The sequence below is a fragment of the Lactuca saligna genome, chromosome 8, assembly GCF_052625555.1.
Source record: "Lactuca saligna cultivar CGN05327 chromosome 8, ASM5262555v1, whole genome shotgun sequence".
Lineage (NCBI taxonomy): Eukaryota > Viridiplantae > Streptophyta > Magnoliopsida > Asterales > Asteraceae > Lactuca > Lactuca saligna.
In genome coordinates this window covers 59,657,859-59,722,500 of record NC_136424.1, presented here as the reverse complement: position 1 = coordinate 59,722,500, position 64,642 = coordinate 59,657,859, and the positions used below count along the sequence as shown (strand labels likewise).

The following is a 64,642-nucleotide window of genomic DNA, read 5'->3' as shown; positions in this document are numbered from 1 at the left end:
GCATACCAAGTAAAAGGCATATCAAACCGTCCCTAAGCTACGCTCGAGATAGAAGAAGGATTTGTGCAAATGTGGGCAGATATTGTGGCTCAGCGTTTTTATCCTTGCAGTTGATATGTAATGCATGCAAAGACCCACTGGAAACTTTTTTATGGATGAAATGGTTGTCAAATGTTGAGGACCAGTTGAGTGTGTTTCTTGCTAGATGATAGACTGGAATTGTACTGAATTTGCATGTAGGTATGTGGGGCAAGTGTTGTTGCAAAACAAATGATGAGGTTTTTATGACCCACCGTATCAAATATATGTATGTCAAGTTGGCATAACGAATTTTACGAGGCTTTTATGACTGACTATATCAGATATATGTATGTCAAGTTCCCATAACAAATTTTGGACCTAACAATAACTTACTAATGCTTTGCATTCAGTTTACTTCGGCTGAAGATCACATTCCTGACTTTTATGAAATACTCCATCTGTTTCATATTAACAGTTCATGTTTTCTTTTTGTTTCGTCCCAAAATAATAGTCTACTTCTAAAAATAAATGTCTTTTACCATATACCCCTTATTATTAGTTAAATTAACATGAAATTAAATGCAACTACCATGAAATTAAATGCAACAAAAAGGGTAATGACCATCAGTTCATTTAATAAAGTTAATGGTAATTAATGTTTTCTTAACCTATGTCTTTTTTTTTTTTTTTTTTTTTTTTTTTGTAGACAACTATTTTAGGATGGAGGGAATAATATTTAAAGCAAGGTATAGGTTGTCAAACTAACACACTATTACTGATTTCACTAATTCTACCCTAATCTCAATCATCATAGGGAGCATAGGGAGCGAACCAATACTTATGTGAATTCAACATGTCAACATTTTTTTATTTTTTATTTTTTATTATTTATTTATTTTGTAAAAAATGAAGAAAACCAAGGATAATTATTTGATTCCTATTATTTCAAAAGATGGAAAATCATTATTTATATTTATTTATTTTTCTTGACTAGGTTAGATGGCATAGAAAAATAGCAAAGTTTTAAAAATAAGCTTCATATATTGTATTTTGTTTAAAAGGTCAGGCAACCAATATATATATATATATATATATATAGAGAGAGAGAGAGAGAGAGTGTGTGTGTGTGTGTGTGTGTTAGGTTCAAATGTTTCTAGCAACTATTGTGTGCATATATGCATCAATGAGAATTAAGAAAATAATAAATCATTTAAGGAAATTTGTAACATTCCAAAATTTAAAACTGAAAATTTTATTTTTAAAATAAATAATTATAAAACCATTTGTCTGAAAACATCCATAATATAAAATCATATCAAAACCCATGTATCAATAGTCAAAACATGTCATGGTAAAACAGGATCATAGTATAAATCCTATGCGGAAAATACCTTGGAAACTTCAAGTTTTGTATGCTAGTTAGGGTAATACATTGGAAACTTCAAGTTTGCACGTATAATAGTGAAAACATAGATCCAAGGTATTTAGGGTTGCTTGAACACCTTAGGAGTGTTAGAATGTTAAAACCCTTCATGTATGTGCTTGCATCTTGGAGATGAAGTTACATACTAACAAGCTGGGAGAGTTGGATGTCGAAGTCTCAAGGAAGTTGGTTGTTGATTGGGTTCTTCAGTCACTTCCTAAGTCATATAGCGGGTTCTTTAAGGACTACTATGTGACAGACCACGACATGACCCTCATTGATCTTACTTATTTGCTTGTTGCTGCTAAATCAGCAATGATTTGGCACACTGGTAAAAGCAAATTTAATTGGAAGATCTACTTCTCAAGACTTTCATGGACATTAAAAATGGTAACATTGGAAGTCCAGAAAAGCTTTCTCTTCCCCAATGGAAAGGGATCAGCCATAGTCAAGTAATGGTTCATGAAAAGAGAATCTTATATGTCAAGAGGTCAGTGAGAGTCTTAAAGATCTTGACAAGTTTCAAGAACTAATCAAGATTAAACCTATTGTTAAACACTAGCACACGACTTGAGGTTTGTAACCTATCATGTTGACATATTCTTGTTTTGGTGCCCATTCTAGTAAAACTGACTATGCATGTGAGTTCTATGAGTTCTGAATTGTTTGCATAACAACTTGGAAGAAATGGTAGGCCTTAGTGCTGCTAGGTGGCAAGAAATTAATATTGAACAAGTTCAAACCATATGAGTTTGGATTTGTTACTAACCTTGTCTTTTGATTATGGTTTGACAATTTCACATGGATAGGAATACATACACCATAAAATCTAAGTGTCATAAGGTTTCTCTCCGAGTCATGAAAATGATAGTGAGGAAACGCTTTCACTAAGTAGATTTTAAGGAGATAGCTGTTGTGATATTTTCATTCTCAAATTTGATTATGATTACGGAATCCCTTTTCATAATTTTAATTGTGAGAAATGGCAAAAAGTCTAAACATTTGAGACTTATTGCTGTAAGTTCTTAAATTTTTTAGACACACATGTGAGCTATCTAAGGAAAGGTGTATGAGTTTGAGAAGACTAGATAAAGTCTTATCAAAGCATCTCGTATCAGAAATCTGAACTTTGGTAATGAAAGTCAATAAGTATTCATTTCTAGAAGTCCAGTTGATTTCTGAGTATATGTCAAAGCTAGTGGGAGCATAAGTACTATGCTAGTAAAGTAATGATTATTATGCTAGTGGGAGTATATACTTCATTTGCAAGTTGCAAAGTTTCAGTTTGCAAGTTGCAAAGTTTGAAAAGTTGTTTTGCTATAATTAAGGGAGAGGAAATTATACTTCATTTCAAATCTAAAAGCTTTGATTGTTAGATTTTAATCAAATTTAGTCATGATTGTGTTAATTGCGTTCTCAAATTCGATTATGATTACGACATCTTTTTTCATAATTCGAACTATGAGAACATGACAAATAGAAATATTGTAGCAAAAGACTGGTTAGGTATCATGTCTTTATGAATCGTGTCCAATATTCTTCAGGTATAGGATCGATTGCATGTGTTATTATATTTATCTGTTCTAAAATTTTCCAAATGCCTAGGGCATTAAGAGGGAAAAAAGGAATAGAACCGGATATGACTAAAGTGGTTAAACAACTGTTCGCCAAAGATTGGTCGCTTGTAGTTGGAAGTATAAAAATGGATGGACCATATTGACATATTTTGAAAAGAGGCAACTCTTGTTCAGAAGTGATAGTCAAAATGGGAATATGTATATGTTTCCATAGGTGGAAGTTATTCCTTAAATCTGTGTAAGATTAGAAAACTTAATGCAAGAAGGATGTTCAAAGGTATGTACTTTGAATTTGAGACTTCGTTTCCATGGAATTGCTCTCCACTGGGATACTTTGTAATGTCTATTTCCAAGTCTCTATGACTTTTGTGTATAGTCATTACAAGAGGATCATTGCATATAAGTTTAAAAATCTAACAAATTATAGTAAATGGAAAGAATTTGATATTCTTATATTTACGTTAAGGATTTGGAATTATGAAATGAGCATCATTGAGGTATTTTCAATTGATCTATTTCACAAAGTAAGGACCATAGACAAACATAGTGTGCATGCTTGGAGCATGGCATAATGTAACGCTCGTAGATTAGGGCTAGTAAATTTAAAGACGATAAGCATCAAAAATGAATTTTTGATGAAAGATTATTTAGAATGAATAATCTTAACTAAGTTATAGTATATGTCACAAGGTTTCCGTGCATATAAAGAACGCCGAAATCTGAGTTATAACGAGGAAGTTATGACATGTAAAAGTTTCGCGACAGAGCCGGCATGACGCTGAATGGCGTAAAAACTGAATTTATGTTAGAGCGATATTTAGCCTTAGTGATCTAAACGAAAGTTGTAGAGTTTGTTAAACCATGAGCGTGCATAAAAAGAACGTCCAAATCTGACTTCGTATGAGGAAGTTATGATTTTTCTAAGTTTCGACTTAGCGATATACAGCCCGAATACTCGATTTGAGATCAATCGGTTTTTATCCGAAACAATCTAAACGAGAATCGAAGATCTTGTTGATAGTAGTGCAACGGTAAAAAGACGGACGAAAACGGACGTCGGATGAAGAAGTTATGAAACTATAACAGAATTTTCTTGTCTCGGCCTACTAAAACTAAAAAATAAAAATAAAGTCAAAATTAGCCGACGGAGTCTAACGAAAGTTGTAGAGCGTAGTCTCACCTACGCGTGGATATAAAGAACGTCGAAAACGGAGTTCGTATGAGGAAGATATGAATTTTTGAAATTTATTAAATAATTAAAATATTAAATTTAATTATAAATTTCGATATTATCCAAAGGGTGTGTGGGGGGGTCAGCGAGCTTATCCAGGTTACGCTGGTTACGCCCAGCGTAATTCGATGGTTCCGCCCCTATTAAAGGGATTCGAGGGCAGTCGAGTTCTTTGCCAATTTTCTTTCATTCTCTCTCGTTTTTGCATCGTTTTTCATGCAAGAAATATCCCGAAGCCCCGATATCATTCCCGAGACCCGAAGCCCCGAAGATCCCGAGAAGTGAAATTCCCGAGCCGAAGCTCTGCCCGCGAGAAGCCCGATTTTTGTGAAGATCTCCCGGTTTCACCGAAGAATACTACTTCTACAAGCCGTAGCGCTGTCCGATCATCTTCTGATCAAGTGAGTGTGTGTTACTTTCTTCTAACACATAAATATAAAGTATTAGCTATGAAATATGTGCTATGTGTGATATATTATTTGTCTATTTGAGATGGGCTTGGAATTGATGTTTTTATACGGGTGTTAAATGATTCAAACTATATATGTAATTTATATCTACAAATATGTTGGGTAGAACATGGGTAGATGGAATAGTTGGTGTGTGATGAGAGATGGTATGAGTAAACCTTGGTGACTATGAAGTTAGCGCATGTTAAAGTAAACCTTGGTGACTATAGAGTTAGCGCCTATTGTATAAACTTTGGTGACTATGGAGTTAACGTCTATTGTATAAACCTTGGTGACTATGGAGTTAGCGTCTATTGTATAAACCTTGGTGACTATGGAGTTAGCGCCTACTGTATAAACCTTGGTGACTATGGAGTTAGCGCCTGATAGCTATAGAATAGTATCTGACCAATAAACTTTGGCAGCAATGGACTTCGTGCCAATTCCTTAGGTAAATCCTTAAGAATGAATGAATGAATGATAATTGGTTCTTAGGGTAAACCTTAAGAAATAAAGGAGATAATGGGGATGGGTATTTAGGTTGATTGTTTGATGATTGAATATAATATATTATGTATATTTATGGGTTGAAAACCCTATATGCTCACCAGGCTCCCAAGTAGGGATGAGCAAATGGACTGGGAACCGGTACCGAAACTGGAATCGGCACCGGAACCGGAACCCGATGGAACCGGTCGGACCGGGACCGGGATGTTATTTTTGTGGATTTTTGGAACCGGGAACCGATATAACCGGAACCGGTAGAACCGGCAAAAACCGGTAGAACCGGTAAAAACCGGAACCGTATTATGCTATTTTTCAAGGACCGGTTCCAACATTTGAAGACACGACAAGAACCGGTAGGAACCGGGAACTGGTAGAACCGGAACCGATAGAACCGCCGGGCCGGTTCGGTTCTTGATTTTGGCCGAAGCCGGTTCCCGGTTCGGTCCTTTTGCTCATCCCTACTCCCAAGCCTAACCCACTCAATTTTCTTTGCATTACAGGTAATGACACAAGGGTATAAGTTGATGGACTTGACGAGAGATTTTGGATTATAGATTAGTAGTTATAAATAACTGTTGTAAGGTCTATTTTATATTGTTTATGCTTTTGGTCTGTATCGGAACATGACATCCCGAGGTTTTATTATTAAATAAAATACATTCTCTTTGAGAACTGTTTTGATAAGTTATTATCATATCTTGTTTTGGGAACAAATTCCGCAACCATTTTCTTTAAACGATTACTCTGATTTATAAAACAAAGCATAAACAAATCGGTCTTTTCTGCCCGTGAAATTGGGGATGTCACAGTTGGTATCAGAGCATTAGTTTAAGCAAACTAAGAATTTGTAGGAAATTTCTAGACTTTAAACTTAGAATGCTAAGTAATGATTGTGAGATGAGTGTCTACCATATTTTAAGACACGAGCACTAGTATATTTTAGGAAAGTTGCCTAAAATGATTTTGTGTGCTAAATGTTATATGTTTACCGTATATGATATTATTTGTTCGGATCTATGGTCTGTTGCCGACCGATTCTGGAAACCTTATGTGTTTAGGATTCTAAGTGTATGTCTATGGTATTAGAACTAGCATGTAAACATTTCAAAGTGATAAGGATGATTTGAATATCTATCATGAATGAGGATCTAATTTCACCTTATTCGGTGTATAGATAAAAAATGGTGAGAACAAGGAATGGAGTTGGAAACATGGATGAAAACAGGAATCACATACCTATAATAGAGCAAGTAGCTATTACAACAGCAACACCTGAGCCAATAACAATGGCCGGAGTGAAATTGATGATTCAGACGATGCTGGATCGTCAGATGGAGGAAATTAGATGTCTGCTTAGGCAGAATTGCGAAGAAATGTCAATTCATGTCGAAGAGCCCAAAGTAAATGGAGGGCAGTCTGAAGGAGGAAACTTTAGTGGGATCATTGGTCAAGACGACCCACCGATTGTTAGGCAGAATAACCAGGATAGAGGAAATGATGTGCATGGGTGCAAGTATAAAGATTTCATGGCATCCAAACCACCATATCTTTTTGGGAGCCCGACATCGGTGCAAGTCATGGACTGGATCTCTGAGATGGAGACAATGTTTGAAAGTTGCGAGTGTAGCAACAGACAGAAGACCGCTCTTGCAATTCCTCTGTTAGAATCTGGAGTACGGAGCTGGTGGAAGTTATTGGCTGGTTTGATGCCCAAGGGGGAAGCTAGCAAGATGTCTTGGGAAGAGTTCGTGGTGCAACTGGAAATGCAATACTGCTCTAAGTAGGATCTTCTGGAAATCAACAATGAGTTCCAGAATCTGAAGAAGGGAAAATTGAGCGTCACTGAATACGCTACAAGATTTATGGAGAAGATGAAGCTTATTCCATACCTAATTCCAACTGAAATTTCCAAGGTCAATAAGTTTGCCAATGGATTACCAGCAGACTTTGGTCTGATAGTCAAGCAAGCAACCATTCTGAAAGTTGCCATCTGGGCAGCAAGGGAAAAGGGTTTGGAAAGAGCTAAAGTTGGAGAGAAAAGGAAACATGAAGGATCTTCGATGATCAACAAAGAAAGCAAATTCTCGAAATCTGGGGGAAGAGATGAAGCTAAATGGTGTGAGAAGTGTACAAAGAAACACTTCGGGAAATGTAGTGAGGAAATGACTTGCTACAAAAATCGAATTCAAGACTGCCCAAAAGAGAGCCACCAACCATCCCTGAATAACAACCAAAAGCAAAATCATGAAAATGCTCTTGGAAAAAGTCATGCGGATCACATGACTTTTTGGCCTACCTCCTACGTGGGCCACGTGAACCAGTAAGAAATGGGCCACTTTTGTTTCTTGGGCCTACACTGTATTAGTCTACTAGCCCAGTTCTTCTCCATCCTATTGTAAGCCTGTTCTTCTCCATCCGATTGTAAGCTCATGATTCTTCAGGATTGCCCCTAAGTCAACCCAATTCATCTCCTTTTAATTATACATAGCTCCAATACCCGCTTGATCAACCAAATCAGTAAACTCCAATGTTGCTTCCATCAAGACATCCCCAAAATCACGGCCAGAAAAGACCGGTTTCATTTATGCTTTTAAAATAATTTCAAAGTAAATCCTTTTGATTTAAAAGAGTTGCGGAATTTGTTCCCAAAAACAAAACATGATAAAATAGATTTTTATCAAAACATTTCAGAAAGAAATATAATTTCATTTCATAATCAAAATCGGGATGTCATGTTCCGATACAGACCATAAAGCATAAACGATAACATTACAAGTCATTCAACAAATATATACATATACAGAATTGTAAACAAAACAACTTGATGATTCATCCATCTTATGCCCTTGCGCCACTTCCTGTAATACAAATAAACTGAGTAGGTCGGGCTTGGGAGCCTAGTGAGCATATAGGGTTTTCAACCCACAATAAATAATTATATTTAATTCACCAACAAACAATAACCCGATTACCCATTCCCGTTATCCTCACTTTATGTCCCTAAAACAACATCTATTACAAGGGACCTAATCTAGGATTTTCATTGGGACGGACATTACTGTAAAGGGGCTTCCTTAGCAATAAATGTCCTAAAGGCAACCATGAGGGGGATAAAGTACACCGGTGAACACATCGTTCACAACACCTACAGGTTATGAGCCTGCTAGCGTTCCACAGGACTGTCTAGAAAGAGTCTGTGGTCGTTATCCATACTCCGCTGAATAACTAGATCAACAACAACAACAACAACGAGGCCTCTCATCTGTTTATCACACATCAACTATCTACCCATGTTCTACCCAACATATTAGTAGATAAAAATATATATTTATATACATAGTTTAAAACCTGTATAGCACGTTCAATCAATACATATTCCACATAATAGATGAGGCACACACACATAACACATATTTCATAGAGAACAAATCATATCTTTGAGTTAGAAGAAAATGAATATACATTCACACATATAATCAACAAAATATACACATAACACGTATTTCATACCAAATACTTCATAAGTATGTGTTAGAAGAAAGTAACTACACACTCACTTGATCAGAAGATGATTGGACAGCACTACGACTTGTAGAAATAGTATTCTTCGGTAGATCTGGAAGATCTTCACAAAAACAGGGCTCCTCGCGGGCAGAGCTTCGGCTCGGAAACTCTTTTCTTCTCGGGATCTTCGGGCTTCGGGACTCGCTTTGAGTCTCTGGATGATACCGGGGCTTCGAGGGTACTTCTTTGCACGTAAATCGAGGTAGAACGTGTGACATCCCCATTTTCACGGCCAGAAAAGACCGATTTTGTTTATGCTTTATAAAAATCAGAGTACTTCATTTTATAAAAAGGTTGCGGAATTTGTTCCCAGAAAAACACGATAAATACGTTATTAAAACATTTTCGAAGAAACGTATTTTTATTCATTTAAAACGTTTGGGATGTCATCGTTAATACAGAAACATAAGCATAAACAGAACTTACATGTATTTACACTAGTGATCTACATCTCTTTAAATCTCTCAGTGTAAAGTGACTTCGTATCAACACCTGTGATATAAATAAACTGAGTGGGTCATGTTGGGAAACCTGGTGAGTACATAGGGTTTTCAACCCACAATAATATAATTATTATGTTCAATCAAAGAATCAACCCAATTACCCATCCCCGTTATCTTTTTTTTTACTCTTTAAGGATTTATCCTAAGAGTCATCTATTCTTCATTCGTTTATTCCGAAGTCCCTTACTTCCAGGGTTCTAGGACTGGCACTAAATCCATAGCTGCCAATGTTCGTTCATAAAGCACTAATTCCATAGCTGCTATAGTCTATTCATCGGGTACTAAATCCATAGCTACCAGTCTTTATCTAATAGGTACTAAGTCCATAGCTACCAATGTTCAACAGGTACTAAATCCATAGCTACCAACGTCTAACAGGTACTAAGTCCATAGCTACCGGTGTTTGTCCCATAGGCACTAAGTCTATAGCTGCGAATGTATACTCACATCATCTTCTATCTATCATCATTTATCTACCCATCATCATACCGAACAAATTCGTATATATAAAATACGTATACAGTTTAAATCCTTTAAAACATGTATAAAACGTTCATCCAGCATAGACAGCAAGTATTCAGATAATATGCACACATAGCACGTAGTTTATATAAAATACTTCATATCTATGTGTAAGATGAAAGAGACTATGCACTCACAACACGTAAATTATATAATAAATACTTCATATCTATGTGTAAGATGAAAGGGACCATGCACTCACCTGAGAAGGTGGTGACTCGGTACTCGGACAGCGCTTCGTTTACTTTAAAATAATTTCTTTCGACGAAACCTAGTATTATCACCAATAGATTTTAGTCTATTATTCGCCGAGACTAATTAATAGTCTAGCTATTATTACTATTATATAAGCGTTAAAAAAATACTTATATAACCCATAATAATAGCCCAAGTATTTATTATATGTTCTTAATAACGTTAATATAATTAAATAAAAACTATATTAAAAATAGCGTAGGCGTAGCTCACTTACAACGGGTTTTATAGAAAACCAGGCTTTGCTTGGAGCAGCGTTTCCGAGCCGAAAAGCTCTTCTTCTCGGAGCCGTCGAGCACTCCGGGGCTTCCGCCTCGTGCTAGGGAGGTTCCCTAGGCTTTTCGGGGGATTTCGGGGCTAGAGAGAGGTTCTAGAGAGAGAGTAAAGAGAAGAAAGAATGGGAAAGGTGTGAAGAAAATGAGGGTGGGAGAGGTGGTATTTATAGGGTGAAAATGGCTGAACTTGGTGCCACATGTCACCATCTAGTGGCAAGACTTGGGGAGAAAGCAATGGCCAAGATTGTGCCACATCACCCATTTTCGCATAGCACACTTCCGACTTCTAAAATCCGTAACTTTCACATACGACCTCTGTTTTTGACGTTCTTTATATCCACGCGTAGGTAAAAATAATATCTACAACTTTCATTTTGACTCCGTCGGCTAATTCTCGACCGATCTTAAATTTAACAGTACGAGGCGTTTAGACTGTTAAATGACCGCGAAGAATTCGTAACTCCTTCATACCGACTCCGTTTTCGTCTGTATTTTTACCGTTGAGTTCCTATTAATGAGATCTTGAACTCTCATTTAGGTCACGTAAGCCAAAAACCGCTCGAACTAAAATTCGAGTTTCGGGTCGTGCACTGCTAAGCCGAATCTTAGAAAAATCATAACTTCCTCATACGAAGTCAGATTTGGGTGTTCTTTTTATCGAAGCTCTTAGTTTAACATATTCTACGACTTTGGTTTAGATTGCTAAGGATAAATCTCTCTCTATCATAAATTCACTATTTACGCTTCCCGGTGTCGTGCCGGTTTTGCCGTAAAACTTCGACAAGCCATAACTTCTTCGTTATAACTCGGATTTCGGCGTTCTTTATATGTACAGAAACCTTGTGACATATTCTACAATTTGGTTAAGATTATTTATTCTAAATAATCTTTTGTCGAAAAGTCATTTTCAACCCATATTGCCTCTAAATTGACTAGCCCGGATCTGCGGGCGTTACAATTATCTCCCCCTTAGGATGATTACGTCCCGGAATCATCAACGAAACAGGGCTCGTATATTGACTCCATATGTCATCTCTTCATCCTAGGTAATAATTATAACTTCTTTATTCATTCGAGTCTATCTTTTATACTTATTGTCTGTAAGTAGTACTTAATTGTGCACCTGCTATCTTCTTCAGGTTAGACTCCAGATTACGACGTATCATCATGTGATGCTCGTTTAGACTTAGGTCTTTTAGAGTTAAATTCTGAAATAAACTATTCCTTCCTTCACGTTCTAATGTGATATAATCACACTTTAACATGTAGCATTTCTAGCTACCAACTTCTTTAGCGTCGAGCCGATACTTCTATTGGTCTCTTTGATTTTTAATCGTTTGGTTTAAGTCGGACGCTATATCAAACTTGGTTCTCTGAACCACGTAACCTACTCATCGTAGTCGGACTCAATGTGACATGACCACTAGGGTTGGGATAACAACAATCTTCTTAGTCATTACCGAAACAATGGTAACGGCATACTTGAATAAAACGAAATCAATTACTGGCTTCTTGGTAACCTTGTGACTTTCCCTGATCCAAGTGTGAGTCCTGTGCTTCCGGTAGTATAGGCCTCTACTACCATTCACACCTACTCATACTCGTCCCAAGTATTGTCCCGCAGTTTCCCAAGTCACCATGCAACAATTCATACAATCATTCAACACATCAGATAACAAAACGAAGGTTTTATATCATTTCTTGAAACGATTACATAGGTGTTCAAGTTCACCCTAGACTATGCCTCTACTAGGCTACATCATACGAAACTATGACTACTGCATAATCCGATCCTCGGGTAAGAAGTCCTCATTCTTGATTCCTCGCATGGTTCTCTGCTTCGTCGAGGATCATGTGAAATGCCCTTGGCCTTGGTGGCGTTTCTGGTCTTGCTGCTTTATTTTTCTTTGGGCAGTCTCTGGACATGTGCCCCTTGCCTCCACATCTATAGCATACTTTGTCATTATGCGTGCAGTCTTTGGAATAGTGACCAGTCCTCCCACACTTGTAACAAGTCACTTCTTCGTTGCACTTTCCACCATGCTTCTTCTTGCATCTATCACACCATCTTGCTTCACCTCCATTTGCTCCTCCAAACTTTGAGAATTTGCTTTCCTTGTTCAGCCTCGAAGATCCTTCAAACTTCCGCTTCTCTCCTACCTTATCTTTTTCTAGACCTTTTTCTCTTATCTGGGCCTCTACGTTCTTAGCTGCCCTAACAGCTGCTTTCAAAGTAGTTGCCATTTTGACCATTGGGCCAAAGTCAATGGGTAGTCCGTTAGCAAACCTATCAATCTTGGAGAGTTCAGTAGGCACCAAGTAGGGGAATAGCTTCATCCTTTCGGTGAATGCGGTGGCATACTCGTCAATACTCATCTTTCCTTTCTTCAGGTTCTGAAACTCGTTGTTTAGGTCTATCAGATCTATCTCCGAGCAGTATTGCATTTTCAACTGTTCCAAAAAATCTTCCCACGACATCCTTAAGGCTTCTCCTCGTGGCATCGTATCTGCCAATAGCTTCCACCAGCTCAAGACTCCAGTTTTCAGCTGTCTTACTGCGAAGACAGTCTTCTGTTTCTCGTTACAGCTGCAGCTCTCAAACACCATCTCCATCTCAGAGATCCAATCCATAATCTCAACCGGCTTCGGGCTTCCTGAGAGACTTGGGGGTTTCGCACCCAAGAAATTCTTGTATATCCGCCCATCCTTGTTGTTTCTCCCTTCAGGGTCATCCCTTTGCTCACCTTGAGTCCCTACTTGACTCACTTGGCGGCTGTAGTTCCCTTCCTTTGATTGCTCGGGAACTGGCTCTGTCGGTTCAACATGTACGGTAGGTTCGTCCCTATTTAACATTTGTCTCATTTCTTCCCTTTGTTCAGCCAACATAGCCCGAATCATGGCTTGAACTCCAGCCATGGTGACTGGATCAAGCGCAACTTCTTCTACAATAGGTATTTGCTGAACCACTGGGGGTTGGATCCTGTTCCCATTTGCGTTTACGTTTCCGCTACGGGTTCTTGCCATCTTGATCTATACACCGAATAAGGTGAATCTAGATCTTAATTTAGGATTGACGTCTTAAATCATCCTTATCACTCCGAAACGTTTATATGCTAGTTCTAATATCGTAGTCGTACATTTAGAATCCTAAACACATAAGGTTTCCAGATCCGGTCGGCAACAGACCATAGATCCGAACAACTAACAGCATATCAGGCACAAGTATTTAGCACATAAAAGCATTTTAGGCATAATTCCTAAAATAAGCTAGTGCTCACACCTCACAATCATCGCTTAGCATTCTAAGTTTAAGTCTAGAAATAGATTCATATTCCTAGTTCGCTTAAACTAATGCTCTGATACCAACTGTGACATCCCCATTTTCACGGCCAGAAAAGACCGATTTTGTTTATGCTTTATAAAAATCAGAGTACTTCATTTTATAAAAAGGTTGCGGAATTTGTTCCCAGAAAAACACGATAAATACGTTATTAAAACATTTTCGAAGAAACGTATTTTTATTCATTTAAAACGTTTGGGATGTCATCGTTAATACAGAAACATAAGCATAAACAGAACTTACATGTATTTACACTAGTGATCTACATCTCTTTAAATCTCTCAGTGTAAAGTGACTTCGTATCAACACCTGTGATATAAATAAACTGAGTGGGTCATGTTGGGAAACCTGGTGAGTACATAGGGTTTTCAACCCACAATAATATAATTATTATGTTCAATCAAAGAATCAACCCAATTACCCATCCCCGTTATCTTTTTTTTTACTCTTTAAGGATTTATCCTAAGAGTCATCTATTCTTCATTCGTTTATTCCGAAGTCCCTTACTTCCAGGGTTCTAGGACTGGCACTAAATCCATAGCTGCCAATGTTCGTTCATAAAGCACTAATTCCATAGCTGCTATAGTCTATTCATCGGGTACTAAATCCATAGCTACCAGTCTTTATCTAATAGGTACTAAGTCCATAGCTACCAATGTTCAACAGGTACTAAATCCATAGCTACCAACGTCTAACAGGTACTAAGTCCATAGCTACCGGTGTTTGTCCCATAGGCACTAAGTCTATAGCTGCGAATGTATACTCACATCATCTTCTATCTATCATCATTTATCTACCCATCATCATACCGAACAAATTCGTATATATAAAATACGTATACAGTTTAAATCCTTTAAAACATGTATAAAACGTTCATCCAGCATAGACAGCAAGTATTCAGATAATATGCACACATAGCACGTAGTTTATATAAAATACTTCATATCTATGTGTAAGATGAAAGAGACTATGCACTCACAACACGTAAATTATATAATAAATACTTCATATCTATGTGTAAGATGAAAGGGACCATGCACTCACCTGAGAAGGTGGTGACTCGGTACTCGGACAGCGCTTCGTTTACTTTAAAATAATTTCTTTCGACGAAACCTAGTATTATCACCAATAGATTTTAGTCTATTATTCGCCGAGACTAATTAATAGTCTAGCTATTATTACTATTATATAAGCGTTAAAAAAATACTTATATAACCCATAATAATAGCCCAAGTATTTATTATATGTTCTTAATAACGTTAATATAATTAAATAAAAACTATATTAAAAATAGCGTAGGCGTAGCTCACTTACAACGGGTTTTATAGAAAACCAGGCTTTGCTTGGAGCAGCGTTTCCGAGCCGAAAAGCTCTTCTTCTCGGAGCCGTCGAGCACTCCGGGGCTTCCGCCTCGTGCTAGGGAGGTTCCCTAGGCTTTTCGGGGGATTTCGGGGCTAGAGAGAGGTTCTAGAGAGAGAGTAAAGAGAAGAAAGAATGGGAAAGGTGTGAAGAAAATGAGGGTGGGAGAGGTGGTATTTATAGGGTGAAAATGGCTGAACTTGGTGCCACATGTCACCATCTAGTGGCAAGACTTGGGGAGAAAGCAATGGCCAAGATTGTGCCACATCACCCATTTTCGCATAGCACACTTCCGACTTCTAAAATCCGTAACTTTCACATACGACCTCTGTTTTTGACGTTCTTTATATCCACGCGTAGGTAAAAATAATATCTACAACTTTCATTTTGACTCCGTCGGCTAATTCTCGACCGATCTTAAATTTAACAGTACGAGGCGTTTAGACTGTTAAATGACCGCGAAGAATTCGTAACTCCTTCATACCGACTCCGTTTTCGTCTGTATTTTTACCGTTGAGTTCCTATTAATGAGATCTTGAACTCTCATTTAGGTCACGTAAGCCAAAAACCGCTCGAACTAAAATTCGAGTTTCGGGTCGTGCACTGCTAAGCCGAATCTTAGAAAAATCATAACTTCCTCATACGAAGTCAGATTTGGGTGTTCTTTTTATCGAAGCTCTTAGTTTAACATATTCTACGACTTTGGTTTAGATTGCTAAGGATAAATCTCTCTCTATCATAAATTCACTATTTACGCTTCCCGGTGTCGTGCCGGTTTTGCCGTAAAACTTCGACAAGCCATAACTTCTTCGTTATAACTCGGATTTCGGCGTTCTTTATATGTACAGAAACCTTGTGACATATTCTACAATTTGGTTAAGATTATTTATTCTAAATAATCTTTTGTCGAAAAGTCATTTTCAACCCATATTGCCTCTAAATTGACTAGCCCGGATCTGCGGGCGTTACAGAACGGAAGATAGAAGAGATAAAATAGCAACCCTAAACGACTGGCCCTTCAAATCTATTTATAGAGCAAAATTTGCCCTTGCCACGTAGTGACACCTTTTTCCACGTCGTGGGCTTGGTCGTCACTGCATGCGTCAGCGCAAGTTGCGTCTGGGGACTCCAGGAGGTGTCAGAAGACTTTCCACGTCGTGGCACTGCTTGCCACGTCGTGGTATCTGACAGTTTTGGGGTTTCGCGCCCCGAACTTCAGAAATTCATAACTTTCGCATACGAACTCCGTTTTCGACGTTCGTTATATCGATGCGTAGGTGAGGTTATGATCTACAACTCTCGTTTAGACTCCGTTGGCTAATTTTGATTTATTTTTAATATATTATAAATATATTAGTTATATATTATTTTTAGTAGGCCGGGACAGGAAAACTCCGTTATAAATTCATAACTTCTTCATCCGACGTCCGTTTTCGCCTATCTTTTTATCGTTTCACTACTATTAACGAGATCTTCGATTCTCGTTTAGATTGTTTCAGCTAAAAACCGCTTGATCTCAAATCGAGTATTTGGGTTGCATACTACTAAGTCGAAACTTCAGAAAATCATAACTTCCTCATACGAAGTCAGATTTGGGCGTTCTTTTTATGCATGCTCTCGGTTTAACGAACTCTTCAACTTTTGTTTGGATTACTAAGGCTAGATATCGTTCTATCTTAAATTCGTATTTTACGTCATTCGGTGTCGTGTCGGTTATGTCGCGAAACTTCGACAGATCATAACTTCTTCGTTATAACTCGGATTTTAGCATTCTTTATATATTCGGAAATCTCGTTTCAACTACTACAACATTATCCAAAGATATCGACTTTATCTACTATTTTATTTTGACGCTTATTTTTTATTCTTAATTCATTTAAGCCACACAACTAAGCACAAAACATATAATACTCAAATAATACATTTTTATTATTTCAAAATGGGTTACAAAGGTTAACCTAAACTAATACATTGCTATTAATGACAAGCCCAAAAACACAGTTACAAAGTCCAAGACCCATATTTTCTTTTAGTCTTCATTCACCAACTAGCCCATTTTGTATCAAATACAAAAGTCACCAAGCCAAAGATTCCTAAATCTTTAAGTCCATTTGATTCACGTAATTATCATCTCTGCTCCACGCTAGTTTTCTAAAAATTTAAAATTACAGTCAAAGACTAGAAAGTTTCCGATATAAACAAAAAAAAGGGAAAATATGTGTGACATCAACTAAAATTGAAATGAAATATATTAAAATAAACCATAAAAATGAACCTATTAAATCACAAAGGAAATGACAAAAATGCCCTATGTGCAAGGCATATATAGGGCATGTTAAGGACACCTATAAACGAATATCGTTGATAAGAACCATTTAATTGTAAGGTTTCATCCAAAAAAAACCCATTGTTAAAAAAAAAATGTTTCATAGAAACTATTTTAATGAAAAAAAAGGATAAGGACCATTTATGAAATTTTGTCGTATCTTAACGATACATTTGGGCCCGAGCAGCCCCACCCTCCCCTATTTTCTTCTCGGCTGATGGCAAGTGGAACCCACCTCCCACTAACACACACTCTCCCTTTCCCTTTATTCCCCCGTCCTCAACGGCAATATCTTCGCCGGCGGTTCTTGGTCGACCAAGTAACTCAAAATCCCCGATTCCTGTGCTGTTATCGATTAGAAAAAAAAAACAGATTTAGCTTCGAAAACCCTTAGTTGAGATACGTCAACACACTACAATTACTTCATGGAATTCAAACAAAGAAGTCAACACTCACACTCCCGATCTGTACGCTTTGATTAATTCTCCTTTCTTTCAAATCTACCCCTATCTTTTTCTCTTAATCCAATTCTAAAAGTGAAGTTCGAATCTACACGGATATGTTATGATATGCTCTTTACTTAAATCTAGTTTTCGAAACACCACAATTTTTACCTTTTGAATTTGCAGGGCACACTTCGATCAACTGAGCACGGAAGAGATTTCGCATAACTCTAAACTCCATGTGCAATTCTGCAAACCCCTTCGAATTTGATTTTTCACTCAAGTTCGAGAATGAGTTATTAGTTTCTATAACTTGTATATTGTCATATGACAATGATTCGAATGCTTCTTATTGTCTATCTGTCTTGTTTGATGATATTAGATTCTTAAATATTTGCATCTGGTCTGTTAAGGGATTGTGGAACACAGCTATATTATAGATTTCTGTGTTCTGAAACAAAGAAATTTGTTTTTGTTTTGATGTATAAGTTTATGTTAGTCTGATTACATGTGGATTTGATACTTACGATCGAATTTGTTTTTGTTTTGACTTCATTTCGATCTTAAATTTCAGAACAAATGATTAGGCTGCAATCAAGTTCCGGTGAAATGATGCAGACATCACTTTTGATTTAAGCGACTATGAGGAAGATATGGTGGAGACAATTTAAATAGACGGCACTTGTAAGTTTCATGATCATTCTAATGTTTAAGTTCTGCAACTGATGTAACAGATGAGAAACTCATCAAAAGAAGAATTTATTCATCTGGATCTCTTTTGTTTTGATTCGGGAATCGGGATGAAGATAGGTTTGATTTCTTCGTTGGTGGTGGCTAGAGAATTCCTCGGAGTGATGAATGTTTCATGAGGAATGAAGTGGGGTGCAACTAAATATAAATATAATAATAATATAAATATTACATAAATAAATAAAAAACAGAGAAAGGCATATATTCGTTTTACTTGGAAGCAGGGCAAAAAATCATTCTGAAGCAACCAAATGTGGACCAAAATTGCAAACTGATAAAAAATTCAGGGACCAAAATATGACTTACACTAAACCTAAATGACACATGTCACTCGTGGACAAATATGGACGGGCCAAAAGTGTTAATGGTTCTTTGATTCTGAGACAAAAGAATGTCACTTTATTGTTTCAAATGAAAATGGTCCCATCTAGAATTGTCTTCAAAAATCTCGTTGGTTTTAACGATGATATCAATGGGAAAACAAGTCACTTTAGGATAGCTTTATTAAAGTCACTTTAGGATAGTTAAGCTAGCTTTATTAAAGTCACTTTAGGATAGTTAAGCTTTATTCAAAGCGTAAAGAAATTTCTTGAGCTTTTTGAATTGAAAATTTCTTGGAAGCTCACATCTCGATCTATATAAAGTTCCTATCTTTGAGGTTCTCAAATCACATACCTTCTATCTCAACAAAATCAACACATCGATGGCATCTTCATCGTCTTCTCTTTCTGTGCCGTCATTATCTTCTCAGTTGTGGCAATACCATGTTTTTCTTAGTTTTAGAGGAGAAGATACTCGTAAGAATTTTGTGGATCATCTCTACACAGCTCTTGAACACCAAGGGATCTTTACTTACAAGGACGATGAAACACTTCTTCAGGGTGAATCAATCGGCCCATCCCTTGAGAAGGCTATTGAAGAATCACAAATTTCTGTCATCATATTCTCTAAAAACTATGCTGATTCTTCATGGTGTTTAGATGAACTTGTACATATCATGAAATGCAAGGATAAGAGAGGCCAAGTCGTGATACCCATATTTTATGACGTTGATCCTTCCGATGTTCGAAAACAAAAACGCAAATATGGAGAAGCATTTGTGAAACATGAGTTGGAGAACAACAATAAGGTTGAATATTGGAGAAAAGCACTTGTGGATGCAACTAACATTTCTGGATGGGAAACCGAGCACATTGCCAACGGGTAATTTTCTTCTTTGCTTGTGCACTTTTTATGCTTAAGATATGTGTGCTCTAGGACAAGACATGTATACTTATATACCTTATAAGCTTTTTATAGGATAAAGCCAAATTCTCGATGATAAAATACATTATACATGTATTTAGAGAACAACTAATCATGAATAACGGTGCAAGTAATTATACTAGTGTTATGCAATAATCCAATAACAATATCTACATCTTAGATGGGAATCAACAAGTATGATCTGAAGTTCTATTAGCTTACTTTAAAAACACTACAGGTTATACATAGTGATGATACTGAGTAGGTTGTCGTACAAATACTTCTATTATTCTTGATGATGTTGATGACCTTAATTGATAAATAATGACTTTAACTAGACTACTTCATAAGAGCCGAATAATAATCACCACTGCAGTACTAATGAAAGTTTATGGTTGCTAAGAACTCACAAAGTAGACATTGTCTAGGGTGTTAGTTTATGATATAAGCCTATTTGTCAATGTGAACATGTGTTAATGATCCTTATATATTGAATTTGAAGGCATGAGTCGAAGTGCATCAAAAAAATTGTTGACACAATTTCACATAGGTTGCATCCAATAACTTCAAGTGTGGATGACAACCTGGTTGGAGTAGAGGCTCGCATGCAACACTTGATACCAAAGTTACAGATTGGGCTTGGCGGTAAGAGGATGATTGGAATATGGGGGGTTGGGGGCGGTGGTAAGACTACTCTTGCCTCTTCTATTTATGATGAAATCTCTAGCAAGTTCGATGGTTGCTGCTTTCTAAAAAATATACGGGAGGAATCAAGTAACAAAGACGGGTTGGAAAGATTGCAAGCGAAAATTCTTTGTGGTGTTTTGAAACAAAAACAAGTGGAGGTGGGGAGAGTTGAAGAAGGAAGGCGCATGATAAAGGATAGGTTACACCGTAGAAAGGTCTTGATTGTTCTTGATGATGTTGAGAACCTTGAGCACCTGGAACAATTAGTTGGATCACATGACTGGTTTGGTGAAGGAAGCCGCATAATAATCACAATTAGAGATGAGCATGTTTTAACTGGACATAAAGTAGATGTGATACACAATATTACCTTGTTAAACAATGACGAGGCTATGAAGCTCTTTTGCAAGCATGCACCTTGTGGTCACAAACCTTTAGAAGATTACGAGCTTCTTTCAAAAGACGTGGTTTCTTATGCTGGTGGGCTCCCATTAGCACTTAGTGTTCTCGGTCGTTTTCTATGTGACAAAGAGATGGATGAGTGGAAAAGTGCATTGGCTAGACTGAAAGATATTCCAGATGCTGATATCTTGGAAAAGCTAAAAATCAGCTTTGATGGACTCAACACTGTGGAGAAACAGTTGTTCCTTGATATTGCATGTTTCTTCAGAGGGAGGTATAAAGATAACGAAGAGATAATGATGATACTTAATGCTTGTGGTTTTCACCCTGTTATAGGCATAAAGGTGTTGGTACAAAAGGCTCTCATAACTATTACAGAATATGGAAAGTTTGATATGCATGATTTAGTACAAGAAATGGCACACTACATTATTAGAAAGGAACACCCCAACAATCCTGATAAACATAGCAGAATCTGGAAGGGGGAAGATGTTCTAAAAATATGTGCAATGGATGCAACGACGGTAATGGTTAAGCTCGTTTTTTATGATACAAATACGTATAAAGAAACACATCTAACTCAACCCTGACACCATTTTGTTCCTCTATCCCAGAACCTTGACAAGATTGAAGCTATATATGTTCAGCGTATCAGGAGTGACGAATCACGTGTTCTTCAGGTCACTGCAAACATGAAGAAACTTCGGTGGATTGATTTGAACCTTAATCTGGCAGAAGCTGAATTGGTTATAGTGCCAGAAAAATTTCCACCAAGGGAGCTTTGTTGTCTAACATTGAGGTTTCTCAATGCAAAACAACTTTGGGCGGGTTACAAGGTAATTCTTATTGTTTAATGGATGAAAGCAAAGTCTCTCTCTCTCTCTCTCTCTCTCTCTCTATATATATATATATATATATATATATATATATATATATATATATATATATATATATACATATAAAGCTAGATTTTAATGTATCTCAGTAATTATAAAATAAAAGGACTTACTAGAACGAATATATTATATATTAAAAGTTTATTGTTTTTGCTTATATTTATGAAGCGAGAATTGATAATTTTATTATAAGCATGACTTCTTTTATAATTCACATTTTGTAAGATATTGATTTTGTATGACAATTTTGTTATCATAAAAAGTTGATAATTTTCATGAAGTTATATTTTCTTTTCAATTGTGATGGTTTTCTGACCATCAATTTTGTATGACAATATAGAGAATCTTTTTAAAGCTAGCAATCATGTTTACAAACATTATAAAATATAACATGGCTCATCATATTTTTTTTGGAAATGACTGCATTTATATACCGTGTTGGCAGACTTTTGTCTTATGTGCTCTTGTTGTATACAGTTTCTACCAAACTTGAGAATGATCAGACTCTTTTACTTGACGAACCTAATCAGGACACCAGATTTTGATGGGCTTCCTAACCTTGAAAGATTCATAGTTGATGGATCTCCGCTTTTAGAAGAGATTCATCCATCATTTGGACGTTTGGAAAAATCTTGTTTGTGTAGAGATACGAGATTGTGAAAATCTTAATATGGTTCCACCCATTACCCGGTCGAAGAAACTCGAGACTCTTGTACTACTCTCAAGTTGCAGTTCATTTAATAATTTTCTACCTCACAACGTGAACCACATAGGGGCATGGTTTTTTGGTGGATGCTTAAGAAAGCTGGATCTCAGCTGGTGCAGTTTGGCAGATAGAGACATCAAATCTGCAGCTGTTTGGGTGTTACCCAAATTGCAAGAACTCAATCTTGAAGGAAATAGATTTGCACGGTTGAATTTTAGTATCTGGCTACTTCCTCGGCTCAAATGGCTGAACGTGTCCCATTGCAAAAAACTTGTAGAATTGTCGGAGCTGCCATCAAGCATAGCTGTTGTTATTGCGAATAAGTGTAGTTCATTTCAAAGCTTTGGAGATATTTCAAACTGTAAATGGTTGTGGAAAGTCTCACATTTAGAGGATTACAATGTAGGTCCAATTATTGGTGAGATATTACTAGATTCCATGCTCCAGGTTTGGCTTTTGATTCTCATTATATATATATATATATATATATATATATATATATATATATATATATATATATATATATATATATATATATATATATATATATATATATATATATATATATATATATATATATATAAACCCAAACATAAGAAGAATAACATAACGGATGTGTGCTGTGGCAGGGAAATGCTAAAGATTACTTTATCAGTATCAGCCTTTCAGGCTTTGACATTTGGAGAGGGCCATCTGTACTTTGGGTCGTCTGGGTGAAGACTTATAATATGCTGCTTCCACATGATTGGTACAATCACTTTTCTGGGATTTTGATGTTTGTCAAACCCAATAAGAAATTTGCTGGGATCCCTGACATAACCATCAAGCTGGGTGTCCTGGAAATTATTCAATCTGAGCTTGGTCAGGAGGCTAATGAAACACTTGACACTCGTTATCATGATACAAGATATGTAGGATATGTTTCCTTTAGTTCATTGAGGCACACCAGATGCTTGAATTCAACGTACAATTTCATTTCCTTTTCCTGCGATGAGGATTTATATGGAGACGGGCATAGCTTTAGAGCTGTACTTGTTCCTAAAGATGATCTGATGCAAACAACGAAAGTCACAACAGATTCCTCAGAATTTTGGGATGATAACATAAAGACATTTGTTGTAAAACATGATTTAAACTCCTCTATCGAGATTTTATGGAAACCATAAGTTGGTAGACATAATCCCAGAGGTTGGTTGACTACCCACGAGTTTTCCCCTCAACATAATCTTTTGTGTCACCATTAAATTATCTGTTGTACCATTTTCCTGTCTTCAGTTGGTTGCTACCAATTAAAGTTTATGCTAATTAAAGTACATTCAAGAGTCACTTTAGTCTCAAATTCATAGATGTTTGTTTAATGATCATGGTAGTTGTTTTTGTTAAAAAGGATTACATCCCGATTGATTAGATTGAAAATTGTATGGTAAAATGTGTCTTTATACGATACATCTGAAACATGTGCTAACTTCTCATATGTAAATTCGATCTAGAATGCAAATTTGGTCTTGTGAAAATGTATGTATTTGTTATACATATATGATATATCTGTCATATGCATATGTATGCAGCTAAATTATTTGGTTGGAATGGAATATCATAATACATATCATATGCATATTGTTACGTCCCAAAAATATCGAGTAAAATTTTCATTTTAAATAAGTTAAACCATTCATTCATTATTCCAAAAGATGACCAGAGTCAAAATATTGTCAAAACATTAGAGTAATTCGTAAACATTCAGTGCGAAATAAATCTCCAGGGGATGTGTTATCAAGCCAAGCCCTTCTTTTTGAAACCAGACGTACCTAATATATTTTAAACATAAACCGTAAATACAAAGCTTAGTGTGTTCCTCAACATACTTCATACCATACATACATATCAGCTCAAAGCTATAACGAGTCTAGTTCAACTCAATCGGTGTTTTTCAACCGAACGGGTTTACGTCACCCCCAGGTCTATTTCACCCCACATACATAAAGCATATAATCATATCAACAAGAGTCACAAAGACAACTAGCATCCTACACACATAATCTAGTGGGCCGACATTAGTGTCTTTGACCCATGAGTACAGTGAAGAGACTCACCTGAACTATTCAACAAAAGCCCAACATCTACCTCAGCAATAAAACAACCAACCCAAACTTCCTAAAGCCAAATCGAGATCAATCCTTAGTCAAATACTCAATTATGCCCAAGTTTGACCAAAAGTCAACCTAGTCAAAAAGTCAACGGTCAAAGTTAAGGTCAAAATCGCCAACAATAGCCCTCCACGTCTTGTCCTTGACCACGTCGTGGGCACAAAATGTCAAAAGATTCGTTGATTCCCCAGTCGTCATGCCGTGGCAGCCTAAGGCCACGCTGTGGGGATTGGTCTGAACAACTCAAACAAGCTTAATCTATTTTCTTTCGATTTCAAGAGCTCTAAAGCTCAGATCAGATCCTTTCCAAGGTCTTAATGGATAAAGTTTCCAACTTTATCCATAATAATGTCACAATCTTTCAAGGTCTAAACTTTAATACACCAAAATGGCCTGAATGACCAAGATAACTTGCATGGCTAAAAGGGAAGACAAAAAGATCATAACTTTCCTAGTGCATGAGGTCCAAGAAGCATTCCAAACTGATCAAAATATGTTGAAGTCCACTCAACTCCAAGATCACTCATAGAATGGACCAAAAGTGCCAAAAACCCCAAATAACAAGATCTAAAGAACTAGATAGCAAGATTGGAACTTTATACTTACAATAATCAAGATATGTAGTGCCTTTGATGGATCCAAACTTGAAACAACTTTCCTTGCAACCAAAATAACCTTCTTGATCTTCAAACTTCAATAAAATATCACAAAAAACATCCAAAAGAGGAGAGAGGAGAAGCTAAAATCTTGATAGGGTTTCTCCCAAGGGTTCTAGATATGACGAAGGCTACTAATGTCACACCCCCGAACCAGACGGCGGAAACGTCCGAGGGCTATTGTGACTTAATTGAATACCATCCCAATGATTATACATGAATCATAACATCATTCATCACCATGCATTGAAATATTACAACCGATATTGTTTACATTCAGTACATTGTTTTAAAATATTACATTTCCAAAACATATACCGTTCGATATTAATTAAACAAAACATCATGATATCACTGGATACATTTTCTTCGATTTACGTGTTACCTGAGAATACAAGTATTTTGGAAAAACGTCAACATATGAAATGTTGGTGAGTTCATAAGTAATGTTTGAAAAGTAATGATTTGTATTATTTTGAAAACCACCGGAAAATCCGATATTTTCTGAAAAGAGTATTGTATATAAGAGAAAGTGTGAAGATCCGTAAGTATGCTTGTTGATTTCTGTAAATGTGAATAATTGTTAGACTTTGTATGCATCACATAGATGAAAGTGTTGAATTCCCTAGGAAAACCCGATGTTTTCCTAATACATCAAATTACATGTCTTATTTATTGTTATGCCGATGCGACGTTTGTATTTGATAATTCCAGGTGACATTGGATTAATTATGGGTTGTGAGTCGTTATAATCACGCATTAATGAAAATGACTAGTTTATAACTACCAATTACAAACGATCCTTTTGGCGTCGTCCGTAAGACTCACTTAATCCAACCACCCTGACTTCTCATAGCCCCACAACTGAGGAGAAAAGAGGGTACGAAGCCCTCGTTATTTCCATAAGTCGTTCAAGGCTATCGTGAATGCGAAAGGCACTAGGCCCGACTCGCATTTGACTTTTCGACTTTGCTAGCAGTACTAATGGGCCCTTGGGGCCCAATAGCACAATAAAGCTATTGAAAGTCCTTTTACACGGAATTAGATCATAGAAGACCCAATAACATGTAAGTGTGTTCCCTTCGGGCCTAAAGATCATGTCATTGGGCTAGCTAGGCCCAACAATCATGATTTGAAACTTTCAAGCCCAAAGATTGAATATTGACTTCTCGTATATTTTCGTGTGTGTATTGAAGTACTATTATTTATTGATCTTTGATTCGTTATTGATTCGAGACCGAATCAATTCGTTTGGCAACAATATTGGTGTTGGATGTGTATTTGCTATTACGTTTCGCCGGTAGCCGTGGTACTCGTATTTTACCTTAAGGGATTTATTGTTTTAAACATTAGAGTTTTTCTATTTGATGCCCCTTCTTGGATATAATTTATACTTTTAACCCTTTATATAAAAGAATTTCCATTTTAGTCCTTAAACCATTTTTCTTGACACTTTACTATCAAAACTTGTTGAAAAGACATTTTTCAGCCCAAATTTACTTGATAAACAGCTTAAGTCCCTCAAAAATGAAATTTTCTCGGTTGAAACCCCCATTTTCGCAACTTTTACAATTTTGGCCCAAAAAGGGAATTTTTTGCATTTTTGGTCCCTTTTTATTTTGAAAACATTTTTGACCCTTGACTTAGTTTTATTACACTAGTAATCCCTTTTTTTCAGAAATGTGCAGTTTCAGCCCCTCTATTTCAGAATTTTCGCAATTTAGGGCTTATTGGGCCGAAAAGCCCATTTTTAGCCCATTAGGTTCAAAATTTACATTTTAAGCCCCTCAAAAGTGTTGATTTACAGAAAATTTATATTATAAACTGTTTAGACTATTTCCAACCTCCAGAATTATCATTTGTCGTTTTGGGCCCTTAACTTTTGTATTTTTGACAATTTGAGCCCAAAAATGGGTTTTGTGTCCAAAAATGTTCATCCTAACCAAATAAATTATTTTTATTGACTTGATTAGTGTAACATGGTATAAGCTATGTTTATTTCATTCTTCATGTTGTATATCTTGGTTTTTAGGTATTTTTAGCTAACATATTCATCACATAACACATAAAAATCATACATACATGCATAAAATCACACAAGACATACATGAACTCATAGATCTACACATTTGCTTGTATTCTCCCCCACAAAAACTTATAAAAATAGAAAAATAGGGGGTTTGAAGCTCACCTTGAGTTGGGTTTCGGTTTTGGAGAAGATTGGAAGAAGTTTGATGTTGTTTTCGGCCCTAACAAGCCTTCCTTTGTTGATTTCGAACTTAGGGGGTTTCTAAGAGAGTGATCATGATTTTTGCATGGATTAGAAAGAAAGTTTTGATAAAACAAAGAATCTAGATCATAGATCCAAGCATAATATTACCTTAGATGAAGAATTTGTGGAAATATCTTCTTGAAAAACCTTCTAAAATTCGAGATCTTGATGAAGAGTGGAGGGAGTTTCCTTGAGAGATTTGTGAGAGAATTGTGTGTGTGTGTGTGTTTGGAATCGGCCGAGAATGAGAGAGAGGGAAAGAGAGAGATCTTGAAGTGATGTATGCATGGGAACATGGGATAAGATGCATGGAAGACCATAATGTAAAAATGAGGTGGCTATGAGAAGTCAACTCTCCCTTTTATTTGGGCTTGGGCTGAGAATTAGAGGGGAAGAGAAAAGAATTTGGGCCTTGTATGCTTAAGCTTTTTTTCATGGTTATGTTAAGTGATGTTTGGTCCAAATAACCATAAATATGAGTCTTATGACCTATTAGGGCTAAATTAGGTTAATTATAGCCCAAAATGGTTCCTATAATTAATTTATTTCATTCTAGGCCCAATATGGCCCAAAATATTGAAATAAATGAAAGTAGGTCCAATTAGGGCCCATTCAAGAGTTCTAAGCCCAAGATAGTCAAATTGGAAGCTTATTGGTCCATTGGCCCCAATAAGGAAGTCCTAGTCCAAAATGGACCGAAACAAGAACTTCTAGGGTTTCCAATTGCTTGTTGACTATTTGTAGTGCTTGTATGGTGTGTTTGATTGAAATTTTTTTTGTTGTCATAGAGTATGCATCATACATGCTCTTATGTCTTTGATTCATAATTTGACTTAAGTGTTGTGGTTACAAGGCACAAAATTTCTAGTTGTGACAACTAAAATGCCCAAAAATGCAGAATCTTATGCTTATATACATTGAAAACTTTAAAATCATGGGCTTAGCCTGAATGATCACTGTGCCATGGCAACTCTTCACCGTCTGGTGGTAACTGTTGAGCCGTGGCAGTTCTCACCGTGTCGTGGGGCTGGTTTTCACCCAAATCCACCCCAACTTCAAATAGCCATAACTTCTTCGTTTCAACTCTGTTTTCGGTGATATTTATATCCACAAAAAGGTATTAATGAGAAGCACACTTATATCTAGTTACTTTTGAATTAAAATTAAAATCCTTAATTCCTAACAAAAATCTGGAACATCAGTTTTCTCATTTTACCCTTTGACTCTAAAACACAAACCACAGGTTTAGATCATATAACCAATATTATCAACATCCAATAAGATATAAACCCTATTCCCTTGAATCCCAAGGCCTTTACTTTATCCCTTTATTTTCCACAATATCGAAATAAGAAACTTCTCGAACCATGATGTTACAACTTTCCTCCACTTAAACTGGATTTCCTCCTCGAAATCTATCTTGGTTAGGATCTCTGAAAACAACGACAACATATTGTTGGATAAGGTGTCTAAGTCCATAACTATTTCTGGTATGTACTTGACCAAGTTTGGCATGGTCCATTTGGGTTGCATGGCATCATGCATTTGGATAGACTAAAATGAGAGAAATAACACTTATGGTTTATTAATATATTATAAGTTCTAATATATTAATAATAATAATATTTAATTAGTATTGATCAAGAATTAATTTAGAATTAATTAAGTGATCAAAAGAAGACTAATTAAATATATGGGTTGATTGTGTAAATCACTCATACTTGTATAGTGGGCTAATGCTCCATGGATTATCAAGTTGGGCTAAAACCCATAGGATGCTCCATGGTGGTTATATAACCCATGGGTCATGGAAATGAAAGGTCATGACAATTAGGGTTTACATGGTGTAACCCTAATTGTAACACAATATATAAGGATCAACATGTTCACCAAAATCGGTACTTAAGCAAGAGTAAGAGGGCATAGCTGATTTCTAAGTGTGTGACATTTCTCTCAAGTCATTCCAAAAGCATTTGGTGTTGTGTGAGACATTTGAGGCATCACACTTGGGGTTCTAGGCTCACAAGGTTTTCAAGGAATCCAAACTACTACAAGGTATGTTGTTCTAGCTTATTTTATGTTTAAAAGTTCCCCATGTATACTAGATAGGATTATGAACCTTGGAAATCAATTTTGCATGTATCTTAGTCAAACATAGATCCAAGGTTTCTAGGGTTGCATGAACACCTTAGGAGTGTTAGAATGCTCAAAACCCATCAGTGGTATCAGAGCCTAGGCTTGTTTGTTTGATACTTGATGCAAAATAGTAAAAAAAAATTGAAATTCTTGATGTCTGCACAGGAGACTCGCCGAGTCCATGGGGGGACTCGACGAGTCCAAGCGTATCTGCAACCAACTCGGCGAGTCAGTTCTTGCACTCGACGAGTTGGTCATGCAGAGTGCAGATTTTCGACTTTTGCTGCTGGAAATGGACTAGAAACATTACCCTAAACTGTTTTGGTGTTATAAAACTTGTTTTAGATGGTGTAATGGTTGTTCTAATCCATTTACAATGGCTAATATCAAAATCCCATGATTATATGTGTTCATATGTTCTTGAAAATTTGATATGAATATTCATGTTCTTATAAGTCACTTTGTAACCAAAAGTCACTTTGTAATAAATCCATTAAAAGAACACATAAGTTACAAAAATGAAGAGACTTCATTTTTAATAAACAATAACTCATAAGTTATGAATTGAAAAGTTTTGTAAAGTTATAAAACTTGCCCTCAAGTTTTGGAACATGTAAAGTCATCTAGTAAACTTTAGTTCCAACCCCTAGAATTTTAAAAGTTAAAATTTAACCCTTATACTTTATAATATTATAAGTTAATAGTATATATATATATATATATATATATATATATATATATATATATATATATATATATATATATATATATAAGATCAAGTCGTTTTACCATTAGTAGGCCTCATTCACGAAGCCGGTCTATAAGGGGGTATAAGGTTGCTGCTTATAAAATGGCAGCTTAATGGGTGTCCATTCTCACCCACCGCTTCCTTGATCGGTGGAGGGTCGTTAGCCGAACGGGTAGGACAATGACTTAAAATTTATCATTAAAAGTATAATGATTTTTATAAAGTAACTAAATGTTTTTTTATAAATTCTCAATCTTAGTTACTTTAGGAAAATGTGAATAAGGTTCTAACCCATGAAATTACACTTTGCACTTTGATTAAGTTGTTAGTGGAGCGTGTGTGGTTAACCGGCACACTAACTTGGACTTAACAAGGTAGGCAAAGGGTGACTTAAGGTTTTTCATAGGTCGGTGGAGCGCGTGTGGTGAACTGGCACATCGATTGAGTGGAAAACATTAAGGGTACCAATTAATTTGCATGGTTACTTCACACCTTGTTTGGTGATTCTCGGCATCCCAGTCACAAAACATGAAGGGAACACTCAAGATTGAAACATGTCGTTGAAGAGTTCAATAAATCTCAAAAGAATCTAGGAGTTTCTAAAAACCAATTAAAACCTAATAATTTATATTTCGTTTATCATGGTGGAAATTGGTGAATCGTCATTCACCTACCTTTCAAATATGTTATAGCTTGGATTACGGTATCCTTCTTCTAAGTTATAATATATTGTGATTGGATCCTAGCCTTAATATTACATTTGGGTGTTTTATTAAGGAATATCTTTATATCTAATCTAAACTTGTTCTCTTCTTTTTCAGATGTCAACACCCAATATTGCTTCTGGCTCAAACCCTACCAGCTCCTTCTCTCATGAACCTTTATGGGAGAGTCATCTTTGATGGATCCAACTTTATGGATTGGATCAGGAACATCAGGATGGTCACTCGGTATGAGGACAAGGAATATGTCCTTGATAAGGAGCTTAAGGTAACCGAGCCGTCTGCCTCTCCTAAGGAGGTCGCTGAATATGAGGCACATGAAAGAGATGCTACCAAAGTGGCATGCATCATGTTGGCCACTATGGCAACCAAGCTCCAAAAGTCCTATGAAGACTACTATCCTTTTGAGATGCACCAGGATTTAATGGACCGCTACCATCAGAGTGCTCGTCAAGAGCGATATGAAATCATCCCCTCTATGATAACAACCCGGATGAAGGATGGTGAACCTGATGGGTTTTGAGCATTCTAACACTTCCTAAGTGTACATGCAACCCTAATAACCTTGGATCTATGTTTGTCTAATTTGTCATGCAAAGTTGAAATCCAAGGTTATATCCTATCTAGCATACATGGGGAACAATTTCAACATAAAGTATAGATAGAATAACTTACCTTGTTGTTGCTTGTGTTCCTTGAAACCTTGTGAGCCTAGCACCACAAGTGGTGATGCCTCAAATGCTTCACACAACACCAAATACTCTTGGAAGAACTTATGAGAGAATACACACTCTTCAAAATCGGCCAAGCCCCCTTTTTACTTAGTGTACCCGATTTGGGAGGAGATCATATTCCTTATATAGTGTTGACACATCTAGGGTTAAACCCTAATGTGTCATGACTCTTCATTTCCATGACCCATGGGTTTGTAACTCCCATGGAGCATCCATGGAGCATCCTATGGGTGGAACCCAACTTGATGATCCATGGAGCCTTTTAGCCCACTATACAAGATATGGATGATTTACTTAATCAACCCATATATTTAATTAGTTATCTTTTTGATCACTTAATTAATTCTAAATTAATTCTTGATCAAACTAATCAAATAATATTATTAATATATTAGAACTTATAATATATTAATAATCTCCAAGCGTTATTTCTCTCATTTAGTTTATCCAATTGCATGGTGCCATGCAACCCAAATGGACCATGCCGGGTCGGGTCAAGTACATACCAGAAATAGTTATGGACTTAGACACCTTATCCAACAGTCTCCCACTTGGATAAGTCTAGTAACTATTACTGCAAGTATGACTTCAGGAACCGATCGGCAATCGTAGCTCTTTACAAGGTTTCTCGAAACTTGAGAAGATGATGGTACGCCATTTAAGATAAGTGATCATATAATCCTCTGTTCTAGATATCAGTCGGACAAATACATGGAACAATGTCTTACTTATTGTCCAACATTTGTTTCCCGATTTCCGATTTGTTTGACAAAGAACTTTATTGAACACATCAATTTAGTTCTGACCGGGCCCGGTACATAGGTCAAAACAAAATCATCGAGGGGCCCAGATATCAGCTTCTAATCCAAGAAGGAACAGATAAACTTCGACTCATATGTTTGTTCTACTACTCATTGAATTACACATAAGAGCACAATTTTATAACATCGAGTTACCAATGCGTTTTTCGTACAATTAATGCATAACCAACTCGTAAGTAACAAATCATATCTCTAGGTTTAAAGACTTATATGATATTACCGTCTCACGATCACTCGAGATAGAATTCCATGAAGTGATTCCAGTGAGCGTGGGTTGTGTCCAATGCTCAGAACTTATGAGCACTCATGATTGTTGTAGCCTTGTCCCAGACCTCTACAATCAAACATGACAGTCTTGATTCATACCTACTTCCGACATATGACCGACTGTGGAGGTTTGAATAATATGTTAAACCAAACAAAATTATTCTGGAAGTCAAAACATGCAAAAGAAATATAGTAAACGATCGACAAGAGATAGCAACACTTTACTCATAAATAAACACTTTTATTCATCATCAAATGTCAATTACACTTTACAAATTTCAAGATTATCTAACTACTAAACCTAATATCATCCTTCAGCCCTATGCTCCGAGCATGCTGGAGATGCTTAACCCGAATCAGTCCCTTCGTGAGGGGATCTGCTGGGTTCTCATCCGATGATACCCTCTTTGCCACGAGGAGTCCTTCTTCGATCCGATGTCTGATGAAATGGTATTTTCTGTCGATGTGTCTGGATCTCCCGTGATCCCTTGGTTCCTTGGCTAAGGCAACAGCACTTTCACTATCACAGAAAATTTCCATCGGCTCTTTAATAGCTGGTACAACTCCAAGGTCTCCAATGAAGTTCCTCAGCCATAACGCCTCCTTTGCCGCTTCGCTAGCTGCAATATACTCTGATTCACAAGTAGAATCTGCCACTGTCTCTTGCTTGGAACTCTTCCAAGAAATTGCTCCTCCATTTAGGGTAAAGACCCAGCCCGACTGAGAGCGGAAGTTATCCCTATCAGTCTGGAAGCTTGCATCACTATACCCTACAACTCTCAAGTCATCACTCCCACCGAGGGTAAGAACCCAGTCCTTAGTACTTCGTAGGTACTTGAGAATATTCTTTACCGCAATCCAGTGTGCCTTGCCAGGGTTCCCCTGAAACCTGCTAACCATGCTCAAGGCAAAGGCTACATCAGGTCGAGTACACGTCATAGCATACATGATCGAACCTACAGCCGAAGCATAAGGTAATCGACTCATTTATGCTATCTCAGCCTCAGTGCTAGGGCTTTGTGTCTTACTCAGCTTGGCGCTACTCTGGATGGGCAACTCTCCTTTCTTGGAGTTTTGCATTCTGAATCTCTTCAGAATCTTCTCCAAGTAGGTACTTTGACTAAGTCCAATTAGTCTTTTACTCCGATCTCTCAAGATTCTTATCCCCAGAATATAGGCAGCTTCACCAAGGTCCTTCATAGCGAAACACTTTCCAAGCCAGGACTTTACTTCCTTCAAGGTTGGAATGTCGTTTCCTATGAGTAGTATGCCATCCACATACAATACCAAAAAGCTAACTATACTCCCACTAGCCTTGACATATACACAAGATTCATCTTCACTCCTAGAAAAGCCAAATTCCTTGACCTTTTCATCAAAGCAAAGATTCCATCTGCGAGGTGCTTGCTTTAATCCATAAATGGATTTCTCAAGCTTACACACTCTATTAGGGTACTCGTTACTGACAAAACCCTCTGGCTGACTCATGTAAACATCTTCAGCCAACTTCCCATTAAGGAAAGCGGTTTTGACATCCATTTGCCAAATTTCATAGTCATGAAATGCGGCTATGGCTAACAGAACCCGAATAGACTTAATCTTGGCTACTGGAGAAAAGGTCTCATCATAGTCCACTCCAGGAATTTGAGAGAAGCCCTTTGCAACCAGTCTAGCCTTATAAGTGTGTACTTTACCATCCATGTCGGTCTTCTTCTTGAAGACCCATTTGCACCCTACAGTCTTTCGACCTGGTACATTCTCAACCAAGTTCCAAACTTGATTGTCATACATGGATTGTATCTCGCTATCCATAGCCTCTTTCCATTTAGCAGACTCGGGGCCTGCCATGGCTTCCTCGTAGCTGTTAGGGTCATCTTGACTTACTAGTGTCTCATCACTAATAAGTGTCTCACCTTCTGCAGTAATATGGAATCCATAGTAATGCTCAGGTGCACTCCTAACTCTCGTGGAACGCCTTAGAGGTACAGATTCGTCAATTGGCTCAACAGGAGTTTCCTCCTCAAGTTGAGGGCTAGAGTTTGAAGTTCCTTCACCACTTGACTCTTGAATTTCTTCAAGATCAACTTGCCTCCCACTGTCTCCTTGGCTTATAAACTCTTTCTCTCGAAAGACTCCTCTTCTTGCTACAAAGACCACGTTGTCACTAGGTCTGTAGAAGAGGTAACCAAAGGAATGCTGTGGGTAGCCGATGAAAATACACCTCTCGCTTCGGGGTTTGAGCTTATCATGAGTCTCGCGTCTCACGAAAGCCTCGCATCCCCAAATCTTGATGTGGTCTAGTTTAGGTACTTTACCAGTCCACATCTCGTGAGGAGTTTTGGCAACTTTCTTTGTAGGGACTAGATTAAGGATATGGGCGGCAGTCTCTAAGGCATACCCCCAGAATGATATTGGTAGCGAAGCTCGACTCATCATGGAACGAACCATGTCCAACAAGGTTCGATTACGCCTCTCAGCCACACCATTCAACTGCGGTGTCCTGGGAGGTGTCAATTGTGAGACAATCCCACATTCCTTTAGATAGTCGAGGAACTCTGAACTAAGATACTCACCACCTCGATCGGATCGAAGCATCTTAATGTTCCTGCCCAATTGATTCTCGACTTCCTGTTTAAATTCCTTAAACTTCTCGAAAGTCTCTGACTTATGCTTGATTAAGTAGACATATCCATATCTACTGTAATCATCGGTAAAAGTCAAATAATAACGATTAGCATCTCTTGTGGCATGTTTGAATGGTCCACACACATCCGTGTGTATAAGGTCCAACAAACCTTCACCCCTTTCACATGAGCCTGTGAAGGGTGACTTTGTCATTTTTCCAAGTAAGCATGATTCGCAACTATCATTTGACTTTAGGTCAAACGACTTCAAGACTCCATCCTTTTGGAGTTGGCCTATGCGTTTCTTGCTTATATGTCCAAGACGACAATGCCATAACGATGCTTTATCCAAGTTATTATTATTAGTAGAATCAATACACAAAACATTATTTCCTAAGTTATCTACAATAGATACAGCTTCATACACACCATCACAAGGTAATGCTTTAAAATAAAGTACATTATTAAAGAAAGCATTAATCGAACCAACTTCATTATCAAATGAAAAGGTGAAACCTTGTTTGTACAATGCATGAAAGGAAATAATATTTCTTGCCATTTCTGGCGAATAACAACACTTATTCAAATCTAAATTTAACCCACTACTTAGCGATAAAGTATAAACTCCAATCTTGGTGACAGGTGTAACTTTCCTATTCCCCATGATTAAGTTTATTCTTCCTTGCTCCACATTCTCACTTCTTCCTAGTCCCTGCAAGTCACAGCAAATATGAATTCCGCAACCTGTATCAAGGACCCAAGATTTCGAATGGGGTGAGTTTTTAGAAATGATAGTGTAAATACTTGCATGGTTGGGTTTGACTTTCCCATCCTTTACATCTTGCTGGTACTTTGGGCAGTTCCGCTTCCAATGAGCTTTTTCGTGGCAATAGAAGCATTCCGCCTCTTTTGGGTCAGAAGAAGGAGTAATGAAACCTTTCTTGGTTCCACTTGAAGAAGAGCCATCAAGGGTCCGAGCCTTGGTACCCTTTGAAGATCTCTTTCTCTTCCTCCCTCGACTCTGCCCGATTGCCAAGACCGGAGTTGTTTCTGGAGTAGGAGTGATAGCAACCGACTTCCCCTTAAGACCTGTTTCTGCGGTGTTGAGAAGTCCCTGAAGTTTGCTGAGAGTGACTTCTTCCTTGTTCATGTGATATGTCATGCGGAATTGATCATAGCACGATGGTAAGGAGTGCAAAATGATATCTATTGCAAGCTCCTCAGGGAAGTTCACATTGAGCTTCAGCAACCGATCCACATACCTTTGCATTTTCTGCATGTGGCTCGTGACGGACTCTCCGTCCTTCATCATGGTTGTTATCATGGAGCAGATGACTTCGTACCTCTCTTGTCGTGCACTTTGATGGTATCTTTCCATCAAATCTTGGTGCATTTCATAAGGGTAGAAGTCTTCGTAAGACTTTTGGAGTTCAGCTGTCATGGTGGCTAACATGATGCAAGCCACCTTGGTTGCATCTCTTTCATGAGTATGAAAGTCAGCGATCTCCTGGGGAGTTGCAGTGGACTCGTCAATTTCCTTAAGCTCCTTGTCAAGGACATATTCTTTGTCCTCGTAGCGAGTAATCATCCTGATGTTTCTGATCCACTTATTGAAGTTGGATCCATCAAAGGTGACTTTCCCACATAGACTCATAAGAGTAAAGGAGCCATTAGGATTCGAGCCAGAAGCATTAGTTGAAGACATCTGAAAAGAAGAACGAGTTTAGTTTAGATTTTAAGAGAGTCCTTAATAAAACACCCAAATGTAATATTAAGGCTAGGATCCAATCACAATATAATATAACTTAGAAGAGGTATGCCGTAATCTAAGCTATACCATATTTGAAAGGTAGGTGAATGACGATTCACCAATTTCCACCACGAAAACCGAAATATTAAATATTTAGTTTTTATTGGTTTTAGAAATTCCTAGATTCTTTGAGATCCAATGAACTTTTCAAAGGCATGTTTCGATCTCGGGAGTGCCCTCCAGGTTTTGTGACTGGGATGCCGAGGATCACAAAACGAGGTGTGAAGTAACCATGCAAATCACTTGGTACCTCTAAAGTTTATCACTCAATCGATGTGCCGGTAAACCACACACGCTCCACCGATACTATAATAAACTTTTAAGTCACCCTTTACCTACCTTGTTAAGTCCAAGTTAGTGTGCCGGTTAACCACACACGCTCCACCAACGACTCAGACAAAGTGTAAAGTGTAATTTCATGGATTAGCACCTTATTCACATTTTTCCTAAAGTAACTAAGATTGGGAATTTAATAAAATGTTTAGTTACTTTATATATTCATCATACTTTGAATGAGAATTTATAAGTCCTTGTCTTACCCGTTCGGCTAACGACCCTCCACCAGTCAAGCAAACGGTGGGTGAGAATATACACCCATTAAGTCACCATTTTATAGGCAACAACCTTATACCCACCTTATAGACCGGCTTCGTGAATGAGGCGTACTAGCGGTAAGACGACTTGTTCTTATACATATATATATAATTATTAAATTATCATAATATAAGTATAAGGGTTGAATTTTAACTTTTAAAATTCTAGGGGTTGGAACTAAAGTTTTAACTTAACTTTACTTGTTCCAAAACTTGAGGGCAAGTTTTGTAACTTTCAAAACTTTTCATTTCTTGTAACTTATGAGTTTAATAGAGTCATAAAATGAAGACTCTTCATTTTTATAACTCTTGTGTTTTCTTAATGGTTTTAACTCAAGTGTGACTCTTGGTTTTCCATAACTTAAGGATAAGTTATGGACTCCATTAAAACACATTATGATCAAGAATTAAACTACCAAATAGGTTACAAATAATTCCTATGATCATCTAAAACATCATAAGAACAAGAACATGAATATGAACATAATCAAAAATTACATAAAACTTTGTAATTTTGATAACTAGTTGTTGTAAATGAATTAGCAAAACATTACACCACCAAAAACAAGTTTACATTTACTAAAACAGTTTAGGGTAATGTTTCTAATTCATTTTCCAGCAACTGAATCGAAATTCTGCACTCATTCGACCCTACTCGCCGAGTGCATGAACATGACTCGCCGAGTTGGTTGAAGATACTCGTGGACTCGGCGAGTCCCCCCTATGGACTCGGCGAGTCCGATCGCAGACAGCAAATTTTCGATTCTGTTTTCAACTTTTAAGAACAAATAAGAACAAACAAGCCTAGGCTCTGATACCACTGATGGGTTTTGAGCATTCTAACACTTCCTAAGTGTACATGCAACCCTAATAACCTTGGATCTATGTTTGTCTAATTTGTCATGCAAAGTTGAAATCCAAGGTTATATCCTATCTAGCATACATGGGGAACAATTTCAACATAAAGTATAGATAGAATAACTTACCTTGTTGTTGCTTGTGTTCCTTGAAACCTTGTGAGCCTAGCACCACAAGTGGTGATGCCTCAAATGCTTCACACAACACCAAATACTCTTGGAAGAACTTATGAGAGAATACACACTCTTCAAAATCGGCCAAGCCCCCTTTTTACTTAGTGTACCCGATTTGGGAGGAGATCATATTCCTTATATAGTGTTGACACATCTAGGGTTAAACCCTAATGTGTCATGACTCTTCATTTCCATGACCCATGGGTTTGTAACTCCCATGGAGCATCCATGGAGCATCCTATGGGTGGAACCCAACTTGATGATCCATGGAGCCTTTTAGCCCACTATACAAGATATGGATGATTTACTTAATCAACCCATATATTTAATTAGTTATATTTTTGATCACTTAATTAATTCTAAATTAATTCTTGATCAAACTAATCAAATAATATTATTAATATATTAGAACTTATAATATATTAATAATCTCCAAGCGTTATTTCTCTCATTTAGTTTATCCAATTGCATGGTGCCATGCAACCCAAATGGACCATGCCGGGTCGGGTCAAGTACATACCAGAAATAGTTATGGACTTAGACACCTTATCCAACAGAACCCTGATGGCGTACGACACTTCTGTCCATACAACGCATCATAAGGTGCCATCTTAATGCTCAAATGATAACTGTTGTTGTAGGAAAACTCTACCAGAGGTAAGTGCTCATCCCAGTTACCTTGGAATTCTAGGGTACATGCTCTCAATATATCTTCCAGTGTTTGAATCGTTCTTTTTCTCTGACCATCAGTCTGTGGATGGTAAGTTGTACTTAAACACAACTTCGTACCCATTTCTTCCTGTAGACTTTTCCAAGACCTTGACGTGAAACGACTATCACGATCTGATACAATCGTTAATGGTACACCGTGAAGTCTTACCACTTCCTTCACGTAAGCATTTTCAAGCTTATCCATAGACCATTTTTCATTGGCTGCTATGAAGTGTGCACTCTTTGTGAAACGATCCACGACTACCCAAATCATGTCGTGACCGTTCTTCATTCTGGGCAGTTTAGTCACAAAATCCATGGTGATATCTTCCCATTTACCCATGGGTATAGGTAAAGGTTCTAAACTCCCATATGGTTTCTGATGTAGTGCCTTAACCCTTGCACATGTTACACATTCAGCCACATACTTTGCAATATCGAGCTTCATCGTCGGCCACCAGTAGTAGGGTTTCAAATCCCTATACATTTTAGTGCTACCTGGATGAATCGAGTACATGGTTTTGTAAGCTTCTTCTATCAGAAGATTCCTTATTCCTCCCATCTTAGGTACCCAAATACTATCTTTGAATACCTTCAATCCTTGTTTATTTGTACCGAATACCAACGTTTTGCCTAAACGTTCTTCCTTTTGGTCATTTTTCTCCAAAGCTTCTTCCTGAGTTTTCTTGATACTTTCCACAATAGTCGAGACAACTTCAATTCGTAACGATCTTGGCCTTTTTCTTTCAAAGTTTACTTTTCGACTTAGAGCATCAGCTACAACATTTGCTTTACCAGGGTGGTAAAGTATCTCACAGTCGAAATCTTTGAGTAACTCTAGCCAACGTCGTTGTCTCATGTTCAATTCCTTCTGATTAAAGAGATACTGGAGACTCTTATGATCAGTGAAAAGTTTGCACTTCGTGTCATAGAGGTAATGCCTCCATATCTTTAGGGCAAAAACTACCGCTGCCAACTCCAGATCATGAGCGGGGTAGTTCTTTTCATGCTCCTTTAATTTTCGAGATGCATATGCTATCACCTTTTCTCTTTGAGTTAGAACACATCCTAACCCGACTCTCGACACATCACTATACACTTCGAAATCTTCAACTCCATCGGGTAGAGAAAGAATTGGTGCTTTACACAATTTCTTCTTTAGCTTCTCGAATGCCTCATCATGTTTCTCACTCCATGCATATATGGCTCCTTTATGGGTCAAAGTTGTCAATGGAGCAGCTATTGAAGAAAAGCCTTGGATAAATCTTCGGTAATATCCAGCTAATCTCAGAAAGTTTCAAATCTCTGTGGGACTTTTTGTTCGTTCCCAATTTATTACAGCTTCTATCTTTTGCTGGGTCAACCATTATTCCCTCTTAGTTAACCACATGACCCAAAAGGTGGACTTCTCAAATCCAGAAATCACATTTGGATAACTTAGCATACAACTTCTCCTTCTTCAAAACCTCTAATACTTCTCTCAGGTGCTTGCCATGCTCCTGCTGACTCTTTGAGTATATTAGAATGTCATCTATGAACACTATTACAGATTTATCGAGGAATGGTTTACAAAACCTATTCATCAAATCCATAAACGCTGCTGGAGCATTGGTCAGTCAACATGACATAACTAAGAACTCGTAGTGTCCATATCTTGTTCTGAATGCAGTCTTCTCAATATCCGACTCTCTCACCTTCAGCTGATGATATCCTGACCTAAGATCGATCTTTGAGAAATAGTTCGAACCTTGCAACTGATCGAATAGGTCATCAATCCTTGGCAATGGATACTTGTTCTTCACCATTGCCTTGTTCAGCTCTCAGTAGTCTATACACATCCTCATGCTTCCGTCCTTCTTCTTTACAAATAGCACCGGAGCTCCCCAGGGCGATGAACTAGGTCTAATAAAACATTTGTTCAATAACTCCTGAAGTTGTGTCATAAGCTCCTTCATCTCCGTCGGTGCTAGTCGGTATGGTGCTTTCACTATTGGTGTTGATCCTGGCGACAAATCTATTCGAAACTCCACTTGTCTATCAGGGGGCAATCCAGGAAGATCTTCGGGAAAGACTTCCGGATAGTCACACACCACGGGTATACTTTGTATCTCCTTCTTCTCCTTCTTAGTATCAATCACAAATGCCAAGTATGATGTGCATCCTTTGGACAAACATTTTCTGGCTTTCATCAAGGAAATGATTCCAGAATTTACTCTGTGTTTTCCCCGTACACCATAAATGACTCTTTTCCAGATGGGTTTACTCTTACCATCTTCTTCTTGCATAGTATCTCAGCATCGTACGTACTAATCCAATCCATTCCTAGCACGATGTCGAAACATTCAACTAAATGGGAAGTAATTCCTCGTGGAATTTATTCCCGTTCAAGTCGATGATGATATTTTTAATGCAATTACTAACAGGTATGAACTTGCCACTGGAAACTTCTACAACTATAGTATTATTAAGTTTATCTATAGGAAATGCTAGTCTTCTACCAAAATTATGTGATATAAATGAGTAGTTTGCTCCTGAATCAAATAATATATTGGCAGACAATCCATTTGCGAGAAAGGTACCTGAAGTGACATCTACTTCATCCCTTGCTGCTTCCAGTGTCATCTGGAAAGCTCTGGCTTTCGGTTTCGATGGGACATTGGGCCTTGCTACCTCCTTCTTCTTCGGTCAGTCCTTCAAGATGTGCCCTTATTCATTACACCCAAGGTTGTAAAAATCGTTCGACGTTATCTAGTCGGTGGACTAGGGTTAAGGGTTAATCGGCTAGGCGGAGATTAATCGGAGGGTTAATCGGCTAGGCGGAGATTAATCGGAGGATTAATCAGAGACCATTAATTGCTAATTTGTTAGATTTTAAAAAATTAAATATGAATAATATCATATAAAAGTTTGTAAATACCATTAATATCATAACAAAATAGGTTAATATGATAAATATAACATTAATCATACCTCATATAGTTTCTATTGAGATATAACTTCTTCAAAGTGTTAAAGTTTCAGCAGGTTTTACTGTTTTAGTCATTGTGTATATAGGGATTAATCGCTAGGCACCCTATAATCGGTCGAGTAGCGCCTAGGGATTAATCGGAGATTAATTGGGACCTAATCGGGATTTTTACAACACTGATTACACCCATAACAAACTTTCTTGTCGAGGGTGCATTCATTGGCATAGTGCCCAGGCTTTCCACACTGAAAACAAGTGACTCCTCCGTCATATTTCCCTAAGTGATTCTTCTTGCACTTCTCACACCATTTCGCTTCACCTCCTCTTCCTCCAAACTTCTTCGAATCAGACTTCGAAAATTTGCTTTTCTTGTTGGACCCTAAAGATCCATCGTACTTCCTTTTATCACCAACTTCAACCTTGCTGGCGGCTCTTCCCTTAATCATCTCCTCAACAGACTTAGCAGCCCAGATAGCTGCCTCCAGAGTAGGTGCCTGACATACTGGCACAGCGTACTCCCATGGAAGTGTCTTTGCGTACTTGTCGACTTTTGTCAATTCATCTGGGACGATGCGCAAAGCAAACTCCATTTTGTCTGTGAAGGCATTGGTGTATTCATCAATGGACATGTTGTCTTTCTTTAACATCAGGAATTGGTTTTCCAGCTCTAGCAGATTTTGGGCCGAGCAGAACTTGTGTTTGAAGTATAGTAAGAACTCTGCCTATGTCAGTTGTAGTGGCTCGTTGGGGCTTATGGTCTTCCCCAGAGTGTTCCACCAGCGAACAGCGCCACCTCTAAACTGACGTACTGCATATGTGGTTTGTAGTTTTCCCTTGCAATCACATGTTATGAAAGCCAACTCCATCTCCGAGATCCAATCCATAACTCCAATTGGATCTTCTTTCCCAGTGAAAGTCGATGGTTTGCAAGTTGTGAAGTCCTTATACTTGCATCCATTCCTCTCGACTCTTTCATCTTGGTTGTTCCTCCTAACCATTGGCGGTTCAGCTTGACTAACAGTCCTACTGTAATTCCCTTCTTCTGACAGTCCGTCATTCAGCTCAGGTTGTTCAACAGGTATCGTAGGTTCATCCCTATTCTGTTGAAGTAAATGCCTTGTCTCCTCCATCTGGCGATCCAACATCATCTGGATCATAGCTTGTACTCTAGCCATCATCATTGGCTCAGGTGCAGCTGCTACAACTGGTACTTGTTCAATCACTTGGGGTTGAGGCTGTTGATTGTCATTTACATTGGCATTTTTTACTCCACTTCGGGTTCTTGCCATGATGGTCTATACACGAAATCAGACGTTCAGTGTGTAGTGACGAGAATTAAGATAGGAAAACTTTATCTACCATAGACGTATTAAATCCTCCTTATTACTCCAAAATGTTTACATGCTAGTTCTAATATCGTAGTCGAACGTTTAGAATCCTAAACACACAAGGTTTCTAGATTTGGTCAGCAACAGACATAGATTCGAACAAATATTAGCATATAAGGCATCTTTATAGTTATAGCTAACACAAAACATTTAGCACATAAAAGCATTTTAGGCATTTTTCCTAAAATAAACTAGTGATCGTGTCTAAAATATAGCAGGAACTCATCTCACAATGGTCACTTAGAATTAAAAGTTTAAGTCTACAAATCTTACAATTTCCTAGTTCGCTTAAACTAGTGCTCTGATACCAACTATGACATCCCCAAATTCACGGCCAGAAAAGACCGATTTGCTTATGCTTTATTTGAAAATCAGAGTATATTTGTAAAGAAATATAATGCGGAATTTGTTCCCAAAAAAATATGAAAAATAATTTATCAAAGCATTTCCGTGGAAATGTATTATATTAAAAACTTTGGGATATCATTGTTAATACAGATCAAAAGCATAAACATAAACAACATAGGCATTATAATATCTATTTATTCTACTAGCCTATAATCCATTGATCTCTCATTAGATCATCACTCCTGTGTTCTCTTTCCACTACCTGTATATGAGAAAACTGAGTGGGTCAGGCTTGGGAGCCTGGTGAGCACATAGGGTTTTCAACCCGTAATAAATAAGTTTATTAATTTCATCAACCAACAATAATCCGATTACCCATTCCCGTTATCCTCACTTTACGTCTCTAAAACACTTATCGTAAGGGATCTAGCCTAAGGATTATCATCGGGATGGACACTACTGCTAAGGGGTTTCCTCAACAATAAATGTCTGTAAGGGAACCATGAGGGGGATAGAGTACACCAGTAAACACATCGTTCACAAACACCTACAGGTTGCGGGCCTGCTAGCGTTCCACTTGACTATCTAGAATAGTCTGTGGTTGTCATCTATACTCTACTAGATGACTGGATCAACAGCAACATCGAGGCCTCTCATCATTTTATTTCATCACACACCCACAATTTCATCTACCCATGTTTTACCCTAACATATTTGTAGATATAAAATACATATACAGTTCAAATCATTTAAAACATGTATAATAGTGTTCGTCTAACATAGATAACAAGTATACAGACAATATGCATACATAGCATGTAATTTATATAAAATACTTCATATATATGCGTAAGATGAAAATAAATATGCACTCACTTTAGTAGCGGGAGTAGATAGAATCTAAAAACGGTCAACGGCTCGTGATCGTCGGGCTCGGGACGCGGAATGGCTTCAGAAAATGAGAGAGAGAAGGAAGATTTGGTGTAAGAAGTGAATGAGGTTGAACTTGCTATTTATAGGCTGATTTCGGCCCATTCATGTTGTGAGAATTCATTGCTCACGTTGTGAGCCATGGCTGAATCACCTCGTAGCTTCGACATATGCGTTCTAGGCTTGAATAGTGTCTGTTTGACTCCTCACGTCGTGAGAATTCATTACTGACGTCGTGAGCTTTTGAGTTATCGTTTCCGTAGACTTCTAGCTTCGAAATGTGGCGTTTTGACTCCTCACGTCGTGAGAAAAGAGGCTCACATTGTGAGTCCAGTCAATTTAGGGTTTCTGACACGTGTCATGCTCTTAGACAGTTGTCTCTTTGGAAGGTCATGACTTTTGCATACGAACTCCGTTTTTGACGTTCTTTATATCCACGCGTAGGTAGAGACGTACTATACAACTTTCATTTAGACCCCTAAGGATAAAAAGTACTTTATCATAAACTCACTTTTTACGATTCCCAGTGTCGTGTCGGTTTTGACGCGAAACTTTGACAGGTAATATCTTCTTCATTATAACTCATATTTCAGCGTTCTTTATATCTCCGGAATCCTTTGATGGGTTTTGGACATAAGAACTTTACATATGTGCACATACAACCCTATAGCTTGGATCTAGGTTTCACTAATTGAACATGCAACATATCCAAGACTTTCATGGCTAGATCTAATGTAAACTAACAATCAAAACATATGAAAACAGATCTAGAATAATACCTTGAGTTACTTGCTTGAAAACTTTCTTCTTCTTGGAGCTTAGAGTCACAAATGTCACTCCTCTTATGGATTACAAACACCAACTAGCAAGAAGATGATTGAGAGAGGTGAGGAAGAGGCAAATTGGCTCTAGGGTTTCTCTAATCACAAGGATGGCCGATTTCATCAACCCTATGGGTCTATTTATACTGTGAGCTTCTAGGGTTTCACCCTTAAACCCTAATTGGATAACTTAGCCTCAAAGCAATCCAAATCCCTTCCTAGATAAGGCCTTGGACGATTTCTAGGTGATCCATATCCCTAAAATCGTCCAACCCTATGTCCATAAGGATTATCAGCTCAAAATACAACTTTCATACACTTGACAGTTTATACCCCTTTATTTAATTAATCTCTTTAAGTCACCAAATTAATTCCTAATAAATTTATGACTTATATTAATCAAATAATATTATCATTCCTTTAATATATTATTCTTATAATATATTAACAATAATATTTCTTCCCTCTATTAACAAATCATCCTATCAAGTTGCTATGGTGAAGGCAACCCAAAAGGACCATGCACAATCGGGTCAAGTACTTACCAAATATAGTTACAGCCTTAGACACTAATCCAACATCCTTGTCCCGACCACTATAACTTTCTTCATAGATATTGGACCTATTTATTATTTTATTTTTGACGCTTATTTTTATTCTTAACTTATTATATCTTATAATTAAGTATAAGGCACATAAAATCACATAATATTCAAATAATTCCTATTTATTATTTCAAAGTAGGTTATAAGTGTTGATCCTAACTATTACACCATTAAATTAATGCTTAGCCTAGAAACATGGGCGTTACACTGAGAGGCGTAATCGAACATTGTTGGATATGGTTCGTTCCTTGATGAGTCGAGCTTTGCTACCAATCTCATTCTGGGGGTATGCCTTAGAGACTGCCTCTCATATCCTTAATCTAGTCCCTACAAAGAAAGTTGCCAAAACTCCTCATGAGATGTGGACTAGAAAAGTTCCTAATCTAGACCACATCAAGATTTGGGATTGCGAGGCTTTCGTGAGGCGTGAGACTCACGATAAGCTCGAACCTCGAAGTGAGAGGTGTATTTTCATCAGCTACCCACAAAAATCCTTTGGTTAACTCTTCTACAGACCCAGTGAGAATGTGGTCTTTATAGCAAGGAGTGATGTCTTGAGAAAGAGAGAGATAGAGAGAGAGAGAGAGAGAGAGTTCATAAGCCAAGGAAACAGTGGGAAGAAAATTGACCTTGAAGAAATTCAAGAGACACGTGGTGAAGGAAATTCAAACCCTAGCAGTCAACCTGAGGAGGAAACTCATGTTGAACCAATTGACGAGTCTGTACCTTTGAGGCATTCCACAAGGGTTAGGAATGCACCTAAATTCCTAATTAATTAAACTCTAATAATTAAGCATAAAAAAAATAATTCACATAAAGTTCACATAATTCCTTTTCATTTATTCTAAACGAGTTACAAATATTAACCTAGACCATTATGTCAATATTAATGCCTAGCCTAGAAACACGCGTATTACATACCATCCCCAAACAGATGGTCAAATAGAAGTAACAAACAAACAAACAGATGTAACGTCCCAAAAATAAGACCAAAAATTTTAGATTTTTAAATTGATAAAACCATTATCCAAAACAACATCATGAAAACCATAGTGAATCAGAGTGTATCAATAAACAACCAAGTACATCAGAGTAATACAAAAGGTGAAACAATATAGTGTGTGCACTGTATTCACTTCCCTTTCGAACCAGAAGTTCCTGAAACATAAACTGAAAACCATATGCATAAAGCTTAGTGAGTTCCCCAAAATACCACATATCATACATATAAAACATATAATGGGCCCTGCCTGTTATCGGGCCCCACCCGACATCAAACCCCGCTCGGTAAACAGATATGTCAGTCATCAGGCCTCGCCTGGCATCGGCCCCACCCAATATACATATAAACATATATTCATATAAACACATGTGATAATCACAAAGATAATAGCATACTGGATAGTCATCGGCCCCACCTAGTAAACATATACACATGACACATGCAAGAGTCACGCGAACAACTAACATACTAACATATCAATGATGGTTTTGAGCATTCTAACACTTCCTAAGTGTACATGCAACCCTAATAACCTTGGATCTATGTTTGTCTAATTATCATGCAAAGTTGATTTCCAAGGCTATGATCCTATCTAGCATACATGGGGAACAATTTTAACTTAAATAAAAGATAGAACTACATACCTTGTTGTTGAATTTGATCCTTGAAACCTTGTGAGCCTAGCACCCCAAGTGTGATGCCTCAAATGCTTCACACAACACCAAATGCTATGGAGTAAACTTGGAGAGAAAGTGTAACACACTAAAAATCGGCTCTAGCCCTCTTGTTTCTTCTCTAACCGATTTTAGGAGAACACATGAGCTTTATATAGTGTTGACACATTTAGGGTTACACCATCTAAACCCTAATGTGTCATGACTCTTCATTTCCATGACCCATGGGTTTGTAACTCCCATGGAGCATCCAATGGGTCCAACCCAACTTGATTATCCATGGATCCTCTTAGCCCACTATATAAGTTATGGATGATTTACATAATCAACCCATATATTTAATTAGTTATCTTTTGATCACTTAATTAATTCTAAAATTAATTTTGATCAAACTAATTAAATAATATTTTTAATATATTAGAACTTGTAATATATTAATAACCACAAGTGTTATTTCTCTCATTTAGTCTATCCAATTTCATGGTGCCATGCAACCCAAATGGACCATGCCGGGCCGGGTCAAGTACATACCAGAAATAGTTATGGACTTAGACACCTTATCCAACAGTCTCCCACTTGGATAAGTCTAATAACTATAACTGCAAGTATGACTTCAGGAACCGATCGGCAATCGTAGCTCTTTTCAAGGTTTCTCGGAACTGAGAAGATGATGGTACGCCATTTCAGATAAGGGATCATATAATCCTCCATTCTAGATATCAGTTGGACAAACACATGGAACATAGTCTTGCTTATTGTCCAGCAGTTTGTTTCCCGATTTGTTTGACAAAGAACTTAATTGAACACATCAACTTAGTTCTGACCGGGCCCGGTACATAGGTCAAAACAAAATCATCGAGGGGCCCAGATATCAGCTTCTAATCCAAGAAGGAACAGATAAACTTCGACTCATATGCTTGTTCTACTACTTGTTAAATTACACACAAACGCACGTTTTATAACATCGAGTTACCAATGCGGTTTCGCACGTCCAATGCATAACTAACTCATAGTTAACAAGTCATATCTCTAGGTTTGAAGACTTATATGATATTACCGTCTCACGATCACTCGAGATATATTCCATGAAGTGATACCAGCGAGCATGGGTTGAATCCAATACTCAGAACTTATGAGCACTCATGAGTGTTGAGGCCATGTCCAACATCTTAGACCTCTACAACCAACTCATGATAGTCTTACTTCATATCTACTTCCAACATATGACTGATTGTGGATAATTTGAATAATATGTAAAACAACATAAATATTTTGGAAGTCAAAACATGCAAAAGAAATAATAGTAAACGATTGACAAGCGATAGCAACACTTTACTCATAAATAAACACAACTTTTATTCATCATCAAATGTCAATTACATTTTACAAATTTCAAAATTATCTAACTACTAAAACTAATATCATCCTTCAGCCCTATGCTCCTAGCATGCTGGAGATGCTTAACCCTACCCAGTCCCTTCGTGAGAGGATCTGCCGGGTTCTCATCCGATGATACCCTCTTTGGCACGAGGAGTCCTTCTTCTATACGATGTCTGATGAAATGATATTTTCTGTCAATGTGTCTGGATCTCTCGTGATCCCTTGGTTCCTTGGCTAAGGCAACAACACTTTCACTATCACAGAAAATCTCTATAGGCTTCGAGATAGCTGGTACAACTCCAAGGTCTCCAATGAAGTTCTTTAGCCACATAGCCTCTTTTGCCGCCTTGCTTGCCGCTATATACTCTGATTCGCAAGTTGAATCAGCCACTGTCTCCTGCTTGGAACTTTTCCAAGAGATTGCTCCTCCATTTAAGGTAAAGACCCAGCCCGACTGAGAGCGGAAATTATCCCTATCAGTCTGGAAGCTAGCATCACTATACCCTACAACTCTCAAGTCATCACTCCCACCAAGGGTAAGGACCCAGTCCTTAGTCCTCTGTAGGTACTTGAGAATGTTCTTTACCGCTGTCCAGTGAGCCTTACCAGGATTCCCCTGATACCTGCTAACCATGCTTAAAGCAAAGGCTACATCAGGACGAGTACAGGTCATAGCATACATGATCGAGCCTACTGCCGAAGCATAAGGTATCCGACTCATTTCTGCTATCTCATCCTCTGTACTCGGGCTCTAAGTCTTACTCAGTCTAGTGTTACTCTGGATGGGTAACTCTCCTTTCTTGGAATCTTGCATGCTGAATCTCTTCAACACCTTGTCCAAGTAGGTACTCTGACTAAGTCCAATTAGTCTTTTACTCCAGTTTCTCAAGATCCTTATCCCTAGAATATAGGCAGCTTCTCCTAGGTCCTTCATAGCAAAACACTTCCCAAGCCAGGACTTAACTTCCTGCAAAGTTGGGATGTCATTTCCTATGAGTAGTATGTCATCCACATACAGTACCAAAAAGCTAACTATACTCCCACTAGCCTTGAAATATACACAAGATTCATCTTCACTCCTAGAGAAGCCAAAATCTTTGACCTTCTCATCAAAGCAAAGATTCCATCTGCGAGGTGCTTGCTTTAATCCATAGATGGATTTCTCAAGCTTACACACTCTATTAGGGTACTATGTCCTGACAAAACCCTCTGGCTGATTCATATAAACATCCTCAGCCAACTTTCCATTAAGGAAAGCGGTTTTGACATCCATTTGCCATATTTCATAGTCATGAAATGCAGCTATGGCTAACAATACCCTAATAGACTTAATCTTGGCTACTGGTGAAAAGGTCTCATCATAATCAACTCCTAGAGTTTGAGAAAAGCCCTTTGCAACCAGTCGTGCCTTATAAGTGTGTACATTACCATCCATGTCAGTCTTCTTCTTGAAGATCCATTTGCACCCACCTGTCTTACGACCTGGCACATTGTCAACCAAGTCCCAAACCTGATTGTCATACATGGATTGTATCTCGCTATCCATTGCCTCTTCCATTTAGCAGACTCAAGGCCTGCCATGGCTTCTGCATAGTTGTTAGGTTCATCTAGACCTACTAGTGTCTCATCACTAATAAGTGTCTCACCTTCCGCAGTAATATGGAAACCATAGTAATGCTCAGGTACATTCCTAACCCTTGTGGAACGCCTCAGAGGTACAACTGGAGGTATAATTGGATCAATAGGAGGTTCATCCTCAAGTTGACTGCTAGGGTTTGAGGTTCCTTCACCACTTGACTCTTGAAGTTCTTCAAGGTCAATTAGCCTCCCACTGTCTCCTTGGCTTATGAACTCTCTCTCTCTCTCTCTCTCTCTCTCTCAAGACAGCCCTCCTTGCTACAAAGACCACATTCTCGCTAGGTCTGTAGAAGAGGTAACCAAAGGATTTATGGTGGGTAGCCGATGAAAGTACACTTCTCGCTTCGAGATTCGAGCTTGTCATGAGTCTCGCATCTCACGAAAGCCTCGCAACCCCAAAACTTGATGTGGGCTAGACTAGGAACTTTTTTAGTCCACATCTCGTGAGGTGTTTTGGCAACCTTCTTTGTAGGGACCAGATTAAGGATATGGGTGGCAGTCTCTAAGGCATACCCCCAAAATGAGATTGGTAGCGTACCTTGATTCATCATTGAACGAACCATATCCAACAAGGTTCGATTACGCCTCTCAGCTACACCATTCAACTGTGGTGTCCTGGGAGGTATCAATTGTGAGACAATCCCACATTCCCTAAGATAGTCGAGGAACTCTGAACTAAGATACTCACCACCTCGATCGGATCGAAGCATCTTAATGTTCCTTCCCAATTGATTCTCGACTTCTTGTTTAAACTCTTTAAACCTTTCAAAAGTCTCTGACTTATGCTTGATTAAATAGACATATCCATATCTACTGTAATCATCAGTAAAAGTCAAATAATAACGATTAGCATCCCTTGTGGCATGTTTGAATGGTCCACACACATCTGTGTGCACAAGATCCAACAACCCTTCACCCCTCTCACAAGAACCTGTGAAGGGTGACTTTGTCATTTTTCCAAGTAAGCATGATTCGCAACTATCATCTGACTTTAGGTCAAATGACTCCAAGACTCCATCCTTTTGGAGTTGGCGTATGCATTTCTTACTTATATGTCCAAGACGACAATGCCATAATGATGCTTTATCCAAGTTATTATTATTAGTAGAATCAATACACAATACATTATTTCCTAAGTTATCTACAATAGACACAGCTTCATACACACCATCACAAGGTAATGCTTTAAAATAAAACACATTATTAAAGAAAACATTTATTCCACCAATTTCATTATCAAAAGAAAAGGTAAAACCTTGTTTATACAAAGCATGAAGGGAAATAACATTTCTTGCCATTTCTGGCGAATAACAACATTTATTCAAATCTAAAGTAAATCCACTACTAAGCAACAAAGTATAAACTCCAATCTTGGTGACAGGTGAAACTTTCCTATTCCCCATGATTAAGTTTATCTTTCCATGCTCCACATTCTCACTTCTTCTTAGTCCCTGCAATTCAGAACAAATATGAATACCGCAACCGGTATCAAGGACCCAAGAGTTAGAATAGAGTGATTTATTAGATGAGATAGTGTAAATACCTTCATGGTTAGGTTTAACCTTCCCATCATTCAAGTCTTGCTGGTACTTTGGGCAGTTACGCTTCCAGTGCGCCTTTTCGTGGCAGTAGAAGCATTCAGCCTCTTTGGGATCAGAAGAAGGTGTAACAAAACCTTTCTTGGTTCCTCTAGAAGAGGAGCCATCAAGGGTCTTACCCTTGGTACCCTTCGAAGGGTTCTTTCTCTTCTTCCCTCTACCTTTCCCGATTTCCAGGACAGGTGCTGAGTTTGGAGTAGTAGCAGGAGTGGTCACAACCGACTTACCTTTAAGACCTGATTCTGCGGTCGTTAGGAGTCCCTAAAGTTTGCTAAGTGTAACTTCCTCCTTATTCATGTGGTATTTCATGCGGAATTGATCATAACACGAAGGTAAGGAGTGCAAAATAATATCTATTGCTAACTCCTCAGGGAAGTTCACATTCAACTTCATCAATCTATCCACATACCTTTGCATTTTCTGCATGTGGCCCGTGATGGGTTCTCCATCTTTGATTCGGGTTGTGATCATAGAGGAGATGATTTCATATCGCTCTTGATGAGCACTTTGATGGTAGCGGTCCATCAAATCCTGGTGCATCTCAAAAGGATAGTAGTCCTCATAGGACTTTTGGAGCTCAGCTGTCATAGTGGCCATCATGATGCATGCCACTTTGGTAGAATCTCTTTCATGTGCCTCATATTCAGCAAACTCCTCAGGAGTAGCAGTTGGCTCTAGCACCTTGAGCTCCTTGTCAAGAACATATTCCTTGTTCTCGTAACGAGTGACCATCCTGATGTTTCTGATCCAGTCAGTAAAGTTGGATCCATCAAAGATGACTCTCCCACAAAGGTTCATGAGAGAGAAGGAGCCTGTAGGGTTTGAGCCAGGAGTAGCATTGTTGGAAGTCCCACAAAGGTTCATGAGAGAGAAGGAGCCTGTAGGGTTTGAGCCAGGAGTAGCATTGTTGGAAGACATCTGAAAAGAAGAAAGAAGTTTAGTTTAGATATAGTGATAGTCCTTAATAAACACCCAAATGTAATATTAAGGCTAGGATCCAATCACAATATATTATAACCCAGAAGAGGGATGCCGTAATCCAAGTTATAACATATTTGAAAGGTAGGTGAATGACGATTCACCAATTTCCACCATGAAAACGAAATATAAATTATTAGGTTTTATTTGGCTTTTAGAAATTCCTAGATTCTTTGAGATTCATTGAACTTTTCAATGGCATGTTTCAATCTCGAGTGAGCCCTTCATGTTTTGTGACTGGGATACCGAGGATCACACAATAAGGTGTGAAGTAACCATGCAAATTACTTGGTACCCTTAATGTTTTTCACTTAATCGTTGTGCCGGTAAACCACACGAGCTCCTTCCGACCACATGAAAAACCTAAAGTCACCCTTTGCCTTCCTTGTTAAGTCCAAGTTAGTGTGCCGGTAAACCACACACGCTCCACCAACGACTTAAACAAGGTGCAAAGTGTAATTTCATGGATTAGCACCTTATTCACATTTTTCCTAAAGTAACTAAGATTGGGAATTTATAAAACATTTAGTTACTTTATAATAATCATTATACTTTTAATGAGAATTTATAAGTCCTTGTCTTACCCGTTCGGCTAATGACCCTCCACCAGTCAAGCAAGCGGTGGGTGAGAGTGGACACCCATTAAGTTGCCATTTTATAGGCAACAACCTTATACCCACCTTATAGACCGACTTCGTGAATGAGGCGTACTAGCGGTAAGACGAATTTGATCTTATACATACAGACATACATACATACATACATACATACATACATACATACATACATATATATATATATATATATATATATATATATATATATAATTATTAAATCATAATATTATAAGTATAAGGGTTGAATTTTAACTTTTTAAATTCTAAGGGTTGGAACTAAAGTTTTAATCAAGACTTTACTTGTTCCAAAACATGAGGGCAAGTTTTTTAAACTTTCAAAACTTTTCATTTCTTGTAACTTATGAGTATATTAGGGTATTAAAAATGATGACTCTTCATTTTTATAACCCATGTGTTCTTTTAATGGTTTTAAAGCAAAGTGACTTTTGGTTTTCCATAACTTGAGGACAAGTTATGGACTCCATTAAAACACATAATAATCAAGTATTAATCTACCAATTAGGTTACATATAATTCCTATGATCATCTAAACATCATAAGATCAAGAACATGAATATGAACACTTTCATGAATCAAAAATTACATTTAAAACTTTGTAATTTTGGTAACTTGTTGTTGTAAATGGATTAGCAAAGACATTACACCATCTAAAACAGGTTTTTAAGTACCAAAACAGTTTAGGGTAATGTTTCTAGTCCATTTCTAGCAACTAAAGTCGAAAAACTGCATTTTGTGGCTTCTACTCGCCGAGTGCACGAACCTACTCGGCGAGTAGGATGAAGATACACATGAACTCGGCGAGTCCCCCCATGGACTCGGCGAGTTCATCAGGCAGATTTCAAAAATATCAACTTTTTTCAACTTTTTAGCACAAATAACAAACAAACAATCCTAGGCTCTGATACCACTGATGAGTTTTGAGCATTCTAACACTTCCTAAGTGTACATGCAACCTTAATAAACTTGGATCTATGTTTGTCTAATTATCATGCAAAGTTGATTTCCAAGGCTATGATCCTATCTAGCATACATGGGGAACAATTTTAACTTAAATAAAAGATAGAACTACATACCTTGTTGTTGAATTTGATCCTTGAAACTTTGTGAGCCTAGCACCCCAAGTGTGATGCCTCAAATGCTTCACACAACACCAAATGCTATGGAGTAAACTTGGAGAGAAAGTGTAACACACTAAAAATCGGCTCTAGCCCTCTTGTTTCTTGTCTAACCAATTTTGGGAGAACACATGAGCTTTATATAGTGTTGACACATTTAGGGTTACACCATGTAAACCCTAATGTGTCATGACTCTTCATTTCCATGACCCATGGGTTTGTAACTCCCATGGAGCCTCCATGGAGCATCCAATGGGTCCAACCCAACTTGATTATCCATGGATCCTCTTAGCCCACTATAAGTTATGGATAATTTACATAATCAACCCATATATTTAATTAGTTATCTTTTGATCACTTAATTAATTCTAAAATTAATTCTTGATCAAACTAATTAAATAATATTATTAATATATTAGAACTTATAATATATTAATAACCACAAGTGTTATTTCTCTCATTTAGTCTATCCAATTGCATGGTGCCATGCAACCCAAATGGACCATGCCGGGTCGGGTCAAGTACATACCAGAAATAGTTATGGACTTAGACACCTTATCCAACAATCAAACCATGGGCCGACATTGGTGCCTTCGACCCATTAAACACAGTGAGGAAACTCACATCACATTCTGAAAGAATAGTTCCTCCGTTCGCTGCTCTAAAAGTTGTCTCTACTGGTCACCTATACAACTAACAGGAACCTAAGTCTCAAACAATAATCAGATTATCCAAAATACCCTTTAGGTCAAACTTGGTCAACCCTGGTTAAAGTCAAAGTCAACAGTCAAGGTCCAAAAGTCAATATTTCTTCCTAGTAGAGTACATCTTGGTACGCCCAACGTACTCTGATGTTGACCAAAAGCGAGGCATTGACCGCGTACACGCAACATACCACCAGGTACGCCCATTATACGCGGTATAATCCCAAATCTCCATTAAGAGCTTATTTCATTAAGCCCTTACGTCCAAAACTCGGATCCAAGCCCAAAATGATGTCCCGAGTCATAAAGCGCTTAATGTCCAAAACTTTATGACTTTGCGTGGCTATAAAGCGCTTAATGTCCAAAACCCTAAGTTCTTAACCCAATAAGACATCACAACTCTTGAATAGAAGGGATAGCAGGACCAAGATCACATTTTTATGGTTCATAATAGCTCCGTAATGGATAAAGTTTTCAACTTTATCCATTAAAATGGTCCCAACAAACAAGATCTAGTATTTAAGTCTCAAAGGGACCTAAAAGTTCATATTTTTCAACTTAATCCATTAAGTCCAAATCTCCAACCTTCATATCTGAATCAAAATGATGTTTAGATGGACAAAGTTTCCAACTTTATCCATAACAAGGTCACAAACTTTCAAGATCTAAACTTTATGCACTTAAAGTGTCCAAAAGCTCATAACACCCAAAACTTGTTAGATCTAACAATTTCATCATCAAGATTTAAACTTTATACCTCTATAAGAAAGATCAAGGTGAACAAAGTCTAGATCTACAAGATTCAATGCAACCAACACTTCTTTAATGAGTTCCTTCTTCTCGAAGGTGCACCAAGAGCACTCGAAAGCACTTAAAAATACCTTTTTTTTTTGCTCACAAGGCTCAATTTAGGGTTAGGGTTTCAAGAGAGGGTGTTAGAGAGGTGGAGGCTGAGAATGGAATGGGTTTGGGGGAGTTAAGGAGCTTAAATAGGGATCAAACCACGAAAAAAAGATTTGGGCACTGATCGTGTACGCCTAACGTACTCAATTTATTCCCAACGTACTAGGAATGCCATAGTACACCCAACGTACATGTTAAGTACGCCCATCGTACACGACTCAACCCAAAATCGCCCTAACTTCAAACAGTCATAACTTCTTTGTTTCAAATTCGATTTCGACGATCTTTATATCCACAAAAAGGTGTTGAGAAGCTCTACAACCCTATCAACTCTCATTTGCCTTAAAACTTACCGAACTTAATCTAAAATTAATAAAAGGCTCAAACTATCACTTTACGGTTATACCTTTGGGCTCCAAAGCACCAACTGAACTCTCAAATCACCTAATCTACATTACCCACACTCAAGGGGGGGGGGGGTCTAGGTATCTATCCCAAAGGCCCTAAGCCTTATATGATAACCGGTCTTCGATTCATGACCTCGAATTATGAAACGATTCGAAACAGAGTGTTAAAACATGAGTCTTGGGAACCTGTTGCGAAGCCTTATCGGGGACAATCCTAAGCAGTGGGACCTCATCCTTGCTTAAGAAGAATTTGCTTATAACCATTCTGCCAATCGCACAACTAGATTGAGTTCGTTCATGATAGTTTGTGGGAGAAATCCGCTCACTCCACTTGACTTAATGCCTTTTCCTCTAGTTGAGCATGTTAGTGTTGATGGGGAAAGCAGTCTCAACAAATTAAGAAGTTGCATCAAAAGGCTCGAGATCAGATCCTTAAACATCACGCTGGATGCCAAAGTTACGCCAATAAGCATCGAAAGCAAGTCATTTTACAAAAAGGGTGATCTGGAGTGTATTCATCTGAGAAAAGAACATTTTCCAACGGGTCATTTTGGGAAGTTGAAGCCTTGTGTTGATGGTCCTTTTCGGAATCTTGAGAAGATTAATGACAATGCGTATAAAATTGAATTCCCAAGTTATTATAATGTTTTAACTACTTTCAATGTTGTGGATGTGTCGCCATTTGAAGGAGATCTTGAAGAAGTGGGAGACTCGGAGGCGAGTCTTTTCAAAGGAAGGGAGGATGATGCAGGGGCATCCAATCACAGTCTTATCTTGATTGATTTTATTTTCTTTTAAGTTTAGTTATTTCTTATTTAAATAATAAAGATTCTATTAGAAGATTATCTCTATTTATGGAGTATATCTCTAATCGAAATCTCTACAAGTATTTTTGCTATTTTCCTGTTTTTACTAGGATAATTCTAATTACCCTGTAAGTTTGTTTTTCCCTAGAGTTTTACAACATTGAATATATATATATATATATATATATATATATATATATATATATATATATATATATATATATATATATATATATATTCTAAGAATAAAAATTATCGAGACCTTTTAACTCTCGTTCTTTATCACATGTGTAGTTTTGATCATTTAATTGCTAAGGTTTGTATCACACAAGAAAATAACTAGCAGAAAAAAAAAAAACAATTCAGAAAATCCTAAAAAATAATATGTGTCATATTCATTTAGGTAATATTTGGCAAAAAATGATTTTAATTCAAAGCATTTTTATATAGATTTTAATTCTTTTTAGTTTTTACATTCTTTTATATTTTTTATTTAGTTTTCGATTAAAAAAAAACTCTCTCTCAACCTTCGCCACCTATCTCGTTTCGGACCGTCGCCGCCTATATGGTTGTTCTTCGTAAATAAACTTCATGAAAACACACAAACACTCGAGAACACACAGGGCGGTCCAAGCCGAATTGAGGCCCGGGGCAAAAAAAATTTGAGGGGCCCTTGATAACCTCATAGCTTTAGTAAAAATTATCAGTTTTTATTTGAGTTTTTTTGGTTGATTTGGCAACAAGAAAACATGTTTTTTCATTCCTATGCAACAAACACCATTCCATTCTTTTTCAAATTCGGTCATACCAGATACCAAACACTAACACTCGCTACTTCAATGACAAACTTTATGTAGAGGATAAAAACTGGATAATTAACAAAATATATGTGTTCCTACAAAACTTCATACATATACATTTTCAACCACATGAAGATTTGATATTAATTTTCTTATAATGATATCTAATAGGTAAAAGCACACATCATATTAGATATTACAACAAAAAGAAGCTCTAAAGTCTATTTGGCAAATTTGGAATCTCAGTTGCCAAATGAGCTAAAGAATAAGGAACAAATATAAATAAAATATAAATCTTCACAAAACTAACATAAGGATAGAAGTTCCAACATTCTTTTAATATACTGCCAAGACAATCTGTTTTTTTCCTTATCGTCTTTGGCCCTTGATAAGCAACATTTATCAAGAAAATTGGAAATTACCCTCACAAAAAATACAGAAATCAGTTCCGAAATCAATAAAAAAAAAAAAAGCTAGAAATCTATAATTTCATAAATCAGAAAAAAAATAAAAAAATAGAACTTTAATACCAAAATCGAGAAATCAGTGAAATCCAAAATCAAACTTAACACATCGAGAAATCAGTAAAACTTAATCAAATGGTGATCGATGAACTTCAACATTATCAACAACATTAATCAGAATTCCACCAGATTAAAGTCTTAACCATGGAAAATTGAAAAATTAGAAATCGATTAGTAAGACTTTACAATCAACGGTCAAGCTTCAGGAAATGAGTATAAGAAAGAAATCAGATTATCATAGGCGTTTAAGAGGAGAAGATGAGTTTGATCGATAAAAAGAGAAAGAAATCACATTATCATTTCTTTTAATCGAGAAATTAGAAATCTTAAGACTTGAGACAATCAACAATCAATGACGTTTAAGAGACCGATGAGTTTTGAAATCCTAGTCAATTCTTGGAAATCTTAATCAACGTTTAGGTTTTGAAGTCCCGCTTCCTCTTTTGGTGCTTGGTGATTAGATTTGGGCCTTTTTCAACAGTTCGATGCTAAAACTATCACCACTATCTGTGACCACAGTCTGCTATCACCGTCTTGGTTTTGTATTTTTGAAGTCAAAAGGTTCAAGATTTCAACCAAGATTCTACCCCCAAATCTTACACATCAGTCGAGATTCACAGCTTAGAAAAACAGATAAATCGTTGTCGACGGACATTGTAGAATCCAACGGTAACAACTCAGCAGAAGCCTCTGATCGGTCAAGTTCTACCCATTCTTTCATGGAATCCAATATGGTAAAGTAAATGTCGTACTCACCCTCTTCTCCTTCCTCTTTCGCCCTTGACCTCGTTGTATTTCTGAACCTAATTTGAGTAGGTATAAGGTATGCTGCTGATAATTTCCCCTCATGTCTTGGTGATGACTTTCAATCGAAGGGGGTGGAGCTCCAGGCAAGTTACCCTTATATAAACATGTTTTTTGAATGGATTGTTTTTGCTCTTATAATAGTAAAGTACCATTAGTATCATGATTGAGAAATCTCGCATGCTGTTAGTTATTTTATCTTTTACAGCCATACCCTACTTTACATGTACAGTGACTATGCTAAAGTTCCAAGAACCGGAATAATCCCTAAATTGCTTGTTCCATGAAGCTTGACGTACCATGCCCTAATAATTCATCCAAGTGTTTGCTAACTAGTAACTTCCATGCCTATGTTTCATAAGCTTTTCATTTTTCTTTGATTGAGCAAATAGTCTGGGGACACTCTTTGAGGCATATAAACTTGGTAAAGATGCTCACAAGCAGCACCCACCTGCCCAAACATCTTGCCTATTTTGTATTTACAAAAGTGTAGATGAAGGTTTTAGATTTTTATGCGTAATTGTTCTCGAATGTAATTTGGTTCAAGTCCTACTACAAACTGTGCGTAATTAGTATTAGTTTGAATTTTGGGAAACCTTAATTACTACCAAGTTGTATGTTTATTGGAATGAATTTGGTTATGCATTTACAGAAAAGGTTAACAAAACTTCATTGCATTTAGAACTGGAATGTGAATTTTTGTAGTTTAAGCCTGATGGTTCATAAAGTAAAGTACTTTTGCAGAGTCTAGAGTTGTATCAAGTAATACAATGGTTATGAATTAGGTGACTACCATTGCAGTTACCACATGATCATTTGACAAATACTGTCTGTCTAATACTTTTTTTCTATAACTTTAATAGCGACCTCAAATCTTGCATAAACTTTCTATTGGCAGCATGCTGAGTTTGGTTTTGCTTCTTTAAGTAAACCAGTTGCAGGTCTGACAACTGCTTGTTTCATCATCCTTTCTTTTCATTGGTCACATTAGTTTACATTTTAGGCCCCTAGACATTATTTCTCCATTGTAGGTATAATGTAGTATGTCAATGTCAATATGTCATCTCATACTTAGTTGGGTGAATTCGCATCACCATAAAGTTAATCTTGGGTGGGTTATCCTTGGGGTACCACATATGTGTGAGACTAGCATCAAAGAAAGTTCGTACTTGTTTTATGTTTTTACCATGATACTAACAACATTGATCTTATTCAATTCTACTTGAAAATGCAGAGTCAAAATCATTATTCACATATAATGGGTGTCTGTTGTACTTTTAGCATTCGGGGTTGGTGGGTGTTGGTGTAGGTTTTAGTACAAGCATGTGTGGGATAGCCATGCTTATCATCAGGTAAGTTTGTCTGCAACCGTTGTTTAACTTTTCTAATTCTTTCTTCCTTGCCTTTCGAAGAAAGTATGAAACACAAAAATAATCGGTAAGTATTTGTTAGAAACTGACATGAGTTAGTAAATGTTTCTTAGACTTAGTATAACAATCCAATATATTTCATACATTTAAATCTAATCGTCTCTATATCTTGAAATTATATTACAACAAATACTTGTAATTTAATTCAACAACTGGTTACAAAAAAAGCGTATGAGTTTGGATTCACAGGTGTCCTATTTGATGTAGAGTTTCCCCTTGGTTAATTGTTTGTTTCATAATTTCATGTTGTTTGGAGAATGGAATGATAATTATTCTGGCGGTCATGGTGTTTACTGGCGACCGGGTTATTATTTTTCAGGCGGTCAATGTGTTTTCCGGTGACAGGAGGATGATAAAGAAAGGGATAATGGGGATGGGGGTAGGGTCCATTAGTAATATATAAAATAGTATAGAAAAATTAATAAATATTAAAAATATCATTAAGGGTATTATAGTCATTTTACTTTGATTAGGGACCAAATCGAAACAAAATCAAACCATAGGGACGTTTCAAGTTAAAAAAAAGAGTTAGGAACCATTCGTGTAATTTAACCTAATTTATATGTTTATTTATGTTTCTTGTCAAAATAATGTCACATATATATTCTGAAAAATAAGTTACATATATTCGTATTTTCTTTAAAAAGTCAACCTTACCAACCAATAAAAAGAAAAGATAAAAAGAATTCAATGTCTAAACTTCAAAAATATAAAAAGATAGAAAAACACAACCATTTATCTAGCGGCATTAAAAAAACCCTTACATTTTCTTTATTTGCAGAACAACCCTTATATTTTCAGTTATTTTTCTGTTGTTCGTTTTTAGGTTGACATGGGAAAAAATAAGTGATGTCACTTATTTTTGCTTGAGTAAAGAGTCGTTGAGTAAATGATCTATTTCTAATGTTTTACCTTAGACAAGAGGCAATGCCACTTATTTTTGTGTTTCCATGTCAACCAAAAACGAAAAAGATAAATGTCATGTTACAAAACAACCGTTAATTTCTTAAAAAAACGGATATTTTGGTTAATGTGAAAGATAACTGAAAATATAAGAGTTTTTATGGATACAAACAAAATGTAAGGGGTTTTTTGAATGTTAGTAGATAAATGGTTGTCTTTTTATGTATTTTGCCCTATCTGAAAAGTCAAGAAAAAAAATCTAATTTCTAAACTTAAAAGTATGATATATTATAAGGATCCAGACACCAAACCCCCATTTGGGTTTAGCCCAACAAACCCCACGTTTGGAAAGTTTATGAGAGAAGGCCCAAGCCATGTGTAGGGCAGTAGTGGAAATAAGTTTGTTAGGATATACTGTCAGTATACAACTAAGCTGATAGCTGTTTATTTTCTAAAAAGCAAATTAACCAACAAAAAGACAAAATAAAAATAATAGCAAAAGTAACCAATCGGTAAAAAAGAAAGAGAGAAGTATCCTATATCCAAACCTTGAAAACGTGGAATACAACTCAACTCGTAGTTATATAAATTTTAATTTGTTATGAATCAATCAAATTTTGTCTTTGTCGGCATTGATGATATAATGAATCATTTTTCGGTTTTGTAAAGCATCCCAAATATTCCCAACAAACCCAGAAACTGATATGGCATCTAAGACTAAAACAGTTATATTTGACCTGTGGTGGATCTCATATTCTCAACCAACTTTATTTGAAATCTAATCCCATTATCTTTTGGCATGTGATTCATCATGCTCTGTTTTTAATCAATAACTCTAGATAAAGTTTATGTTCATAATATATTTATGTTCATTTATGTTTCTTTACACAATAATGGCACATATTGACAATAAATTTCATATATATGATTCTTTAAAAAGTCAATCAACCACTTACTAAAGAGAAGATGGGGGAGGAAATAAGTTTGTGTAAAATAAGACATAGTCCTTTATAAAAAATATTTAACGACACTATTTAACACAAGGATGTGGTGCATGCATAAAAGAATCTTTTGAGGACCAAATTCATAGCTTTCACTCTAGTGCAAGGACAAAATTTGTAATTTACAGTAACATATTTGTAATGAATCAACAATACAGTATTGTGACGTGGAAATTCATTTTTTTGTTACTTTTGTCCTTTTCACGTTTTTGTGATATATTTTGGATATCTATGGAGCAAAAATACAATTATTGTGGTTACTCAATTTAAGGAGATAAATTAATAAATCAAAGACAGTTATGTGGACCCTATAACTACAAAAAGATGGAAAATCATTATTTATATATATTCATTTTTTTTTTGGTTTGTTTTTTTTTTCTTGACAAAATAATGGAAAATCTTTTATAGTATATTTGTGTTTTTCTCAAAAAGTTAATCAACCAATAAAAAGAAAATATAAAAAGATTCCAATGTTTGAACTTATGGAATAAATATAGATTGATTACTAAATTTTGTCCCCTTG

The 64,642-nt window shown here is 37.1% G+C and overlaps 1 protein-coding gene and 1 long non-coding RNA gene across 8 annotated transcripts in view; both read left to right on the top strand.

Moving 5' to 3' along the window:
- The first annotated feature begins 17,581 nt into the window (after positions 1-17,581).
- On the top strand, positions 17,582-23,807 carry LOC145008016 (TMV resistance protein N-like). 6 transcript variants are annotated; one of them, XM_078966627.1, is made up of 8 exons: positions 17,584-17,819; positions 17,982-18,036; positions 18,370-18,479; positions 18,606-19,748; positions 20,293-21,403; positions 21,494-21,715; positions 22,253-22,928; positions 23,111-23,807. In XM_078966627.1, exons 4-7 carry the CDS (start codon positions 19,249-19,251, stop codon positions 22,433-22,435), a joined length of 2,016 nt encoding a protein of 671 aa, XP_078822753.1. In that variant the 5' UTR covers positions 17,584-17,819; positions 17,982-18,036; positions 18,370-18,479; positions 18,606-19,248; the 3' UTR covers positions 22,436-22,928; positions 23,111-23,807. The 6 variants fall into 6 exon arrangements, with proteins under 6 accessions (XP_078822756.1, XP_078822753.1, XP_078822752.1 ...); XM_078966626.1 differs by having other exon boundaries at positions 18,602-19,748; XM_078966630.1 differs by having other exon boundaries at positions 17,582-17,819; positions 18,370-19,748; positions 22,306-22,928.
- Positions 23,808-60,053: 36,246 nt separating this feature from the next.
- Positions 60,054-64,642, top strand: part of LOC145008017 (uncharacterized) — a 5,120-nt gene continuing 531 nt past the window's right edge. Inside the window, exons 1-4 of one of the 2 annotated variants that reach the window (XR_013663232.1) lie at positions 60,054-60,715; positions 60,798-60,871; positions 62,020-62,137; positions 62,535-64,642. The exon at positions 62,535-64,642 is cut by the window's right edge and continues 531 nt beyond it. This is a non-coding gene — a long non-coding RNA (uncharacterized LOC145008017). Of the gene's footprint in view, positions 60,716-60,797; positions 60,872-62,019 lie in introns of both variants that reach the window. The other variant, XR_013663231.1, reaches the window with a different exon arrangement.

Coding starts and splice junctions, on each gene's coding strand:
- LOC145008016 (XM_078966628.1), top strand. CDS start 19,249: ATGGCATCTTCATCGTCTTCTCTTTCTGTGCCGTCATTATCTTCTCAG. Junction 19,749..20,292: donor ACCGAGCACATTGCCAACGG/GTAATTTTCTTC, acceptor TTGAATTTGAAG/GCATGAGTCGAAGTGCATCA. Junction 21,716..22,252: donor AACTTTGGGCGGGTTACAAG/GTAATTCTTATT, acceptor TGTTGTATACAG/TTTCTACCAAACTTGAGAAT.